This window comes from Amia ocellicauda, chromosome 9, assembly GCF_036373705.1.
Source record: "Amia ocellicauda isolate fAmiCal2 chromosome 9, fAmiCal2.hap1, whole genome shotgun sequence".
In the NCBI taxonomy this organism is placed as follows: Eukaryota; Metazoa; Chordata; class Actinopteri; order Amiiformes; family Amiidae; genus Amia; species Amia ocellicauda.
Window position 1 is genome coordinate 2,624,610 of NC_089858.1, and position 70,520 is coordinate 2,695,129.

The 70,520-nt window shown below is 47.0% G+C and overlaps 3 protein-coding genes across 4 annotated transcripts; 2 read left to right on the plus strand and 1 right to left on the minus strand.

Annotated features, from left to right (window-relative positions):
• Positions 1–4,026: 4,026 nt before the first annotated feature.
• tmem250 (transmembrane protein 250) lies at positions 4,027–7,486 on the plus strand. Its single transcript, XM_066712621.1, has 2 exons — positions 4,027–4,318; positions 5,977–7,486. Exon 2 carries the CDS (start codon positions 6,146–6,148, stop codon positions 6,563–6,565), a length of 420 nt encoding a protein of 139 aa, XP_066568718.1. The 5' UTR covers positions 4,027–4,318; positions 5,977–6,145; the 3' UTR covers positions 6,566–7,486.
• Positions 7,487–13,992: 6,506 nt separating this feature from the next.
• Positions 13,993–44,943, plus strand: LOC136758360 (nucleus accumbens-associated protein 2). 2 transcript variants are annotated; one of them, XM_066712622.1, is made up of 7 exons: positions 13,993–14,258; positions 33,264–34,158; positions 35,544–35,654; positions 38,717–38,893; positions 39,317–39,422; positions 39,931–40,028; positions 42,806–44,943. In XM_066712622.1, the coding sequence occupies exons 2-7, from the start codon at positions 33,315–33,317 to the stop codon at positions 43,327–43,329; spliced, it is 1,860 nt and encodes a 619-aa protein (XP_066568719.1). In that variant the 5' UTR covers positions 13,993–14,258; positions 33,264–33,314; the 3' UTR covers positions 43,330–44,943. The 2 variants fall into 2 exon arrangements, with proteins under 2 accessions (XP_066568719.1, XP_066568720.1); XM_066712623.1 differs by lacking the exon at positions 35,544–35,654.
• An 8,025-nt stretch (positions 44,944–52,968) lies between these two features.
• Positions 52,969–68,078, minus strand: LOC136758185 (xenotropic and polytropic retrovirus receptor 1 homolog). The gene is made up of 15 exons (XM_066712455.1): positions 68,048–68,078; positions 66,294–66,448; positions 64,923–64,974; positions 60,001–60,096; positions 59,421–59,629; positions 59,178–59,327; positions 58,815–58,895; positions 58,565–58,646; positions 57,905–58,092; positions 57,411–57,590; positions 57,051–57,219; positions 56,743–56,937; positions 55,313–55,473; positions 54,835–54,971; positions 52,969–53,442 (listed from the first exon to the last, which is right to left on the minus strand). Exons 1-15 carry the CDS (start codon positions 68,076–68,078, stop codon positions 53,235–53,237), a joined length of 2,094 nt encoding a protein of 697 aa, XP_066568552.1. The 3' UTR covers positions 52,969–53,234.
• Positions 68,079–70,520: the final 2,442 nt, after the last annotated feature.

The window sequence follows — 70,520 nt, forward strand, 5'->3', positions numbered from 1 at the left end:
CAACCAGACTTATTCCAGGTCTGAAGGGAATGTCCTACTGAGAGACTGAGGACCTGAACCTTTTCACCCTGGAACAGACGAGACTACGTAGGGACTTGATACAAGTCTTCAAAATCATGAAAGGCATCGACCACATCAAACCAGAGGAGCTTTTCCAGATCAGCAGGGACACACGCACCCGGGACACAAATGGAAATTGGGCTTCAAGGCATTCAAGATAGAAAACAGGAGACACTTCTTCACACAGAGAGGCGTCACAATCTGAACAAACTCCCCAGCGATGTGGCTGAAGAGGCAATTTGGGAACATTCAAAAACAGACTGGATAGGATCCTTGATCACTTAGTTATCAATGGACACCAAACGAGCACAATGGGCCGAATGGGCTCCTCTCGACTGGACACTGTCTTATGTTCTGATGACAGACATGTAAAATCGAATGGCGCTGTGTTTTGTCAACAGCACATTGACCGACAAACCCCAAACTGATGCTCTGCCTCTTTTAGAGGGACCTCAGTGATAATCGTTAGCAGTGTCTCAAATCGCGACCGCTGAGATGAACACCTTCAGAGCTGACCGTGACTCGGGCAGAGTCCTAGTGAGAGGGAGTCTGTCTCTTTAAAAGCCTGGCCCTGGCGTGGTGGCGTTCGCGAAAAGAGCAACATTCCTGTCTTAATCATCCGCATTCCCTCGACGTTGTCCCCCCGCCATCCATCACCGCCGGCCTCCAAATTATTACGCTGTTGATTAAATTAGTAAAAGCAATCACAATCTGAAGCAAGTTAATTGGGAGAATTTATTTAGGCCGGCGACAGCTTTACGCGTGTTTGATTAAGTATTATAAGGTTTGTTTTTCAGATTTTGCATAATTTACCTTTAAATCCTCCGCAAAGGGAGCCGGCACCCATTAACGACTGCAATAAACTCTTTTTAAGAAAGCCGGTGGTTATGATTTATCGGCCCGGGCTGGTATCTCTCTCCTCTGCCTGGCTGGTTGACAAATAGGCTGGATGTACTCGTCCGTCCAGCTCGTAAATCTGCTCAGAAGGTTGACGGTTTCACAGAGAGTTTGGGAGGTGAACACAAGTTTACGGGCTCCGTCCCACGGCATTCAGAAGCGTCGTGTTGGTCTAAAGTGGGGTGATGACGGTAACATCTTTACTTCAGATCCATTGGGTGCAGACTTTTAATTATAAGGTATTCAACCTCTGGAAAAGAGTATTAACCACCAAGCACTGGCGTCATTTATTTGCTGGTAAAGAAGTCGTTACAGTAGAGGAAGTGTCAGGACTTAATTAAGGGGGTTATGGCCAGTTAAAGTTTCAAATTGTTTTGGTCGATGTTTGAATACAAATGCAACACAAATCCAAACAATAAAACCTAAAGGTCCAAAGCAGGAACTGATAAATTAATAAAGCATGAACTTAATCTGTAAATAATGACCCTACTCTACTCTACACACAATACAGGCCACATTTTTTCTGAGATTTTAAGTTTTTCTGTTACTTAATAGCAGAGTAAGTTACGAGCTGGTTTCCCAGATTAGTCATGGACGGCCCAAGTTATTTTATGCAGAGTCATCCTGGATCCTATTTGAGGTCTGTGAACCCAGCCGTGAAAGTTTCTACTTGAGGAATCTGTGGCTCTTTTGTTGTGGGTTTCTTTTGATGTTGAAATGCCACTATTTGACCACTATTAAGTGCCACCCTCTTGTTTTCCCAATGCTAATCCACTCGTTGGTTGCTGCTTGTGGAAGTCCCTATATCTTCCTTCTGTGAAATGAAAGGGAAAGTAATCCTGAGAATTTACAGAAGCTCACCATGCTTTACCACCCTCAACCAGTCGTTACTGAGCGGGTCACTCGCACTATTCAGCACATGAGTGCCTCTGATATTGGCAGACTTATTCCAAGACTTATTCCAGGTCTGAAGGGAATGTCCTACTGAGAGACTGAGGAACTGAACCTGAGGAGACTACATGGGGACTTGATCCAAGTCTTCAAAATCACGAAAGGCATCGACCACATCAAACCAGAGGAGCTTTTCCAGATCAGCAGGGACACACGCACCCGGGGACACAAATGGAAATTGGGCTTCAAGGCATTCAAGACAGAAAACAGGAGACACTTCTTCACACAGAGAGGCGTCACAATCTGAACAAACTCCCCAGCGATGTGGCTGAAGAGACAATTTGGGAACATTCAAAAACAGACTGGATAGGATCCTTGATCACTTAGATATGAATGGACACCAAACGAGCACAATGGGGCAAATGGGCTCCTCTCGACTGGACACTTTCTTATGTTCTTCTGTTCTAGTCAGCACAATACATGTGTTTGTACGTCCACCCAGGTAGTATGAGATTGCATGTTGAAAGATCTTGCTGATACGCATCTTTCCCGTTTCCATCTCTATGGATGCGGACATCAGGGGGACGGGGTTCTTTGATGGAAACCTTGTTGTAGGCTACTATAGAAGGACTGTTTATCTTCTCCATCCATTTTAATTGCACAGGAAATCCACAGAGAAAGATCGGAGGCTATTTCAAACATGGCAGAAACTCCCACTCTGTGTTTTATTACGTTTATTGGCGAGATTAATACTCTCCGATAAGGAAGATGCACTCAGACAGAAAGCTGACATATTTATTTTGGTGCGGCGTGTTCGTTTCGGTAGGTGATACATGTGTGGCAGCGAGGACAACTGATTCATCTCAGTCTGGGACACAGCTCATATCAGGAGATGTTACTCATGTTGTGGTGATGACCCACTTGAATTAGTTGAGTTAGTTATGGATTAAAAAGGTTTGATACTGAAGTTATTTATTTAATATGTAAACTCAGCAAAAAAAGAAACGTCCTCACACTTTCAAGTGCTTTTATTTTCAGCAGACTTAATGTGTAAATATTTGTATGAACACAAAAAGATTCAACAACTAAGACATGAACTGAACAAGTTTCACAGACACGTGACTAACAGAAATGGAATAATGTGTCCCTGAACAAAGGGGGGTCAAAATCAAGTCACAGTCAGTATCTGTGTGGCCCCCAGCTGCGTTAAGTCCTGCAGTGCATCTCCTCCTCATGGACTGACCCAGATCTGCCAGTTCTTGTGTGAGATGTTACCCCACTCTTCCACCGGCACTTGCAAGTTCCCGCACATTTCTGGGGGAATGGCCCTAGCCCTCCCCCTCCGATCCAACAGGCCCCAGACGTGCTCAATGGGGTTGAGATCCGGCTCTTCGCTGGCCATGGCAGACACCGACATTCCTGTCCTGCAGGAAATCACGTCCAGCGCAGGTGGGTTTGTGCCCATAGGCCACGTTGTTGCCGGTGATGTCTGTAAGGACCTGCCGTACAACAGGCCTACAAGCCCTCAGTCCAGCCTCTCTCAGCCGATTGCGCACAGTCTGAGCACTGATGGAGGGATCGTGCGTTCCTGGTGTGACTCGGGCAGTTGTTGTTGCCGTCATGTACCTGTCCCGCAGGTGTGATATTGGGATGTACCGATCCTGGGCAGGTGTTGTTACACGTGGTCTGCCACTGCGAGGACGATCAGCTGTCCTTCCTGTCTCCCTGCAGCGCTGTCTTAGCCGTCTCACAGTGCGGACATTGCAGTTTATTGCCCTGGCCACAGCATGCCTAAGGCACGTTCACGCAGATGAGCAGGACCCTGGGCATCTTTCTTCTGGTGTTCTTCAGAGTCAGTAGAAAGGTCTCTTTAGTGTCCTAAGTTTTTATAACTGTGACCTTAATTGCCTACGTCTGTAAGCTGTTCCACAGGTGCATGTTCATTCATTGTTTATGGTTCATTGAACAAGCATGGAAAACATTGTTTAAGCCCTTTACAATAAAGATCTGTGAAGTTATTTGCATTTTGACGCAATAGTGTTTGAAATGCAGTGTCCTGCGCAGGCTGGCTTCTCGGCTGTGTGCTCGTGCTGCTGGTCATCAGGTCAGCGGGGCGGCGATGCTGCACGGTCACGTGACTTTCTTGTCTTTTCTCATTTGTGTGGCAGTCGTTGTCATAGTAACCGCTAGAGCGCACGACATGCCGCAAAGCGAGGCGGCGCCGTGCATCTGCAGCCCCGGCCGGACAGGAGAGCCGCAGCGCCCCGCTCCTGACATGAGCCTCGGCCCGTCCCCGCCGGGTGTGCCCCGTGTGTCGAGGGGCTGAGCGTCGCTCCCCGAGTGGCAGCAAGACGGGACCTGTGAGGCGCCGCTGTTAACCCTTTGCGCCGCTTAGTGTGCGACTCGGCCCGGAGTGAGTGCAGCATCTGCCCGAGGCCAGCGTCCTGCCCGGTCCTGCTCAGTGCCGACGGTACGGTGCCTTTTATTACCATTACATATGACATACATGGACATGCATGTGGAGACGGGCTTCTGTGTGCGGCTACATTGCACATCAGGCTGTGCGATAAAGCCTCTCCTGCCATTTATTTAGCCGAAACCTGCGGTTTCACCAGATGCAATGCAGTGCAATACAGTATAACGCAACGCAACGCAACGCAACGCGGGATAATCGTGCATTGCGAGGGACGCTTGCGACTTTGCTTGCATTGTCAGTGTCGTCTCTCTGCCACAGACCTGCACAGCGGACAGCGGCTTTCGGGCGCGACTGTTTTTAATAAAGGGTCGAGATTAAACTCCTCAAACCAATCGATTAGCATGAGAGAACGAAACCCTACAGGTTCTTTATTTCACATTTTGTGTTATATATACTCTGCAAATCTGCCTTCAGTCCCGTTACAGTGGACTTTTGACCTTATTTGTGTCATGCCTGGTCTAAATGGTTTTATTCTGAGGATTTACAAAACTTAAAAAAGCACCATTCTTATTGTTTTCAATGTACTGTATTAGAGTTGTGCGGTTTCTGTTTAAATCCTTTGCTGTGGAAGCGGGCATAAGGTCAGGTGAAATGTAAATGTTGGAAAGTTAAATATACATCAAGGAGTTGACTATGCAAAATGAAATGTGCAGGTCTGACACTTAATCACTTAATTAAGGGCGTTGCATAATGTGTGTTTTTTAATTGTGCAATTATTCTTCCAAAATGTTGTCCGGGGGATTTCAAGGGGAAGTCGCAACTCCAGGAAAGGCCAAATCAAAACTTTGACCAACCCGCCCATCACAAGATAAAAATCTGTCCTGGTAGAAAACAATTTCTACTGTTTATGAATCAAAACGATTTCATAATTTGCCATTTGTGGTCGGTCAAAGCTTTTGTTTGGTCATAACCCAAACCCTGTCAGAGCTCCTACAGTAAAGCTTTTTATATTTGATTATTTCTCATTCGTAAAGAATAAGGTCAAAGCTATGCATGCATGAAGAAGCAATCTACTTAAAATTAAAAAAGATGTTTGTTTAGCTTTTTGAGCATGGCAACCACTCCATCTTTATTACAAAACATCCAAAAAGTCAAATTTTACTGTGTTTATGTAAAAAAAAAAAAAAAAAAACAGCATCAAGAAAGCATGTATCTGTATTTGAACCAAAGTGACCCATGTATCTGGTGGATTTATTTATATATATATATATATATATTAATGGAAACTTAATTTACAATTAAAACCCATGCCAAGTCTCCCATTATTGTGTTGCTGGAGCAGGCAGTACCAATTCAACTTGTTATCAATGTCTAGGGAGTGTGAAACACATTTTGCATAATTGTATTATTGCATAAATACAAAGACATGTAGCAGGAGATTATACCCAGAGTGCCTTGCAGAACCCAGTGTGTGGACTCAGACATTGATTCTGTATCAGGACTGAAAGATGGAGAGAGAGATTCACTAATTTTTTAGAGAGAGACAGGGCGAGATCTGGAGCTGGCAGCCCGTCCCTGGGAATTCACAGCCCTGCTTTAGGCTCCCCAGGGACCACAGCAGAGCCTTTGTTTTCCTTGGTGTACGTGTTTCATGTGAGATGTATTTATACCTCCTAACCCCCAAGAAAACACCTGTCTCTGTCCCCCTACAGCGTCCCCCCTCAGGCTGCAGAGGAATGCGGAGCGGGCCGCCAGGCCGCAGAGGTAGTAGCCCCACCACGCACCGCCGCTTCCTTGCGCTGGTGGCCACCGGATGACGCGGCGCTGCGCCCCTGGGCCGCACCGGCTCTCCTCTCTGCCTGGGGCCCCCCGTACTCGCCCATGCCTGTAATCCCCATCCCCCGGCGGGTGCGCTCCTTCCACGGGCCCCACACCACCTGCACGCACTCGGCCTGCGGGCCCGTCCGGACAGCCCAGCTGGTGCGCACCAAGTACAACAACTTCGACCTGTACCTGAAGTCACGCTGGATGTACGGCTTCATCCGCTTCCTGCTCTACTTCAGCTGCAGCCTGTTCACCTCCATGCTGTGGGTGGCGCTGTCCGCCCTCTTCTGCCTGCAGTACTGCTGCATCCGCGTCTTCCTGCGCTTCCAGTACAAGCTGTCCATTGTCCTGCTGCTGCTGGGCCACCGGCGCGTGGACTTCAACCTGCTCAACGAGCTGTTCATCTACAGCATCCACGTCACCATGTTCCTGGTGGGTGGCCTGGGCTGGTGCTTCATGGTCTTCGTGGACATGTGAGACCACCGAGCCGGAGCGGGACGGCACACGCACTGGAGATGACCAGATGTCCTCCTTCAGTTCCGGCGGGAAGGACGGGGCGGGGTGGGGCGGAGGGAATCGGACTGCTCTGCGCTGACCGGAGTCTCGAGGGGAGGACAGAGAGCCGCTCGGGTCCATAATGGTTGGTTGTCGGCAGCCGCCACTTCTGAAAACGACTGTTGTGTGTGTTGTGTATATCAAACAATCTCTTCCTCCTTAAAGCGGTTTGCGGCTCCACTGTGAGCTCGTGGCAGTTAGTCTCGGCTGGATTGACACGGGCTGATCGGACCCGTGACTACTGAAGCCATGCGCTCGGTCACACGGGACTCCCCTCCCTGCGTGTGTTGGGCTGGACGTGTGAAAGTCAGCCGCATGAGCCGGTCCTGCCGCCCGCCACTGGCTGTGGGATACAGGAGAGAGACTAGAACCCGTTTTCTTATTTTTCTGGCATCGAGGTCATGGAAGGACTTGTCTGGATGGACTGTGTGGTATGTGTAAAAGATGAAAAGGTTCGAGGGCCACAGCAGTTGGAAATGTCTTGGCAGGAATGTATCGGTGCTGGTTTACATGGTCTTGCAGAGACACACAGGTTACCAAGTCAACCGTGACATCATACTGAAAATCAGTCCCCACCTTGACACGGGAGCTCTGTCGGTAGGATCCTAAAAATTGCAAAATGGGCCAGCAGGTCACGTATGTATAAATAAAGAAGCCACAAGATAGTTGTCAGCTCGCCCATTTTGTCCCGTTCCTTCAAGATAGAGTAAACTGCCGTCCACGATGGTTTTTAAAGCCACCGCTGGTAGCTAGTGAGGGTTTTGAAGGACATGTCTTCTCTCAAGGCGTCTCTGAATATGAAATGTCTGTCAGAGTACCTGAATAAAGTCACTGTTGCAGGTCTCACTGTGTCTGATGTTCATTGGCAGTCGAGTGCTGGTTATTCTGTCCTTATCAGCACTTTTGGTTCCCCATCGTAATTCACCACGTGGTTCTTTTAAGAACATAAGAACAGTGTCCAATCGAGAGGAGGCCATTCGCCCCATCGTGCTCGTTTGGTGTCCATTAATAACTCAGTGATCAAGGATCCTATCCAGTCTGTTTTTGAATGTTCCCAAATTGTCTCTTCAGCCACATCGCTGGGGAGTTTGTTCAGATTGTGACGCCTCTCTGTGTGAAGAAGTGTCTCCTGTTTTCTGTCTTGAATGCCTTGAAGCCCAATTTCCATTTGTGTCCCCGGGTGCGTGTGTCCCTGCTGATCTGGAAAAGCTCCTCTGGTTTGATGTGGTCGATGGCTTTCATGATTTTGAAGACTTGGATTAAGTCCCCACATTGTTTGGATGGAGAAAGTGAGGAGTCCACGTAGACTCATAATTGAAAAATCTTTTAGCTGAAAAATAATGTGGCTGCGATCCCCTTCTTTGAGAAGTCAAACCTCTGTCTGCATTCACACAGGGGAGATTGCGAAGCTGTGCAGGAGTGAAGTTGATGTTTGGTGTGCGTGTGCATGTGCGTGTGCTTGTGTCTGCAGGTCTCGTGTCCGAGTCTGACGTCGATTTGTTTTTGCTGATGTTTGAATTAAATGGGTTTGGTGAAGTCAAGTAAATAAATAAATAAATAAACTGCGATCCCGTCTTTAATCAGATGGTCGAAATCAATCGCTTGCTCTGCTCGATCTTTGATTGTGATTAAGAGGTGCGTGTCCCCCAGTGCGTGTCAGGGGGCGACGCTACTTGCTCTCCCGTCGTCCATCAGTCCTTCACTTTGACATCACTGTCAAGATGGCTGGCAGCGACTCCGGTCCCAGATACAGTGTAGTGTGAGTCGGGGGGGGGGGTGGTCTCACACTTCTACACACCTACTCCAGCACAGGTATGCAATTTACTATAGCATCCCTCAAAGCGACCGACGCGTACTGTTTCTATTCCCACGTCTGTTTTTCACGCTCTGCTTTGAGTCTCTGTTTTCTGAAGGGTGCAGAAACCAAAATCCAAATGACCCAGCACTTCGAGGGGCTCTGGAGGAGGCTGTTGTGTCGATGCTATGCGCTGCTCAGCTGCACAGAGGGGACATGTACGTTGTAACGGTCATATTATTTGAGACCAGGGTTGACATTGCGGCTGCTTCACAGAGCCCTGGTGTCAGCTGGAGAGAAAATGGATTGACGAACAGGACATCAGTTCACCGTGTTCTTGCTTTTGTACGAAAGCTGTTTAAATCACGACAGTAGTGATCTATAGGAGCAATTCATACCATTAGATACAATTTGAACCCAGTCGCTACCAACACACACACCTATGGCGCCGAATGACTGAAACAAAATCCTGTTGCCGCGGTGTACCGGTGTGAGTGCGGGGTACAGCATGCGGGGGGGGCAGGTTGGCACACAAGACCAAACCCTGTCATTGAGTGGTGAGTTGAAGAAGACTCCCCTGTCTTTAGGACGTTCATGAGCCGGTTTGCATGCATTATGTTCGGGTCGTGTTTCCACAGGACGCCCCTCTGGTCAGAAAGCCCTCAGGTGAGCGGTGGTCTCTGTCCTGGCGGGGGGTGGGGGGGCACAGGTTCACCTTATTGAGAGGATACAGCTGTGAGACGCCTGCAGTGCGATCACATAAATATCTCCCTTAAATTAGTAAACGGTTGCAAGAAACGACTCAAAGGTAATTTTAATTAAAAAAGGCCTTTCTATAACAGACACATTTCTGCACACGGACACTGAAGGTGAGGCCGTGCTTCACACAAGATTTTTCACAGAGAGAATCCTTTGGAGACACGGGGTGATGATGAAAAAACACCGGTTTGGAGCTGGAATCAGATTTAGAAGCACAAACTAGATTTAACTAATTTATTACATATCCAACCTTTTAAAATATCGCATTTGAAACCTTGTGCAGGATTTGCCTTTAATTGTTAATGTGTGGATATGGCAGATCAACACGCGTGTGCGTGTCTATAGGACGGATGACAATTACTCGTTACTGCAGAGAGACATGTGGTTAAATAACCGCGTGATTTTTGTATTTCCAATACATATTAAGTAGTTTGGTATAAATATGACCACATTTTATGCTTCGTTATGTTTTTTTTTTTTTTTTTTTTTTTTTTTTAATATATATAACTATTTTAAGCCCATTTACAATTCATGTTAATATATTTAACTTTTCTACTGCTAACACTTTTAAAACATCATTATTCTCCTCTGCGCATCGGCTTAATTACAGCCCCGTTACGCCACCCAGTGTGTGTTTAGTGACTGCAGTCAGCCGAGGGTTAAATCTCCGTCAACATTGTTCAGGTCACTGTTTTCCTCAATTAAAACTATTCTTTCTTCTTCAGACCAGTCAGGGTTTCGTCTCGTAACACGTGATGTAAAACAATGATCTGATGCGTGGTAACCGACCACAGTGCTCAGTAAGCTGACTGTCGGTTGAGGAAAAAGTCGAGGCGCTGAAAGGGGTTTCTTAAACTGACTAAGGGGATACTTAAGGTAGTTTGTGCAACATCTTAATTCAACCCCATAGGTGAGGGAGGCATGTCCTAAGGTGAAAGTCCTCATGCAAGCGGCCACAGGCCTCTTTTTTCACGGCAGTTATTACACTGGAGCTCGTTTGTCTCGTGTGAAGCAGATGCCACAGCCAGGTAAGATCACCGCTCCCATCGCTCTGTGCGGTTTTATAAGACAAACGAGGGTTACAGCTCCTTCAGGTGTGCTGTGTGAATCAGGAGGAAACAAAAATGCATTGAACTTCAACAACATTGGATTGACACTGTGGTTAATATTATAAATTCCATAGGAGGAACCAGCCAATCACAGAGCAGCATTTCACACAATCCCTGACCCTCTTATCTAGTGTGTAACTGTCATCCTGTGCAGAGAATTATCACCGTAACGTCTTCAGTTACCAACGACTTTTGGTGCCAGTTTCACAGGATGCACGCTTCTTTTTAATAGTTATTATGTTTAACCAGCAGGAAAATACAACTCAACTTCTTTGTGTTGGTGTAGGTTTTGAAAGAATGACATTGCAGTCCCGAGCTGTACACTGTAGATTTGCACGCTCCCTGAGAGGCTATCGGTCGTCTCCACAGTCCGATATGTATTCGAGCTCCTCCAATCACAGCCGTCTCACAGCCGTCTCACAACCAGCCAGGAGAGCAGCGGGAAATGAGTCTAGGGACTTTCCTTTTGAGAGGCTTGGCACGAGAGGTTGACACTAAAGGTTGCATTGTGGCGTGAACTGCACACTTGTGTTCCTCGGAGCTGAAGGAGAGAAAAGGCTTTTCCAAAACAGGAAAGTAGATATTCGTCAAATCAGGTCGTGGAAGAAGTTGTTTTTATGAAGCTTATACACAAAACAGGAGTCCTCATTTCCAGGAAGACTTGCAGAGAGCTGTTCGTGACAAAATAAACTGCTTTCCTTCAAGTGGTTGTAAAAGTTTAAAGGTGCAGTTCTATGAAGAGGCAACATGAAGCACGGTGAAGAGGATTCAAATGTAAGTGGCTTCTTTTGAAAATGTCTCTGGGAGAGAAACTCGGTTCAGTCCATTCACACAGGGGCTTCCCAGTCTTGGTCCTGAGGAGGAACTACACTTTCCTCTTGTGTTCATTCCTCTTGAGCATTTAGCCCCCTGGGTCAGCTCATTATTGTCCAACAAGAACCGTTTGACCAGCTCTGAGAGTCGTAGTGATGTAAACAGAGCGGGAAAACTCGCTGGACTGCTGTCCTCTGAGACCAGGACTGGGGACCCTCGTTTAGATCAATTTAGTTCATTGGTGTAGTAAATTCATTAAGCCCTTGGGTGTGATGACACCAGGAAAGCAGTGTTGTTCTCCGTGCACAAAGCAGCTGCCGCTCACGTTGGCGCCAGCAGCGGGGTGAATCCCCACACAGCGATGGGGTCAAGCTCGGTTTACTTGCAGATGCGGACACACACAGGGTTAATGTCCCTTTCCCCGTTGTGGAGTATTTCCCTGTGTTGATCTGGGACAGATCTCAGGCCACTCCAGTGCGCAGCTCAGCGGTCACTCGTGGGCGTGCTGTGAATCACACGGTTGTGATTAAAGAGAACTGCTTACAGTGCAGTATTCCTGTATAAGGAACTGGGAAAAACACTGTATCCATGTGTCATGCGTTTGATACTTGCTGCACTCTTCACCCGTGAACACGGCCAGGAGTGATCGCAGAGCAGTCTCTGGCCTGTCGCTGCCTGCTTGGGGCTCAGGAAGCTGCCGTGAGGCGTTCATTCATCCACATCTGGAAAGAAAGATCTGAATTCACATGAAGGTCTTCATTTCCCATCTCGCAGGCTGTGTGATACAAATCTGACTTTGAAATGTTCTTTCTAGATAGGTGAATGATATCTCAGTTCCTGAAACACAATAGTGTGTGTGTGTACTAAACACACAACTCTAACTATAAGGACAACAGGCAGAATACAAAGGACAATGTACTTCATCCAATATAGGCGGACCTTTGGTTCTAATGACTGCTGTATGTAAGGGAGCTCAGTGGAGGACTGGGCTTCATACTCTTATGTCAGTGTATGGGCTCTCACCATAAAACCCCATGAATGCTGGCCCTTTTAACTAGAATATCACAATATATATACATTCCCCGTCACAAATCGTAGTACCTATCTAATGGCTTTATAGAGTGTGTAGAGTTGTATATTATATATTATAAAATGTTCTACCATGAAATAGACTAAGTTCATTTAAACTAACCACAATTATCACAAAGCTCGCTCAGTTTAAGTTACACGTTTATTAAAATCATGAAAGAAAGTCCACTTTGAAAAAGAAAACTTGAGAATAATCTTAATGTTGATTGAGGAAGTGAACCTAATTCATGGAGCCTAATGTTCTTTGACTGTGTCTCCATATTTAGCTAATGTCTCCTGTCGTTGACTCTGTGTCTTCTGTCGACCCTCCAGCGCCGGGAATCTCTTTTTGTCCCGAGTGAAGTGTTGTTCAAAACAAGCCGCCAAACTGGGAACTCCTGCTGTACCAAAAATCATCACGTTCGATCGGTCTTCGATGTGTAAACGCTGATAAAACGTGTAAAGCAGCTGGGCAGAGACGTATGAGTTGAACATTCGTGAGGACTGAAGGAATGGTTGTTTCAGCTCTCGAAACCTTTAATATACTGACACACACGGGACACGGGCGGTTTGTAGTCCCAGCGTGACAGTGTTGTGGTTACCTCTGTGTTGTGATGCCCTGACCTCTCCAACCCTCCTCGGCCTTCTGCGTTTCCTGCGGCCCAACCCTCAGCTGCTTCATTGATCCAGGTATTGACTAAATTAGTGTAAAATAATGAGATCTGCAGCCGCTGACTGAAGACGTCTATGAGAGGTGACGGGTGAGGGCTGTCCAGGACTGGGGCTGGGGATGTGGCACTTAGCACCGTCTGTCTAATACAGTTAGCACTCAATCACATTAAAATGGGAACTACGAGGATTTCTTCCCTTCATGGGAGTGAGTTTTATTTATTTATAAAGTAAACGGTGACATCCTTACTCTTAAAATGTGAACGCTTAAGACTTGGCTGGGATTATGATTATGATTATTATGAAAACAGTTCTTCAGTTAAGTGGCTTTTTGTTTTTGTGTGATGATTCCTTCTCTGGGTGTCCCTCTGACTGGAGGGTGCAGGCTCCAAGGGCGGGCCGATGAAAGTTCAGTCCAGTCAACCCCGAAGGTCCCCGATCCCCACTTCCAGGGTTAGGTGCTCCAGAGACGATAGGCACAGAGCTCCCTTGCTCAGTCTCGACACACGTGATGCGTTTGCCCTTGGCCTTTCCTATTTATATTCGAGAGCAACGTGTGAATAATATGTGAAGAGCAGATTGGGGATGTGGAAATAATATGCTTATTGTCTGCCCTACTTCAGTGGCACACACGCCAGGGCTGATGGAGATGATAAGGAGTCGTGTCCCGGTTAAGGAAGACTCTTTGCGGGGGGGTTGATGTGCTTTCTTGTGACTGTTTGCTCTGGGTGGTGGAGAACAAGGTGGATATGTCTGGGCACTCACTCTTTGTATGCAGACTATGTACTGTGCCTACTGTTTGTGTAGTCAAACAGGCAGACAGGAGGGCGTTTAACGTTTATTTTACAGCTGTTTGGGTTTGTTTGCGTTACAATGTGGTCTCGGCTCTCCTGTCTTGTCCCTCTACTGGCTTTCTGTGGTTACAGAGCTGAATTTCTGCTGTGGCTTAAAAAAAGAAAGCAAAGAAACTCTTGAGACAGTGCCAAAGTCTATTAGGCTAATTCACACGCCTGGAGGCTAAAACTGCAGACCTGTGTGCTCCTGTGACAGTGAGGGGCCCTGGTGTGTGCAGGGGGCTGTCTGTCCCCAGTGTCTGTCCTCCTCTGCTGCTCTGCTAAACGCATCGTCTGTGTCTTTAAAAACCCGGACGGGATGATGTCAGGCGGAGTGCAGCTCAGTGGCAGTGCATGTGAGCTACAATCACTTCCTGGACAGGGAAAGAGACAGACAGAGAGAGAGAGAGAGCCAGTGAACGGGAGGAGGGAGAGAGAGAGAGAGAGAGAGAGAGAGAGAGAGACAGGGGCCTGGGCACACACAGACCCTGCAAACTTTACATCCCGGAGACACATCGCACCGCCTGGCAGCCGGAGTGCACTGCGTTTATGGAGGAGAGGCGCAGCGGGTAAAATGGATATCTTTTCCTTCTCCGTGTTTCTAGGCATGGCGCACTAGACAAGCGTGCTTTTGTACTCCTGTTGTGCACTTTTAACACAATACCAATGCAATCAAATGTAGAAACGTCCGAGACTTTTATTGGCAAGTGTGGCAGGGATCCTTGGCCGGCGGTGTCGTTGTTGAGGGTATTTTATTACTGTACTTGTTTTGCTCCCGATGTTTTTTGTTACTGGATTATTATATATTTATACATATATATGCATATATATTTAAATATATCTGTGACATTGATTCGATCAGGCAACTTCACTGGGTGGATTTGGAAATGCGTGTGTGAGTTGAGGGGGTGTTGTCTTGTACAGGTATGTGTGCAGGTCGGGTTAATAGGAAAAAATAAAAGAGCAGCAGAAGCCAGACGTGTCTGCGTGGAAATGTACTGAACCAGCGTGCGCCCGCAGTGGGGCATGTGCTGTGCAATTGAACATGTTACTTGATGTTGTGCGTTTTAAGTATCTACGTCAGAGAATCACAGCACAGCATTTTCACTGTAGCGGGGGGGGGGGGCTGCAATGCAAATTACATGTCCCCGAAAATCCCACCCCCCCGCCCTCCCGTTTACCAAGTTATTGGGAGCTTTACAGAGGCAAACAGTGCAGGACTATTGGGGCGATATGTGCAGAATCCAGATCTGTCAGTGTTGCACAGATATCTGTTACGTTACTTCTGGACGTTACAAGGAAACAAGTCCTCTTTTGTGTCTAATCCACCCTGGGGGGCTTGAGGCGCAGAGTTGAGTCGGCTTGTTTTCCAGGCTGGACGGGCCTCGGAGGTGCTCGTGGCGGGGGGGGGTCCAGTCTGTGCCCATGCAGGGGTGGCATGCATGTTGGCTGCTGGAAAGACCCCCAATGCGGCGCCAGGCTGATGTTGCCAGTTGGCACCGCACCGGTTTGCCCCCCGGCCCCCCGGCCTGCGCTGCGCAGCATCTGTCTGAGGAGGAGGAGGAGAGACCCTTAATGAGATATTTAGTGTCCCATAACAAATACCCAACTGTGGGATTGAAGACTCAAAAGGATTCTGTTGACATGTTGTGACAGTATTTCTATTGCATGGCCCGTTGTCGGGTTTGCTTGTGTATTTGTGCGTTTCGTGGACTCTTACTTCACGTTTTCTTACGCACCATTATTACGCACTGTTTCTGTATTCATGCATATTTTGTAAACATTTAATGTTTAACATCACAAGTTTTATTTGTCTTTTAAAGTCGATAAAAGCGGTTTTGGCTTTTCATATCTGACAGCCGCTCCTGGAGAAAACCGCACAATTGTTACCCTTGTTCTGTATTTATTACTTGTTTGCTAATTGGAGTGCATTGCGTAAATATAGGATAATGGTATTTATTGATATTTACTAAACGTCCATAAAGTCCTATTAGCAGCATCATATTAAACTTGTAACAGAGACCAGCACTGTCGGTTGAATAAAGTCCAGAACTGTTTCAAAAGTTGCTGAGTGCCTTATGTATCTTATTAGGCTACATTGTTTTGGATGTGTGTGAGTTTCACATACACTTTGTATTGTGTTTACAGGAAGAGTCCTTGGATATAAATGTTAAGGAATGGCTCATTTAAACTAAAATGAAATGCATATTTAAAATTGCATTATTTGCATTGCTTAAAACTTTAGTTAAATGCTCTTATAATTTAGGTGTGTTCATGTTAAATCCAAAACAAAACTTTATAATTGATCATTTAATTTAAAAAGCAACAAAAGACAGGCGATACTCTTCTGAATTCTGAAGTCTTGCTTAAGCTTTTAGTGGATTTCAATTATAAAACAGCAGTGTTGGAGATGGTGTGTGAAATCAGGTGAATGTTAGTTGAAGAAATAAACATTTTCCCAACAAACAGTAAATGAATTAGATGCATTTTCTTTTGTTGTTAATTTGATGTAATTATCACTCTTTTTGTTGCAGAGTGGCAGTTGAAATTGTGTGTCTGTCTGTCTGTCTGTCTGTAGGAGCGAATGTGACCCAGGACGGGTCTGTCTGATCGCCTATGATTCTGCAGGGCCGGAGAGTCGGTGCAAAACTCCAGTCTCTTAATCCTGTGAGATCGATTCTCCCTTTACTAACGACAGTGTGTTTTCACAGTAACCACAGAGCCGTGTTAGTCAAATAAGGCCTACATTAGGGAAGGCTTTGAAACTGGGTCATTAATGAGATGCAGCATTAAAAGTGGGTTCTCAGAGAGTCCGGTTCCAGGTGTAAGGGACTGGTCGAAGTTCTCGGTTTCCATGTGTGAGGGACACTGATGATCTCGGTTCCAGGTGTGAGGGATGTTCTCATGCCACCCAATCCGCCGGGTTCCAGTGAACCATGCAGTGTACCACTCTGATAGGCTGGCACTCTGGACGGAGAGACGGCCACCCTAGCCTGCAGAGCTTTCCTTGCAGAAGTGACTATTGCGCGCAACCGTGCAACATGAGTTTCATGTGATATAAAGGAGGATCATTTGTTGGATGTTGTGCTTTGATTAATATTTATTAAAAGCTACAGCCGCCCAGGGTGGGGATATTGATGTTTTATGCTATGTGAACCCGATTAAGCTGACCGCATCGAGTGTTATCAGGAGTTGCGCTTGCTTATGATTTTACAGGTGTTTTTAAGACGGTGTGATATAAGTACAGGTTGCCAGACTGAAGAGAGCCTACACAAACACGTTGTTGTACCAAACCACCAGTGCAAGGAAGGCATAAATACGAAAGACCCGCGCAGTTTTACAGTACAGTCACTCATGGTTTCCTACGGTTCTTTCTGAATAGTTTGTGTGCCTCCATTAAGTGCCGTCTGGTTTCAGATACTGGAGGGGGAAAAAAGAAAAAGTACTCTACCCTCTTCAGTCATTTTCTCAACCACAAACCAAAGCTGTCCCATCCTGCCTCCTAACCACCCGACCACACCGCTCTCCCGTCCCCCTCTCTAACCGCCGGGCCGCGGTGTGTCAGTTCCCCAGGCCTCTTGATGTGCTTGACGGGGCCTCGCTAACTCGCTAACACACGCCTTCCCAGAAATTGTTTAATGGCTCTTTTCCCTCCACGTTCAGTCCTGTTTAATCGCGCCCAACGCTTGTTTCATCTCTGATTTGCTCAGGGAATAAAACGGGCTCGATGCAAAATCACAGCAAAGCAGTTCACTGTTGGAAACATAAATATACATACATTTTTATTGTCTGCAATGACCCAGGACGTTAAGAGGCAATTTCCTGAACATTCCCATGATGTACAACTAAATAAAGTAAAATAACTCATTACTCGGTTACTGTTGGAGCTTGCGGCCCTCAACACCCAGCCCCCTGCACAAGCTTGCCAGAAGCCGTGTTAATCTTGGGTTAAAATACTGTAATGAAAGGAGGGTTTGCCAAGACTTATCTTCTGCTGCTCGGTGGGGTAACATTTCCTGTGTAACGGTGTAAGTGGAAAAGGGCAGAAATACCACCTACTGTGTTTCGGGAATAAATAACTTTAAATGTGTAACCATCGATTAAACCTGCCTATGCCCTCAATCTCTCCATCTCTGTCTCTCTCTCTCTTTCTCTCCCTCTGTCTGTCTCCCTCACTCTCTTTTTGTCCTGCGTGGCCTAAGACACACACACACACACACCACTGTTTTATTCTTTTTTTTTGTAATCAACAACAACAAAAAAGGAAAGAAAAGAAAACCACAGACACCCACAGGGAGGTCTGGAGTTGATTGTCAATTTTCCTAGCGCTAGACGGGCATGCTTTGCATAACAAATTGATCTGCAACTCAAGACCATATTCCTCCTGTAGCTGTGATCGGGTCAGACTGATAGCATTGCTGAGAGCTGCCTGTAACAGACCCTAACGAGCCGTGTGTGGAGGGTGGGGACCATGGATATTACTGGACAGTTATTTGCACTTAATGCTGAGTGGTTTTTTTTTTTTGTTTGTTTTTTGTTAATGAAGGTTTAAAGTGTTTTATCTGAGTGGAAACTTTACTCTTTCACCCTGATTTGCTTCCACTAGGCCTATTATGTTTTACCGCAGTACACCCAGATAACACCCATGATTTATTGTGGTAAATGTTTTATGAAGGCCATTGCTCTTAACTGTAGCTGGCTTTAAATCACGTTGTCAGTGTGAGGGACAAGCCCAGAGAAGCCACACTGCAGGTGCATTCGAATAGTGGTACACCGTCGCTCATCGGGGGCACGTGTGTCACAGGAATCCTCTCCTGAGGCCGTTACTCGTGTGTGTGTCTCACAGGGGGTCCATGTGTCAGTCTGCGTGTCCGTGTCTCGCAGAGGGTGAGACTCCCAGCCTGTGTGGCCCGTGTCAGACGTGCCTATAATTAGCCGGGAGAAGGCCGGGGCGCTGAGGGCCTGGCGGGAGTGACACGCTGCACTCTAGCTGTATTCCAGATGACCCGGGCTGACTAATATGTTCCTGTCTGCGCTCCGTGTAGCCTGACATGTGACTAAGCACAATGCCTTCATTCCTGAGTGGTGCCTTGTGGTGATTTCTTCATTTCCTGTGCGAGCGCAAGGTACTTGAGGTTTTGGATGTGCTGCCAGGAAGCCTTTCAGCCGAAACAAGGGCTTTCTTTTAAAGAGAGGACTTGATCAATGGCATTTGCTTTCACGTCAGCATGTGGGGGTGGTGTGTGTGGGGCGGGGGGGTTGACTGTACACTGCTCTTATTAATGTGGCTGATGTCCATAAACCTACAGGGCCTTATTCACTACCAGCTTACCACTGTGAGATTTGCCCCAGCTGTTGTTCTTAACACACACACACACACACAAGAAAAATTAATAAATAATTCAAACGGCTTTTCCAGGGAAGGTAAACTGTAAGTGCCTCGGGTAAGAACTCGCCGGCTCCTGTTCAGAGTTGGCATCTGGTTGCAAAATGAAACGTGCACAAATCTCCTGCTCACAGCCTCTTTGCATGCCAGGCCATTTGGAGATCCCACTCTGCAGTCAGGGGATGTATGTGTATATACACACAGTGCCTATAGAAAGTCTGCACCCCCTTGAACTTTTTTTACATTTTGTTGTGTCAGTGCCTCAGAATTTCATGCATTTTAATAAGGTTTTATTCCGCTTATCTACACACTAATCTCAACAATTAAGGGGGAAAGTTTGCATTGTCAAAAAAAATATTTATATACTAAAAATACAAAATTGAAATATGATTGATAAGTCTCCACCCCCCTGAGCTGATACTTGGCAGAAGCACCTTTGGCAGCGATTACAGCTGTGAAACTCTTGGGATTGGTCTCTACCAGCTTTCACACCTAGATTTGACAATATTTGGCCATTGTTCTCTACAGAACTGTTCAGCTCTGTCCAGTTCCTTGGGGAGCGTTGATGGAGAGTGATCTTCAAGTCGTGCCACACATTTCTGATTGGCTTTAGGTTGGGACCTTGACTGGGCCACTAAATCATAATCTCTGTTTGCAGGGATGGCCTGATCTAGGCAGGGTCTTAGTGGTGCCATGCAACATCCACTTCTTAATAATCCTCTTGAATTGCGCCAAGAGATATTCAAGGCCTTTGATATATGTTCATACACATCCCCTGATCTGTCCCTGTCAACGACTGCCCTGGACTGAAAGCTCCTTGCTGCTCATGGTTGAGTCTTTGCTCTGAAACGCATGACCCAGCAGAGGGAACCACCAGGAACAGCTGGATTTATCCTGAAATCACGTGAATCTCTACAGTTGAACACATTGAACTTGGTCTGTGATTGTGAAGGCCATCGCTCACACATGATGTAGGATGTAGGATTGCTATTAGAAGGGGGGTGGACACTCATCCAACCCAGCTCTGTTTTATTTCCAGGTCATAAGGCAACAAAAGGTGAACATTTTGCAAAGGGGTGTAGACTTTCTGTAGGCACTGTGTGTGTATAGAATATATATACTAACATTCTGATTAATCCATTAACAGGGAGTATAGAGTTGTTGTCAGAAAGTAGGAGGTAGCCATTGATTCAGACACAGGCAAGATTATGGGCTTTGTCAGTTGCTGCAGTTCAGGTGGATTACAGTGTGGCGTGTTTACATCTTAAAGGTACAGATGTGAGCAACATTATTCAGCCCCCATTGCAAATCAGGTTTATTGTCAAAACTGACAACAATGAACAACCATGAACAATGAACAAAACAAACAAAAGCAATTGAAATAGCTCAACACAATGAATGCTTCAAGTGGCTTCCCCAAATTCAACAGAAAAAGCAACTTATAATGACTTCTCCAGTCTCAAAATTATTCAACCCCTTCATGGCAAGCATCTTTAGAACTTAGTAGAGCTCCCTTTTGCTGTCATGACCTGCTGCAAACAAGATGCATAGCCAGACACCAGCTTCTGGCAGCGTTCCTGAGGAATCTTAGCCCATTCCTCATGAGCAATGGCCTCCAGTTCAGTAATATTGTTGGGTTTGCGTGCTGCAACCGCCTTCTTCAAATCCCATTTTATATGTGGTTCAAGTCAGGTGACTGTGTTGGCCACTGTAGAATCTTCCAGGACTTCTTCTGCAACCAAGCCTTGGTGGAATTTGAGGTATGCTTGGGATCATTGTCCTGTTGGAAGGTCCAATGACGCCCAAGCTTCAGCTTCCTCACAGACGGCTTGACATTTTCTCCTAGGATTTCCTGATACTTCAATGAATCCATCTTGCCTTCCCCACGCTTTACACCTTACTATGCTCACTGAAACCTCAGTGCCTGTTGCAACCAAGTCTTGCTGCAGGTCTTTTGCAGTCACTCGAGGGTTTTTCAAAACCTGCCTTCTCAGCCATCTGGTTGCAGCCGTTGATAGCTTCCTTTTTCTGCCCCGTCCAGGTAGTGTAGCCACTGTTCCTTTCACTTTGAACTTGCGAACTATGCTTCCAACGTTGTCTCTAGGAACATTCAGTGCCTTCGCTATCTTTTTGTATCCTGTTCTTTGTTTGTGAAGGGCGATGATCTTTCTCTTAACTTTTTGGACCATTCTTTTGACTTGAATAATTGTCAAGGGGGTTGAATAATTTTGCTCACAACTGTAGATCTGAGGGAGATACTGTGACACTTCATTCTCAAGTTTGGGAAAAACATGTGATAACACATAAGACTGTATTTTTTTCCAGTAAAGAAGATAATTATTTATGAGTGGTATAAAAGCAATGGCCAAAGACATGAGATTTCTTTAGTACCGGAACACAGGTCTTAAAAACACAACAGAAATCCTGAAACCCCACATTTCAGCTCTGCAGTGGAGGTTGGCGATTGCAAACATGTGGATCAATTTGTATGATTTGTAACGATTGTTCACACGTGTTTGTGTTGATCCTGAGATGACTGCAATGCTCTGCTCGTTGCTGAGAGCCTGGTCTGTGCCAGGGCATGCACAGCCCAGGACTGGTTTAGTAGCAGTGAGTTGGCAAAGCCCAGTACTGTGTACAGTCGGAGTAACAGTCACAAATGATTGAAGGATGTGTCACTGTGTGTAGGGAGGGCGGAGGATTAACCTATGGGAAGAAAAACTGAATTTGAATTTCAATCTGGTTTATTCACTTTTCATATGTTCTTGGCATTGGATACATGTGATTCTGTGAATGATTCAGGTCAGCCTCAAAGTGTTCAGGTTTGCTTTGGGAGTGGAGTGGAGTGGGAGTTGTTCAGCGCCTGTACAAGACAGGTCCTGTTAGTTACCCTTGGCTGAGTTCTGCCGAGCGTTTTCTTTTCCAGTCCACATATTCAACAAGGGGTAATTGTGTCTCTATACTCAGACGGCTCTTTCATTTCCCCGGGATTTATTTATTTATTCCCAAAATAGTGCCTTCGTTTCACAGTGGCACACTTCATATTGTTTCTGCGTGAGAGAGAGGATTTGATCAACTGCAATATAATTATCCATCATCTGTGCGGGAATCATAAACTGCATTTTGTTATTTTATCAGAGTGTGATTTGTTCATAACGTTTAGCTTTTTTAAAATACTAGTGTGGGAAACCAAAGCCTTGGAGGAAGATGATACCATCTTCTACTCCATTTCTGCTTGACTTCCCAAGATGGTTGGCTTTCCACAAAAGAAACGGAATCGACACAGAGATGGTAACCTGTTAATTGTTACTAATTAGGGACATAAATACTCAGTCCAATGAAGTCATTCAGAGTTCAGCTTGAATAAAAACTGGCCGGGATGCCCTGATTATTGAGGGGGAAGGTTTGTCTTCATTGTGAATAGCTGTAGTCTCGATGCGTATGAGAATATAGGGGTTGTTTCAGATCAAATTCCCTGGCAAGGCCTGTATACACATGTGTGCCAGTGACACATAGTTGGGGTTAAAATGAGTGAGCCGTGATGCACTCTGTTCCATCTGTTCAAAAGATAAACTGGCCTCTGCCAACCTCTGCCAAGGTGTTTTATAAGCGTATGGAGCCAGGAATCATGTGGAGAAAGGTTTAGGCCGAGTCTCAGAGAACTTTCACTTCCGTTTTCAGTGTGTTTCAGAAATAGGGGGAGGTCTTGCAACACTTTTCTTTTTTTCTGTTTGCTTTGGTGAAATTTCTGGTAAATGACATGGTGGGTCTTGGCAGGCTGCCTGCCTCGATCACATTGTCGTCCGACTCATTCAGCTTGACTGGAAATGAGAGAAGGAGCCCTGGGATTAACCCTGCGTTTGCCCTGCCCCTCCACAGACGGTACCAGAGTGGCAGACCCGGGCCGTGTTTACAGCATGCGTGGTGTGTGCCGCCTTGCCGGAGCGATCCTGAAGCTCGGATCCACCATCCAGGGCAGTTTCAGTACCGGCTGTGCAGTGAGAATCATTTCTACCACGGGCAGTATATTACATGAACATATAAAGCAAAGCATTGAGAAAGGGCTTGGGAAGATTGATTTGCCGATGGGTGTCAGTCGGCATGATCTAGACCATTTATAAACTCGTACGACCCATGAAACCGAACTGGCTCTAAGACCCCTGTCTGAAAGGCTGCCGGGGCAAATTATGAAACGCTTATGAAATGTCTGTAATCCCTTTATTTTAAGCTTGGACTTGTATGAATGAGGTATATATAAGTATTTTGTCAGTGATGATTAATAGTGTCCATGCCCTAACAAATGCAGGTCCAGAAGTCCCCAGTTTTGCAATGAAATGACCAATCCCTGTATCCAACCAGTGACTGGCAGCTTTATTGATGTCACATGTTGACCAGCCCGAAAGACAGAATTTCCTCCATTATGAAAGCAGGGTTAATGACCTCCATTAGAACGAAGGGAAAAGTTACGGACTAGAGAAGTCCTGCGGAGACTCTGTGCAACTAATTAGATCCATTAATCTCGTTAGCACTGTGCTGTAGCTCGGACAGCGTGCCCCTGCTCACCCAGAGCCACCGCCAGGCAGGGCTTTCAAACCGTCCACTGCAGTGCGTTGTGAACTATCAGGAAATATGTGTTTTCTTGTTTCTTGTTAGGCATCAAATCTGTGGAAATCTTTAGTCATGATTTACTTTGTAGTATCCATGATCGTAGCAATTGTATTATTGCGGCAGAGCATCGTAAACGCATCCCAGAGATGATCGTTTAAAGACTAGATAATCTGAGGCTAACAAACTATGCTTTTTTTTGCTTTGCCTTCTGGTTCAGTTTCAAGGGTGCAGTAAACAGACAGTTACCCTCCTGGCCTGATGGTCCAGTTGCTCTTTGGTGACAGAAACCTGCCCACAGTGCTGGCGACGGGGGGACCAGCCCCAACCCAGACCAGCACCCCCCACTGGAATCACAATCACGAGTTCACAGTCACTGGTGTGTCCCAGCTTCATTTTATATTTTTTAAACTGATTTAAAATGTCTATTGCATCTCAAGGCTCTGTAGCAGGAATATGTTGTATACAATCGATTTACGCAAGAGTGAAAATGTACTGGAAACGCTTACATGGAAGAAGCGAAGAACAGCTTAAATCCTCAACAAATATCAGTCTGAGACCGGGTCTGATCTATAATCAGTGGAGGAGTCTAAATAACAATAAAAAGGTTTTCTTTTCTGAGCAGGACATAGGAATAAGATTTAACAGTGTAATAGATACCTGGCAAAATATAGTTTAAAATATCTATTTTTCAGTAGAAGGTAGCAACCCACTGATGGGCTTCTTTGCACTGAATTCACAGTGTGCCCTATTTAGGGACAGTAGAGGGGTAGGATGGCATCACAGTGTGCCGTGTCAGCGTTAATCTACACTGTCCTGATAGAGGAAAGTAGTTTTGCCAGGGGACATTTTGTCTTTTTTCCCCAAGACTGTGCTTACTCCATGACTTTGATTACTTCTCTTCCTTTCTCTCTCCCTTCCCTGTCCCTGCTCTCTCTCTCTTTCTCTCTCGCTCCCCTCTCTCTCCCTCTCTCTCTCTCTCTCTCTCTCTCCCCACAGTCCCTGCTCTCTCACTCATCTCTCTCACTCATCTCTCGCTTGGCGCGATTATGCTGACTCACACAGGATCAGCCTGTTCGTCCTTAAAAGGCAGCGAGTCAATGGCAGGGGCTGTTGGGGGAGAACACTGCAGCTTTATAAATTGACTTTTTATGGCATTGACTCAGTCCCGGCGCATCTCCTGTGCTCTCCCCTGCAGAGCTGGGCCTGGGCCTCTAACGGGACCACACTCGCCCTCTCCTGAGACGACCCGGGTCGCCGTGGTGGAGAGAGTGGGGTCTGTTGGCTTGAGTGCCAGTCGAGTCTGCCCCCTCCGGCGGTCTGTCGGACCTCGGGGGCGCACAGCTCTAGTGTCCGCGATCGCTCAGCCGTTGCAGCGGCAGGCAAACCAAGTGTCTGCGCTGCGGACGTCATGATAAAAACACTGTGTTTATGTGGCTCCTTTCATCTATCTCTGTGTTTTATAGGCGGGGGCTGGGCTTCCTTCTCTGCTGATGCTCTAGGCTAATGTGTGGCAGCTATTAAAAGCTCAACTACAAAATTAGATAAGGTGGAGAAATGGAGAATTAATTAATTCAACTGAAAGGGGAAATTTCTGGAGATGGGAGACGGCCCAGTTGGCCCAGGACACACTCCGGCTAATAGCTTGGCACCATTGGACCTTGAACAGCGACCAGTAGGCAGGACCTCAGTGTGGCATCCCGCCCGCTGGACCGCACTTCTCTCGGTGATCTCTCCTGCCACGTGTCCAAGCGCTAGTCTCGGCAGTCCAGAAGGTCGTTAGGGGTCAATTCCGCTCTTTCGGCTCCAGTTCCCTTTTTCCAGACCTCTTCCCAGTCCCATCTCTTTTGGCCCTTGACACAATGGACTCTGCTTGAGTTGGAATTGAATTGCAAAGGGAACTGGACCTGAAAAACTGTCCAGCAGCACCCTGGTCAGTCTCGGACCCGGCCTCGTGTAGCTTCAGATCTCGCTGCACTGTCTGATGGGACATCCTGTGCAAGCTAATTATGTTTGTAAGGCATCAGCAGCAGTTTGAATGTAAATGACTTAAGCTGGATGTTTTGTTGTTGTCTTTTTTGTCTTAAATGGTGATTTATTGATTATGAAAGGTACACCCTGCTTACAGCCACCAGCGCAATAGATGGACTATTTTAAAAGAGAAATGATGACGGCACAACGATGAAGGGATCCATTTGCTAACTACCTCGCTCTGCTGCAGAGCTGTGGTGAACAGAAGTATAGATAAGGGCAGTGATGGAACTGGGAGAAATAGAAAGGCCAAACACACAAACAGACACGCAGACACACACACTCACACACACACACACACACACACACACCTCGCAGCGTGTTTGTCGGTCATGGTTCACAGAGAAGGAGAATTCACACCGTAGTTTGGCAGTTCTCTGGTAGTGTATTGGAGGGAAATGGAGATAGATTTGAGATATTTTTGTGTGGTTGCTTTTTTTCATCAGACAGATCGTTGCCAAATTTAGATGCCTGCATTTAATCCCTTTCTGTCGAGCGTCACGGTGCTGCGCAGCAGTGCGAGCCCGAGAGGAAGTAACGCATCAGAGCCGTCGAGCCATGTTCAGTATCACTTTACATGTTATTTGTCACTCTAAACATTGAGCTGTGAACTAACACCTGAACAGCAAGCAGGGGAGAGTAATTTTAAGTTATGATACCAGTACTTTTTCTTCAGCCGGTCATGAGAACTTGGCGCAGCACGACAGGGACGGACAGAAGCTTCAGAAAAACACTTTCTTTTAAAGGGAAAAGCATTAAAACCTTTTGACATCAGCAGGATTCTCAGAAATGGCATTTTCATCCGACTTCACTGTAGGTGGTGTAAGTGCGAACCAGTTTAATGTGTCTTCTCTGAATCCATGTCCTTTCTCGACGCTGTTTGAGGTTATAGGATATAATTGCACAACGTATCAAAGAGGGCCTTCGAATGACATGGGGAGACGTTACCGTTAACAGTGCCGAGGTGAGATTAGTCCCACAATGTGGCTGCGTTGTGAGATAAACTAAAATCGTAGTTGAACGTTGGTGTTTGAAGGAAGACTGCAGAGACTTGTTGCTGCCGCGCGGGGATTTCATAGCCCCGATAAGGGTGGCGTTGAACCCGAGCTGCCCGGCAGGGAGAGTAGGCCGACAGGAGACGCGGCTGGCTGGAGATCATAATATTTAGGTAGCAACAAAAACACAGACACGTTTACATGAGCCCGGCCTTGTCCGCTCTCTGTTTAATTTCCCTCCTCTACAAACAAATCAATTACTCACTGCAGACCATATAAGGGTTGTCTGTCCCCGGGGTGAGGCGTGTGGGGGGGAGCAGAGGAGGTGTTCCAGGGGTGAGCAGTTTAAGAGTGGTCTTGGGAGGGCTGCCGAGCAAAGACGGCACTCGGAGACGCTGCCTGTCTGGCGGCCCCTCTTTGTTACTCACAGTAAACACTGCTGTTCCTGTCCAAACACCTGACAGGGCATCGTCAGATTCCCCACCGTCAGGGCCCCCTCACCAGTGTTTGCGCTCGGCCCCCCCGGGACTGTTTGACCTGCTGTTTTCACTCCGTAATACGAGTTCCCTGGCTCTGAAAGAAATAGACTGAATTCATTACGTGAGGGAAAGCTGTGGGAGACTCGACAGCGCTCAGTTATGTCCCTTTAGCTCCCAGATGAGCCTGTAACGTGACAACAGACCACAAGCTCTTCTCAACGGGTGCCCCCAGTCATTGTTCAGCCCCGGCTCAGGCCTCGGTCTTCTACTGCAGTGCATCATGGGAAGGTTCACTTAGATCTTTCTCCTTGCCCCTGTTCTCTGCCTTTTTTAAATGTCAAACCTGGCATTTTGTTTCCTTTCTTTTACAGCTCAGGAAACTCTTTTAAGGTCATATAGAGGTCAAATGACCAAGAAGAATGTGATAAAGGTTCAATTAAATAACTGAGAGTTCGTTGGAACAACACCCAGCAGGGTAGGGGTACTCCAAGACCAGGGATGAGAACCACTGGTTTAGGCCTATTCTGATCCTGTGTTTACTGAAACTGTGAGTGGAGAGGGTCGAGTTCGCGTTGATGGACAGCTTGGGCCAGCTTTACTGGAAGCCACGTCCCTGTCAGTCACCCTCGTCTCCTCTTCATCCCCCTAGCCTGTCAGTCTTAAGCTTCTCCTCCGTTAATGTGGCCACATCCCAACCAGACCGCTGCCACACACCGTCCAGCAGGTGTTTCTGTAACCTGTGCGTTCATGGCCCATGCAGCCTTGTTTTCGGTCCGGTCTCATGTTGTCGGGACCCGTCAGAGTGTCGTGATTAAAAGAGACTGAAACACGTTTGGTCTCTCAGGCAGCCAAGTTGTGCCCGTTGCTAATACCCATGGTGTGAGTTTCTTTACTGTGAGCGATTCCTGCAGTCTGACTCGTAGCGCTCGTAGCGGGTGTACCCTGACTCATGTCTAGTTCGCCGTGTGTTGTTGTTGTTGTTACTGCAAAGATCACCCCATGTCTTGGAAGATCCCTGTGTCCTATAGTTTCTACTCCAGCTGAACTCTCAGTTGCCTGACACCCCTTCTAGATCAAACACCCGTTTAGTTCGCTTCAATGCATTGTGGCCCCATAAACAGTATTTCTGTCTCTTGGGAAGAGCACAGCCAGCAGCACCGATAAAGATCTTTCTGATCTCCTTGCTGCTGTAATAACTACACTGCCTGGAGGGGAGGCAACCATTAGGCCTGGGCCCTAAGCCGTGGACCCCCAGAGATTCATTTTCTCCTACATGCCATCCATAGGAGTTTTTTAGTTTTTCTCTCCTCCGTGCCTAAATGGTTTATTTACTTAAATGTTCACTCACTTTATTCTAGATCATGTAAAAATGTTTACAGGTCTATATTTTATTTTATTGTATTTATGTATTTTATTTTGCTGTACATTTGTTGTATGTTTACCACTCTGTAAAGCGCTCTGTGGCTACCCTGCGAAGGGCGCTATACAAATAAAAATTGATTGATTGAATTGATTGATTGTCGTTGAGAAAGCCTTCCAGTGCGTTGTTGATGTACATTTTGTGTTCGTGTTGTGTTCATTATCTGCCTTGCTTTTCATAAGTTCCAATTTGATTTGGCACGATCGCGTCTTTGCTAAACTATGTAAATACTGGGCGATCTGCGTTGCATACTGCAGTGGAGAAGCAGCCATGCCCAACTTCTTTCTGCATCTAAACAAATCCTGCCCCAGCATCGTTCAGCCCCGTTTGAACTGACCTGTTTTCCCATTTCGCACCTTTGACTGACACAGAGTTTGCACGGCATGGATTAGGACGATATAGGCTTTACAATAGGATTGCAGAACAAGAACAAGATGCAAGAATAACCCACAACATGGCCACAACATGCGAACAGTGCCCGGTTCCGCTGTAATCGGGTTCTGTTTGACTTCCTGTATGACTGCGATCCCATGTCCCATGTCTTCAGCCCTGAACGCCCACCTTACAGAGCTCGGCCTCTCAGCTGGTCCAAGTCCTTGGCAGAGTCGCACCTGTGAAATGCGCAGACGGGGGGCGGCCAAATTTGAGAACAAAAGAGGAAAGCTTTCACCTTGAGTCGATGTCAGGATAGGGTTTCAGAGAGGAATGCGGCCCAGTACAAAAACCACCATCTGCTCAATGTATTAAATTAATCATTCACTTCAGGGTATCGGGTATGCGTTTTCATTTTTCTTCTTCTTCTTTTCCCTGTGTGACCTCTATAATCCCGTTCGTTTAATTCAGCCAAATGAAAACATTTCACCCCGGCCACATCAAGAAAAAAAGGACAGCGTGGATTCCGTCAGTCAGCTTCGGACTTCAGTCGCTACTGCAGCTCTGATCACACACCCACACCTCCTACTGAAAGGCATCATATAGGATAATAGCTTTTGCTTTAGAATGACCTGAAATACAGTTTTCACAGCAGCGTAGAAAGAGTCTGTCTGTGCAGCCTTGACCTGTAGCGCCAACAGAACCATTCTGATTATGCAAAAGTGGTTCGGGCCAGAGTTCAGGACAAGCTGCTTTAGTTGACGTTGATTACCCTGGCTAGTATTTATCACCTAGTTCTGCTTCTGTAATGAGGTGGGAGTCGGTCAAAGGATAGGTTTTGATTTGGCTCAGTATCGGAAATCCCCAAACATGAACACTGTTCATCTGTTGACAGAGTTTAGAAGAAGCACTTTCACAGGTTGACAAAGGAAAAGTACTGTTCCCAGGTGAGCAGGCTGTAGGTCTCTGTCCTCCTACACAACTCAAGACAGATCTTACATAATGTATCGTTACACTGCCCGACAGCGTGTAAAGGAGGCTTGTTTACATTATTCCATCGAGGAACATGGACTCGTCCGCCACAGGACTGTGAAACTGCAGTATCTGTATCTCAGGACCCTGTTCTGCATTGCCTGTCTGCCTCACTCAAAGCATCCTGCTCTCTATTGGAGCGAACATGCATGTGTGCAGACGCTGCATTCATTATGTCCCACGGTGCCAGCGACTGCATTGCAGGTCTATGTATTAGTTGGCAGGAAGGAGGCAGAGGATCTAGAAATTAGTTTGGCTGGGGGGGGGAGTTGGGGTTGTGCCAAAGTGAGAAATCACAATACGCAGTAAAGAAAGAAAGTACGCCCGTCTGGGCTGATAAGGAGCAAAGGGTTGAGGTGTGAGTAGCTGCTGGTTGCTCCGGCACAGCTGTGCAGATTAAAACAGATCCTGCTGAAGTCCGTTCATCTACAGACATTCAGTTGGGCTGAATGCAGCTTGTGTTGGAGATGTCTTTTCCACACCAGGCCATTGCTGCACTCCTCTGTGTATGTAGATCCAGTGTAGTCAGCAGTCAGGCACTCAGGGATGAAATGCCCTCAGCTGGCCCACTGGCACGGCTGCCGTTTCTCTTTTATCTTGTTCCATTTCTGCAGTGTTGAGATTTGCATTTCATTTGCTAGCCGTGCCTTCTCCAGCCCTCTCAATGCCCTCGCCAGCGCCGGGACCGGGACGTGTAGCAGGGGACAGTCACAGACGCCGGCAGTGGGCAGTGATATTCCTGAGTTTAACCCCAGAACTATTATCACCTCCCCGATTCAAGACAGACATGTGCCGGGGGTCTTGTTTGTCGTGAAGGAAAAGAGCCCATTTCCACAGAAGCTTGCTAATTGTGTACGAGCAAAGGGACTACTTCTCAGGAATAGTATTAGTCACACCCCAGGCATCTACCACCACACATTCGCCTCTGGAATCCTTACTACCCCCCCGGTGTTGGGGGGGACGGGGCTGACTTGACTGAGCTGTTTTGACACCCAGGCAGCAAGGCTAATGCAAGCAAAGAGCCAGCACACATTCATATGCAAAGCGCTGGGAGAAAGAAGCACTCTGCACACCATAAATTAAAATGAGCCCTGTTTAGATCTGGCACAGCCGAGCACTTTCAGCTGCAAACGAGCACAGACACACACACACAATCGAACACACACACATTGTAAAGCAGATTGCTAAGTCATTCTTTCTCCGTCTCCTTCCCTGGCTGTCCTTGCCTGTTTGTGAGCTGCTGTCAGTGGGTCTGAATGGAGCCGTCCCGAGTCGGGGGGGCTGTCGGCGCTCGTCTCTTCTGTGTTGCTCTGGGTTTGGAAAGGCAGGCGATGTCAGAGCGCATGGAAGTCTGTGGCCGATGTCTGCATAGAAACTGCAGATTTATTTTCTTTTTTTAATGCTCAGTCCCCATTATAGACCAGCATAGACCAAGCCCTCTGACTTCAAGGGCTGGGGGGGTGTCTATATCTGTGTCAACTTCAAGAAAAGCTCTGCAATCAACGAGACTGCAATCGCAGACTGAGTCCGTGCTCGATCACACGCTTGATTTGGGCCACGTTCCTGTAAACGGCGGCGTCTGTGGAATTTGTGATTGCCCCCAGAGCTCAGAAAGTTTGGCTTTAATATTCAGCAGATTCACTCCCTCTCTAAACGAGATAAAGTCATTAATCAGAGAGGACATTTTAGGAGACAGCCGGCCCTCTGTATCTCTTTCACCCCCCCTCCCCCGTGTGATATGCATCTCTCTCTCTCTCTCTCTCTCTCTCTCTCTCTCTCTCTACCTATATGACTGCTTTCCTCTGTTGCAATTCTGTTTCCTCCTCATATTCGCACTGTCCTCAAATGACTCTTTTCTCACTTTACTCCCTCCCCCTCTCCTCTCCTCTCTCTCTCTCCCTCCTCCCCTCTCTGTAACTGTTTTTTTCCCTCTCTCGGCCTCTCAAAGCGACTTATAGATGCTGCATTGATTGAATGCACACCAACCCCCCCCCCCACTGTCCTTTCATCTGCGGGCACTGGTCTGTACAGCTGCAGCACTTGTTGAAAATAGCCCAGAGAGGAGGGTATTTTTCTGTGTGCTCTCTCTCTCAGATGCGGATGTGTGAATGGTCTGGTTACCCACAAGCCTTTCAATTTCTAAAAAGGATGTGCAGGCCGGGATAAACGATGAGTGTGTGGCAAACTGGGGGGGGGAACGGTGAGTACGACATCATATTTATTCCAGGAAACCTTGTGCTGCGTTGCTTCATAACGAAATTGTCTGATTGAGGAAACGAAACACCAAAACATTTGGCAAGGCCCGTCCGGAGACAACCAGGCCCGGTATGAATGGTCTGTGCTTTCAGGTGTACTTGCTCTGTTTTATTAGCAGGTATCGGTATTATCTGGCAGATAAACACAAATCGCCCACCTATCGTGAAAACCAATAGGTCTTCAGGAGCCGACAGAAGTGAAGTGTCGAGGGGTCGTAACACAACAGCCTTTATGTCCTGTCTTTATTGACTCGTCTGCACAACGGTACAAGATGTTGTATCATGAGCAGCGCAACTGCCTGGTCTTTATTTGGCAGTTTAAACAATGTTCATAGTCTGGAACACATGGCACCAGGTCGGTACACAAAGAGGTTTCTCATACAAACTAAAGTCAACACACTAGAAACCATACACAGACCAAACACAGGACTGACTGGTGTCTCCTATACATCCCGCTCCCCACTAAAGCACAAACCCTTCCTTATATAGGAACCCCACCCAATCAGAAGCAGGTGTGTGGCTTCATCCCGCTGATTGGCATTTTAACTAGCATGAACAGACTGAACGACATGGTTTAAAGACACCGTGCCCCTGTCTTGGGTTTGGCTCGGAAGCAGTTGAGCCCTGATGGACTGCCCTATCAATACCATAATAATAGACATTCAGGCGTGCCCCGAGGGCTGTGAGACTTAGACTGGTGTCCAGTCACCGAGGACAATCAATCAATAATCCTTCATTATTTCTGACAGGAGAGTGAGGAACCCTGTGTTTGTCTATTCCTAAATTCTGTACACTTAATTGCAAATGTTTTGGTAGATTTGTGACGCACAGCAGAGTACCCCCCACACACACACACATGATGCATCACAGACACGGGCCTTTAGCGGTTACACACACACGGAGACGGCACGTTTTGTCAGGTTCTTTAAAGGTGGCCTCCAGCCTTTCTCCCTCACTGAGTCTTTTCTCTCTCACTCTCTCTCTCTCTATCCTGGACAGATGTCTTCCCAGCAGGCCCTGCTCCCAGTGAAGCCATAAAAGCCAGCCGCCATGTCCCAGCTGCTGCACGTGGAGATCCCCAACTTTGGCAGCACGGTGCTGGGCTGCCTGAACGAGCAGAGGCTGCTGGGCCAGTACTGTGACGTGTCCATTGTGGTGAAGGGCCAGGCCTTCAAGGCACACCGGGCCGTGCTGGCCGCCAGCAGCCTGTACTTCCGCGACCTGTTCAGCGGCAGCTCCAAGACGCTGTTCGAGCTGCCCTCCACCGTGGCGCCCGCCTGCTTCCAGCAGATCCTGTCCTTCTGCTACACCGGGAAGCTTACCATGGCGGCCAGCGAGCAGCTCGTGGTCATGTACACGGCTGGCTACCTGCAGATCCAGCACATCGTGGAGCGGGGCATGGACCTCATGTTCAAGGCCAACTCCCCGCACTGTGACTCCCAGACCGCCGCCATGGAGGACCCCGGCTCGGAGCCCCAGAGCCCCAGCAACAACCCGCAGACTGCCCAGGCCCTGCCACCCGCCCCCGGCTGGTCGCCCACCCTGCCCGTGCCGCTGCGTAGCCGGATCAAGCAGGAGGGCTCCGACACGCCCCTGGTGCTGCAGGCCCTGGCGCACAAGCGGATGCCGGCCGACCTCCTGGGCAGCCGGCTCCCGAGGGGTGGCTCCGTGTACTACGCCAGCGCCGGGGCATCCGCCATCTTTGCCGGGGGCCAGCCGCCGTACCCCGTGCCCACTGGGGAGCGCTCCAGCCCAGGTGCCTCCAGCCTCCCCACCACCGACAGCCCCACGTCCTACCAAAACGACGATGAGGAGTTTGAGGAGGAGCCGTACGAGGGGGTGGCGGAGGAGACATACGGACAGATGTACAGCCGAACACCCGCTGCGTACGGCAGTAAATATCCCTGCTTTGTCTGTTTTTTTGTCAGAGTGTTATCTTTCGTTTGTGAACTTGCAGCCATGCAGATTAATGAGGGCATCCGATAATTATTGATTTACAGAGGTGATTCATGTTAAAACACCAAAAATATATTGATACCAATGTTAGCTGTCATCTTACTGAAACGAAATGTCAGGAGGTATTGTGTGGTTGTTGATTAGGATAGCGTGGGGAGAAACTCATCAGAAGAAGTGAAAAACAAGAGGGGGAGAGAGAGAGGATGGGAGAGAGAGAGAATTCATTGACTGACAAGAATAGGGAGATACAGTCAATATTTTGGTTAAAACAATAGATATACATACAGTTAAGTCCATAAATATTAGGACAGTGACACAATTGTCATCATTTTGGCTCTGTACACTACCACAATGGATTTGAAAGGAAACAATCAATATGTGTTTTAAGTGTAGACTTTCATCTTTAATTTGAGGGTAGTTACATCCAAATTGGGTGAACGGTGTAGGAATTACATCCATTTTTATATGTGCTCCCCCCAATTTCAGGGGCTCAAAAGTATTTGGACAAACTAACATAATCATGAATTCAATTGTGAGTTTCAATACTTAGTTGCAAATCCTTTGCAGTCAATGACTGCCTGAAGGCTGAACCCATAGACATCACCAGATGCTGGGTTTCTTCCCTGGTGATGCTCAGCCAGGCCTGCACTGCAGTGTCTTTAGTTCCTGCTTGTTCTTGGGGTGTTTTGCCTTCAGTTTTGCCTTAGAAATTAAAACAAACCAATCAGAGAGACAGCAAAAACATTCGGTGTGGCCAATTCAACTATCTGGTACATTCTTAAAAAGAAAGAACGGAAGGATTTGCAACTAAGTATTGAAACTCACAATTGAATTCATGATTATGTTAGTTTGTCCAAATACTTTTGAGCCCCTGAAATTGGGGGGAGCACATATAAAAATGGGTGTAATTCCTACACTGTTCATCCAATTTGGATGTAACTACCCTCAAACTAAAGATGAAAGTCTACACTTAAAGAGCATCTTGAATGTTCCCTTTCAAATCCATTGTGGTAGCGTACAGAGCCAAAATGATGACAATTGTGTCACTGTCCAAATATTTATTAACCTAATTTTACAAAACAAAGTCCTTTAACCATTTGTGTAAATGTTGTCAGACTTTAAAGAGGTAGTTTATTACTGTAGTAATGTTGTGTACAGTGATAGGAGTGTGGGGGAGTTCGATATGCTGGAATTGTTGGCTGTCGTGCACTTCTGAAAACACTTCTCAAAGCGGACTGCCAGGAAGTGCACAGGGGAAGCAGCTGAACCAGGTTGAGAAGTGTAACAGTCATATTCTTCCCCCTCACATTTCCTCTCTTGCAGCTTTGGAAAGTCTTTTCAGAAGGCTCAAAGGTTTTGACAAATTCAACCCGGGGGACAACAAGACCGACCGTGACTCGAGGACACGCGGTTACGAGTGGAGATTGAGAGGAGGTGAATTTAGTCCTGACAATATGCAGAGTGCGGGGTGTCTGTCTAGCCTAAAAAGCCATTTAGCTGAGGCTGATCCTCTGGGGTCTGTTAAGAAGTGCTTGTGTTTTGGGATAGATGTGCTATTTGAGCTTCTCGGGATCCTGTGCTTTGTAGCCTCTGTCCTAGTTTTGTTCCTCTGCAGAAGACTGCATACACACTGAAGCACGAAGACGCAACCAGGGGGTGGATTAGGTTGTGTTTAAAAGGATTGGACTGCATGTCATATTTTAAACACAATACCAAAAGAGTTGAGGCATATAACTCGACCAGAGTGATTATTAACGCACAGGAATCTGCACCGTGCTGGGAAAAAGATTGTGTATTATTAGTCAGCTTTATTTCAGTGCGTGTGCGCGTGTGTGTGTGTAAATCGGCGTGCCTTGCTTTCAAGGGGAAGCACGTTTTTTTTAACACGGTTTTAAGTCGGTGACGTCACAGTCATTTCTGACCAGGTTTTTGGCAGCGAATGTGATTCTAGTTAGAAAGGTTAATGTAGGCAGCAGGGACTAGAAAGGAGATTAGAACTAGACTGACCTATCAGAGGAGCTGCCGTAATGCAGAGCTGAATAAAATGCCACGAATGCAGCACAAACCCGAACGATATCACCGCCTTTTTATTCATTTTGACTCAGAAATATAGACAGGAAGGGGCTCTTTGCAGCAGTGCGGTGGTGCAGGTTTAAATTATGGATTAAATGAGAACTGAAATGGCTTTTTCACAGACCTTGATTAGCACTAGCCTAGGACTACTCCAAGACTAGCGCCAGTCTGGGTCTGTGAAACCATGCTGTGAAACCCAGTATCTGCACTCTGTGTGCCAGGGGCTTCTTGCTAATAGAGAATAATGTTTGAAATGTCTGATCGAAAGGCAGCTCAAAGTGTTGGTTTCGTCCAGTTCAGGGTTATCGGTTTATTCTGTAGCCCTTTGTGTTTCTCTGTTCAACGTGTTTATTTGACTCCAAAGGGTTCCTCCAAATCTCAATCCCCCAGTTGACAGTGAAAAGCAGGAAACAATTCTCAGAAATACCTTATTTGAAGCTATTTTATAATGAAAACTAGTGTAACCCACAGCATTTCTGTTGTAACTTGTTAGAACCCATGCAAGAATAAAAAACAGGCCATATTTGAAATATAAAATGTGTGCCAGTGAATATTCCAGTCGGATATTCTTGGATTCGTAAGATAAGAAAAGTGTGAAACTGGTCCGTTCCAGGCTGTGGCCCTTGAGAGCTGACAGAACTGGGTTGTGTTGTTGTTGTTTCTACCAACCAGGCTATAAATTGCACAAGTGAGCCAAGAGCCAAGATAAATGTGATCTTTAGCCACGGATTGATCAATAAAACCTCACCGATAAGAGGCCTTTCTCCAGTGCGTTTTTGTGTTGGGAGAGAACCGATTTAAAAAAAAAGTCTAGATCTGCCGTGAGTGTGTGCCAGCACCGAGCGAGCCGTCGTGGCCGACACCTCCTCCGTGCGCCCGCGTTCAAAGCTGCAGTCCGAGAACTCTGTGTAGGATGCTAAATAATTGATTTGGGATTAGGCCTCAAAAAGCAAGACACGGATTTTCTCAGACATGGCTGAAAGACGACACGTTGGAAATAAATTAAATTGCATTTCACCGTGCTTATCCCTTAAACGGTTCTGCCAGAACTAATGCTGCAGTAATCAGCTGGCATAATCCAATCGCACAAGAGGGAGATGAGGTGCAAAGGGGAACAAATGAAGTGTGAAAAGAGTTAGTATTTCTCTGCGTTTAAAGGAGGGCTGCGGAAGGGACTGGTTACATTGAACCGGGCTGCACTAAAGCCTTGAATGAACCCTAACGGTCGCCAATCAAATGCTAGTTTTAGAATGTTCTCCACTCACTCGGGTGCAGCGTTTGCTGTTTCAATTATTATACCTTCCCTTTGGCCCCAAGTCTTTATATTACCCACAGTAAAGGGGCCAGACTCCCTCCAACAGTAACGTATGGTGCTAGTAGTTCTTTCCAGGCTGCCACTACACACTGTGATCTTTGGGACATCCTGGCACCGCTGGGGTGGAGGGGATTGTTTCCTCAGGGCCTGGTACATCCACCGATCTCGTGACACCATTTTCCCAAAGCTGGGAGGCCAATGTATTGCGTGGTGGAGAATGTGGCGTAGAGGCCTGACTTCAGTCCCGTAGAACGCCTCTGGGATGAACTGATTTGGCATATCTAGAGGAGGCCCGGTCAGCGCAGGAGAGTCGGCTCAATATGCCATGGGTCGTGTCTGAAAAGCACCGCAGGGAGAGCTGGGATACATGATCCTATGTACTAAACTGTGGTTGGCTGCTATAGTGGCTAAAGAATCCGTTTGTCTTTTTATTTTCACAGAAATGTATCGCTTATTGTACCTTATCGTCATCAAACACGTAGCTAGAAGGTGTGAACCATGACATCCTATTGGGCGAGGCCGCTTTATCTTCAATTGAACTTTAACTTAAATTCTTCTGTAGTCTTTACCTGTCTGGGGCCACACTGACCATGCGGTCTTTACTCACCTGGCCGGGGACAAGATTCATCCTCTCTGTGGGCTCAGACCATGGCTTCTGTCCAGGCTCAGCCAAGTGCACATGTCCCTCGGGCTGTGTCATGTTTTAGGCAATACAAGACGACGTGGCAGGGTGTCTGAAAACAGGGTGTTGAGTTTTAAGGTGGAGGAGTTTGTGGTCTATGAATACAGTGCTGTGGCAGTCAGGCTTTCTTCAGAAGAGCATTGGCACTGTTGAGGTCCATATAGTGACAGATATAAAGATAAAAAAAGGGGTGCTGGTATGGAGGGTGCTGCTGTTTTAAAAAAGATCAAACAGATGAGCCAACAAACCCCTCCCCTCTGCTCTCCCTGTAAAGAGTTCCTCCAGTTTAGAGATGTTGCACCAAAAGCCTCTTAAAGCATCAATACGTCAACGCAGGGAAGGGCTGCTCAATATTTCATGCTCTAGGTATTTTATCCGACTGGCTCCTGGCCCTCACCTCCTGCATCTGTATCTCCCGCCGCACAGTGACGGACAAGCCTGACATGGGGCCCGTGCCACTCTCCCTGGAGAACCGCTCCTGCGTCCTGATCCGCAGGGACCTGGTGGCCCTCCCTGCCAGCCTCATCAGCCAGATCGGGTACCGCTGCCACCCCAAGCTCTACTCGGAGGGTGACCCGGGAGAGAAGCTGGAGCTCGTGGCAGGTACAGACCGCAGTACCGCCGTGGTAACAGTGGTAGTTTTATCAGGGTAAACCTGCATCATGGCCTCCGAGCCCCTTTACTCACCGACCTTGTGACACATTGGGTCCGAGTGCTGCCAGCGACACACAGATACAGCTGGTTAACTGGTTGACTGGTAAACAGGTTGACTGGTTAAAGCTGGTAAACTGGTTGACTGGTTAGAGTGAGACTGTGGTTCTCCAGGACCAGGGGTGCCCAGGATTAAGCCTGATGTGTTGTTTTTCCCATAATGCATTGCTGTAACATGTGTCAGTCATTTCTATTTGATCTGTGTGGATTTAACTGGATGAGTAAATACAACAGTAAGGTCTGTGCAAAGAGAGGCCCTGTGGTCCATCTAGGAGGCTGTGTTTCACCCCTCTGTGTCCCTCTCTCCTGCCCCAGGCACCGCGGTGTACATCACCCGAGGGCAGCTCATGAACTGCCACCTGTGCGCCGGGATCAAACACAAAGTGCTGCTGCGCCGCCTGCTGGCCACCTTCTTCGACAGGTCAGGACTAGACCGCCGGACCTCGCCGGGCCGCCCACACCGGGTCCTAACATCCACACCTAGAAAAGATTAGATATACCAGGCAAACGATCTCAAAGGGAAATTACATAATGCAGGAGTTTATGATTGTAATTGTTAAATATAATGACCCAGTATAATTGTGCGTGTGCATGTATGTGTATACACATTCCACAGAATTGTGTCCGCCAAGTGACGTGATCGTTTTGTTTACGTCTATCGAGATATAAATACTGTTACAGTATAAACAGTCTGCAGAAAACCTTTTGAAAGCTGTTCATAGTAGCTGTTGTGAAGATGTTCTGTGTATAATTAATGGAAACCCTCCAGATAAGTGTTAGGCCCTAGCCTATGACCGCCGGTTGTGCTGGGAAATGCATCAGGCCTCTCTCTCCGGCCGGGACGTATCCAGTAGACCAGCTGTTGGCCCCGACTCGGTGGAGCGGGGGTCCGTTGCCCCATGGTGGCTGATCTGCCCATCTTCCCGCAGGAACACACTGGCTAACAGCTGCGGCACCGGCATCCGATCCTCCACCAGCGACCCGAGCCGCAAGCCCCTGGACAGCCGCGTCCTCAACGCAGTCAAACGTGAGTGAGACATGCCCAGCTGATGCCTTGTGCGACAATAAACCCGTCCAAACCCATCCAACACAGGGGCAGGGTTTAGTGTGTTAGATTATTGCCCCGTCCCTCTTCAGTGTGATAAATCAGCATTGTAATATGATGACGCCACTCCACGGTTGTGGGATTATTGCTGCTGTTGCTCAAGCCACTTCAGAGTCTCAAAAAGAACATGAAAGTGTCCCGATCTCAGTAATATGGGATGTATATTGTTAGAGGATGAGTCAGCCTTGTGTTGGATTGAAGAGGTGTTTCAGGCCCTGTTCAGGGAGAGTCCGCATTTCCATGTTTTCTAGATTGAAAATGATGTTCTTTCCCTGCTGATCATAGTGCAGGACATAAAGCTCTGTCTGTTGTGTGTATATACAGTTAGGTCCATAAATATTTGGTGACAATTGTCATCATTTTGGATCTGTACGCCACCACAATGTAGTTGAAAGGAAACAATTAAGATGTGTTTTAAGTGTAGACTTTCATCTTTAATTTGAGGGTAGTTACATCCAAATGGGGTGACCGGTGTAGGAATTACATCCATTTTTATATGTGCTCCCCCCAATTTTAGGGGCTCAAAAGTATTTGGACAAACTAACATAATCATTAATTAAATTGTGAGTTTAAATACTTGGTTGCAAATCCTTTGCAGTCAATGACTGCCTGAAGTCTGAACCCATAGACATCACCAGATGCTGGGTTTCTTCCCTGGTGATGCTCTGCCAGGCCTGCACTGCAGTGTCTTTAGATCCTGCTTGTTCTTGGGCCGTTTTGCCTTCAGTTTTGCCTTTAGCAAGTGAAATGCTGCTCAATTGGATTCAGGTCTGGTGATTGACTTGGCCATTGCAGATCATTCCACTTCTTCGCCTTAAAAAAGTCTTGTGTTGCTTTCACAGTATGCTTTGGGTCATTGTCCATCTGCACTGTGAAGCGCCGTCCAATGAGTTTTGAAGTATTTGGCTGAATCTGAGCGGATAATATAGCCCTGAACACTTCAGAATTCATCCTGCTGCTTTTGTCAGCAGTCACATAATCAATAAACCAGTTTCCTTGGCAGCCATACATGCCCATGCCATAACATGCTTCACAGATGAGCTGGTCTGCTTCAGATCATGAGCAGTTCATTCCCTTCTCCATACTCTTCTCTTCCCATCATTCTGGTACAAGTTGCTATTTGTCTCATCTGTCCAGAGGATGTTGTTCCAGAGCTGTACAGGGTTCTTTAGATGTTTTTGTCAAACTCTAATCTGGTCTTCCTGTTTCCTGATTACATCTTGTGGTAAACCCTCTGTATTTACTCTGGTGAAGTCTTCTTTGACACAGATACGCCTGCCTCCTGGAGGGTGTTCTTGATCTGGCCAACTGTTGTGAAGGGGTTTTTCAGGGAAATAATTATTCTGTCATCCACCACAGTTGTTTTCTGTGCTTTTCTGGGCCTTTTGGTGTTCCTGAGCTCACAGTGCGTTCTTTCTTTTTAAGAATGTACCAGATAGTTGAATTGGCCACACCGAATGTTTTTGCTGTCTCTCTGATTGGTTTGTTTTAATTTCTAAGGCAAAACTGAAGGCAAAACACCCCAAGAACAAGCAGGAACTAAAGACACTGCAGTGCAGGCCTGGCAGAGCATCACCAGGGAAGAAACCCAGCATCTGGTGATGTCTATGGGTTCAGACTTCAGGCAGTCATTGACTGCAAAGGATTTGCAACCAAGTATTGAAACTCACAATTGAATTCATGATTATGCTAGTTTGTCCAAATACTTTTGAGCCCCTAAAATTGGGGGGAGCACATATAAAAATGGATGTAATTCCTACACCGTTCACCCAATTTGGATGTAACTACCCTCAAATTAAAGATGAAAGTCTACACTTAAAACACATATTGATTGTTTCCTTTCAAATCCATTGTGGTGGCGTACAGAGCCAAAAAGATGACAATTGTGTCACTGTCCAAATATTTATGGACCTAAATGTATATGGTAGTAGTCTACTTTCAAATGTAGAACCACAAACGTTGACGTGAAACAGCTCTTGGCATAGGTCTAGGAGGTGTAGATCTAGGATCGAAGTGAACGGTCAAGCATAGATATCAATTCTGTACCCTCTGCGGCAAACTGGTACCACGTGGAGTAACACATTCTGAGACACAACAGCGACGCACAACCATTTAATCTTGTGAGATTTAAACTTTTATGAGTGGGTTTTAATTGCAGTCAAAGTGCTCCAACCGTCTGTTTCATAAAAGCAACTTGACGTCAAACGCCAAATAAATTATTTGTGGAGCTTCAGACAAGATATTGACGTCGTCCAGAACATCACAGAGCCCAACCTTCGCTTCTGGCAAATGGTCTCGGGCGATTTGGGCCAAAAGTTGTGGTTTAACAATTTGACTGCCAGATGTGGTACACTGGCTTAAAATATAGAACGACATGAAAAGCAAACAAAGACTGAACTGTTACTGTCTCTGGTCCTTCTTCTCCATCCTCTCACCCTCCCTCTCTCGCTCCCTCCCTCTCCCACTCACACCCTCTCTCTCACCCTCCCTCTCTCGCTCCCTCCCTCTCCCACTCACACCCTCTCTCTCACCCTCCCTCTCTCGCTCACTCCCTCTCCCTCTCTCTCTTTCACCCTCTCTCCCTCCCTCTCCAAACTCACACCCTCACTCTCACCCTCCCTCTCGCTCCCTCCATCTCCCTCTCTCTCACCCTCATTCCCCTCTCTCTCTCTCTCTCTCACTCCCTCTCCCTCTCTCAGTGTACTGTCAGAACTTTGCGCCCAACTTCAAGGAGAGCGAGATGAACGTGATTGCGGCCGACATGTGCACCAACGCCCGGCGCGTCAGGAAGCGCTGGCTGCCCAAGATCAAGTCCATGCTGCCGGAGGGGATGGAGGTGTACCGGGGCACGGCGGCGGGGGTGCAGGCCGGGGCGGCCGGGGCGGCTCTGCCCTTCGAGACCGACTTCAAGCCACTGACTCCAGCCGGCCTCACCTTTGAGCAGCGCCTGTACAGTGAGCGCAAAGAGACGCTCAGGACTCACCTCCAGCTGGGGGGCAGCCCTGGGGCCAGGGAGGGGCCCGAGTCCGAGATGGCGGGGGCCGGCGGCGGCGGCGGTGGGGAGGAAGAGGGAGAGGAGGAGGAGGAGGAAGACAACATCCTGGAGGGCGTGGAGAGGCCGGCTCTGCCCACACCACTGGGGCCCGGGGAAGGGGGCAGCCCCGGCCCGGAAGGACAGGAAGGGGAGGGGTTTAGGGAAGGGCTGCGGATAAACGGCCAATGAGTCTCCGCCCCCAACTAACCCCTAACCCACCCCCGACTGACCCCTTCACGTAGCTCCCCCGCCCCTCTCCCCTGGAAAGGGAAACTCCCGATATGAATTGCCACACACACAAACACCACACGCGCTACACATTTATACACGCAGCACTGCTTTACCTGGCCGGCACACACACTTAAACACACATGCCTCATGCACACGGTCTCACAAGAGCAGCGCGACACGGTTACACTCACTGACAGCCCCCGAGGCACGGGCCGGTCTGGGGTCTGTGTCTCACGCTGAAAGGCGGTGTGAGAAGAGAGCTGCTTTGTGATTGCGTCTGTTATTATTCAAATTGAAATAGACAGCGGGGTGGACATAATCAACAGTATGTTACTAACTATACACTACCATCCTGTATAACCAAAAGTGCATTCAGAGAAAAGACTAAATGAGGAAAGTCTGGCCCGTTCGAGCATCTACATTTTCCACCTCCTCGTGATGAATACTCTCGTGTCGTTCCCTCCCGCACTGCGGTTCTGGTGCAGCAAGCGCCGCGGGTCTCTGTGGTCTCTCCTCGCCCCACGTGGGAGAAGTACAGCTGGAGTGCAGATAACGAGTCTCTGCATGTGGCACAGAACAGGCCGAGTTCTTACAATTCATCACAGAGCATCGTACCTCTCGATAGCAGTGTGCGTCAGCGTTCGCTGTAGGACCGACGTTTCAATAGGATCACTTTCTACAACAGCAACACCAGTTCTGTTCACAGAGGAGTTCAGTGCGGACTATTAGAAGCTGCCTACGTATACGATTTTGTCACGGAGATAATTATGTTGACCTGCCTGCCTTGTACGACGTTTCTAGCTGACGTTTCTTAATAAGACTCAAGTGAAAGCTTTGGTAGTGAAGTTCGGTTTGCCCCGTCGCAAAAGAGGTTGAAGCAGCTTGTGCGATGGAGGTTAGATATGTTGTAGAAATGTAGAACACGTGTTGCACTGTGACCGATTGATTAATACAACAGAATTATAATTATGTTTTATAGTTCGTTCATACGAATGCGGAAATCAAAACCCCCAATTCCGTACGAGGAGATAGAGCTACAGAGACGCCTGCAGAATCACAAGTGAGCCGCCTGTGTTTCCAGCAGATGACAGTTTACAGGATGAGATTCAAACTAGGCAATATGAGATTTTTTCACTCCGCTCGATAGCACTGATGTGAGCGAGACGTGGGTCCTGGCGAGAGAGAGGCCGTTCCTTTTCAAACACTGTCGAGTCAGTTCTGAGTTGAAACTGCGGGGCTGAGCAGAACTGGTAAACGAAGTCAGAGCGTTTGCGTTACTGGCGGTAGAGTCGGCCGTTGGAGAGAGGGGCCCTCAAGGTGAACGTGTTGGGGGCCCTTCGGGAGCCCAGTGTCCATGCCCGAGTCACTGTGTATAGATGGGCTAGGCTGGAAGAAGCTCCTCGCATCTTTACACACGCCTGGTCCAGTCACACTCAGAGCCCTGCAACACACACAACACACATAACACACACACACACGCAACACACACGCAACACACACACAAACACACACACAGAGCCACAAGCCGCTTGCATGCAAAATTAATAGAGAATAAATCAATGAAGCCACTAACTTGCAAAAAGCTGCTGCAGTTGCCTGACGATGTAACATTTAACACGTGAGACTGTTTTTCTGTTGGGATCCTGGGTGGGGGGCCGGGGTGGGGGTGGGGATGTGAAGCACTTTCTCTGACCGGTGAAGGGGGGGGGGGCTCTAAGGGGTTTTCCTCCATTGCCGTGCTGTGAGGCTCAGACCGGAGTTGGGCAGAATGTCGCTGGAAAACTCCACGCCTCCTTCACCGACTCATTTTATTTTTGTATTGGATTTGGGGAAATACGAATTCCTGCTGGCTTCTTGCATTTGCACTAGAAAGAGAAAAACACGACTAAGAGTAAACCTTTGTTGAACAGGAAGAGTGAAGCCGAAGTGAGAGGCAACAGCCCAAGACACTCTGGTGTTTTTGGTGTGTTTTTTCTTTTTGTTTTCTTTGTTTTGCGGCGCCCAGAACTGCCTTTATGTCTCCTTGACTGTCCAGAGTGCGGCGCGTTTGTCCCAGAAAGAAACAGAAACGCTGCTGTGCGTCACATGCGCCTGTTGGCTTTTGGGGATCTCCTGTTTTCTCTTGATTGGTTTCCTCAGTGAGATTCGAAACCAAACCTGACGGCGCTTGTGGAACAGAGAGTGTGGGGCCGCGGCCCGCAGAGACGGGATGTTGGGAAGACCTGAGTGGGTCACAGCAAAAGACAACGAGAGGGTTTTTGGAAAAGGTGCTGAAATAAGGGCCTTCGTTTTGAACCATGTGACCCAGACAAGGTGATTTTATTGTTTGTTTGTTTTTTTGCCATTGTAGAATTGGAAATTAATGCTTTTGTTTTGCACACAACACCACCAGTCTGTCTAATGGAGTACTACTGGGGCCTAGGAGCCTCCTCCGTCTCCTCTCTCCCTCTCCCTCTCTCTCTTTCCAGTCCAGCAGCTTTACAGAATCTCTAGTCAGGACTCAATTATTATTTTAGGTGATCACTTGAGTATTAAAAACACAGGAAAAAACCCACAAACTTCTCAAGAAAAGGAACTGGGTAATCAAACTGAGGTTTCCATGCACAAAATACTTCTGTTCTGTTTTCTTTGGGATTTTTCCTTTCAATGTTTTCAGATCCTCTTGCCAGATATATATATAGATTGATTACTCTAGTCACTGGAGGAATTGATGCCTCTCCAGGTCTCGGGGGAAATCCTGCACAGTTTGTTTTTGTTGCCAGTCTTCCCACACCTGCTCTATCTCAGCAGAGGTTCTGCCCCGTGTTGTATGACACGTGAAAACACTGTGGTGACGACTGGCTGTAAACACAGCGTTCCTTTACACGGGGAACTAGTGAAGGACGACCCTGGGTTCAAATCCTAGTCCGGATTCCCCCGAGGTCTGTCTGCGTCCCTTTAGACTCGATTCCTGGCTTCAAAATCTTCTTTTGGGATCGATTCCCCGAGGGGGAGATTCTGTCAGACTGCAGGTTTCTTCAGAGAGACGGTGATGGGGGGACTGGGGTTTGGAGGGGGTCCGGGGAGGGGGGCTATGGAAGAAGTGTGAGATTGTACAGGAGATTGTACCGGTGCCGTACGGATCGTACGGGGCCTGGCGCTTTATTGCACTAAGGAGTTGTGCGACGTTTACAGGAATGACGAGAGACTAAAACCTGACGCGGTGAATGTGGGAGGGGGGACGGGGGGGTCCACTGCAGGCTCTCGGGGGTCCTGACTGTCGTCCAGGCTTATTGTAACACTGATCGTAACAGTGCGAGCTTGGACTGGAGGGCCATTCATCCTCCTCTCTCTCTCTCTCTCTCTCTCTCTCTCTCTCTCTCTCTCTCCCGGCTAAAGCCCTGGTTAACGCTTGGGCCGCGGCTTTGGGAACGTCCTCCCGATGATTCATTCAATGCAATTTACAAGAGAAATACTATTTTTTAATAGATAAAATGACTCAGTCTTACAGAACTTACAGTTCTGATTAAATAACCTTTTATCGTGTTTAAAAGTTTGTTCTCTATAGAAATGTGTGTGTGTGTTTGTATATATATATATATACACTCACCTAAAGGATTATTAGGAACACCTGTTCAATTTCTCATTAATGCAATTATCTAACCAACCAATCACATGGCAGTTGTTTCAATGCATTTAGGGGTGTAGTCCTGGTCAAGACAATCTCCTGAACTCCAAACTGAATGTCTGAATGGGAAAGAAAGGTGATTTAAGCAATTTTGAGCGTGGCATGGTTGTTGGTGCCAGACGGGCCGGTCTGAGTATTTCACAATCTGCTCAGTTACTGGGATTTTCACACACAACCATTTCTAGGGTTTACAAAGAATGGTGTGAAAAGGAAAAAACATCCAGTATGCGGCAGTCCTGTGGGCGAAAATGCCTTGTTGATGCTAGAGGTCAGAGGAGAATGGGCCGACTGATTCAAGCTGATAGAAGAGCAACTTTGACTGAAATAACCACTCGTTACAACCGAGGTATGCAGCAAAGCATTTGTGAAGCCACAACACGTACAACCTTGAGGCGGATGGGCTACAACAGCAGAAGACCCCACCGGGTACCACTCATCTCCACTACAAATAGGAAAAAGAGGCTACAATTTGCACAAGCTCACCAAAATTGGACAGTTGAAGACTGGAAAAATGTTGCCTGGTCTGATGAGTCTCGATTTCTGTTTAGACATTCAGATGGTAGAGTCAGAATTTGGCGTAAACAGAATGAGAACATGGATCCATCATGCCTTGTTACCAGTGTGCAGGCTGCTGGTGGTGGTGTAATGGTGTGGGGGATGTTTTCTTGGCACACTTTAGGCCCCTTAGTGCCAATTGGGCATCGTTTAAATGCCACGGCCTACCTGAGCATTGTTTCTGACCATGTCCATCCCTTTATGACCACCATGTACCCATCCTCTGATGGCTACTTCCAGCAGGATAATGCACCATGTCACAAAGGTCGAATCATTTCAAATTGGTTTCTTGAACGTGACAATGAGTTCACTGTACTAAACTGGCCCCCACAGTCACCAGATCTCAACCCAATAGAGCATCTTTGGGATGTGGTGGAACGGGAGCTTCGTGCCCTGGATGTGCATCCCACAAATCTCCCTCAACTGCAAGATGCTATCCTATCAATATGGGCCAACATTTCTAAAGAATGCTTTCAGCACCTTGTTGAATCAATGCCACGTAGAATTAAGGCAGTTCTGAAGGCGAAAGGGGGTCAAACACAGTATTAGTATGGTGTTCCTAATAATCCTTTAGGTGAGTGTATATATATATATATATATATATACATTTTGTAAAAGTCTACAAAATAGTAACCAAAAGTGTTACAAACTGGTCCACAGGTTATTACACCTTGCAAAAGGTTCCAGTTTATTTTTATAATCTAATATATCAAATGAGTGTTGAGCGTCTTCTATCAGATTCAATAGTAAAGACGATGATAATGATAAACAGAAGAGTTTTGGCCTCTTAAATTCAGTTCTCAGCCAGTGGCGAAAAGCCATCCTTGGTAATGAAAACTGTGTAAAGAAGCCCCTGAGAGAGTGAGGGGGCCAGAGTGGCCCTTTGAGGCCCCGGTAGCTGTGCGTGCGAGTGTGGTGGGGGGGCGGGTCCCTGATTGTGACGGGGGGGAGAATAACGAGTGCCTTAAACTCCTTGGATGTTGAGTGAGGCTGAGAAGGGGCCCAGGTTTCACGCTTTCTGACTCATCTGTGAGGGGAGGCCTGCGACACTGTGCCCTGGTTCTGGTTCTGGTTCTGGTTCTGAGTACCACGGTGCGTCTATGGTCCTTTCACCGTGGCCCCGCACCAAGAGTTTGATTTTTGTGCCTTGTCCCTTCACATATTCACCCAGATCACTCATATCACTCCTGGATGACACATGATATTTGTCAGAAGCCATAGTTACACAAAAAACACTCAAAGAAACTACAGAACACTTTGACAGCTCGTATCCTCGTGCCTGGCGTCACCGGCGCGTTGTGTGAGGCGAGACCGGCTGCACTACACACGGCAAGACTGGGAAACCAAGCCATCGAAAACCTTTTTTTTAATCAAAATACACTGTGTTCTCACTGATGTTCTGGCTTCAAAAGTACGAGCAGAAGTGAAACCAAAGCAATTTAGCAATTTAGTGACAGTTACCAAGTCTTTTTTTATTTTATTATTTTTTTTAATCTTCCCTGAAACCTGAAATGCATTGAGCAGAACAAATGTGGTTCTTGAAAGCCGGTGTCTGAAAAGCCCGGACAGCTCTGTCTGCTCCACGGGAATAACGCTGCTTAAAGCTGGTTTATGAAGCTGGCGAACGGGTTGAGCTGTAGCCCATCGTTCGAGGGAAGAATAGAGACAGAATGCTTGGCTCCACTCCAGTCCGGTCAGAAAGCGTGAAGCGGGTCTGTGATCGGCGTCTTTCAAGGTTGTGAATGCCAAAAAAAAAAAAAAGCAAATGTAACGATGAAAACTGTAATTGATGTAGTTGCCCGAGGGCAGATGTGTCCCGACTGAGTGCTGTGGAAAGTCCAATGTCAAACGTGTGACGTCCCGGTGAGAGTCGTGGTGAAACGGCGTCCCGGGGGCCTGGTGTATTCCACCGCTTCACCATTCCAGGAGTGCCGGGGGAAGTCGAACTTGAATGTAGTCAAGCTCTTGTTTGGAGCCTAAACTCTGACTGGGTTGGGTTGGGTGGTAGTTTGGGGCATCTTGAAAGATCACTCAGATGAAGGAGTCCTTTAAGATTTCCCCAAATCCAGAGGCACGGAATCTACGTCCAAATACGTGTCGTCCTGACAGACACATGACAACAACACTAAGAAACAGGCAGTGGAATACACCCGCTCACCGCAAAGCCACGTTTGATCTAAGTTGCTCACTTTTCATTTCCACGTCTATGTGGCGAGTTGTTTTTGCTGACTTTGCGTTTGCCTTCCTGCTCGATACCGAACCCTCTTCTGGGTGGTTTATCGGCAGCCTCTCTCAGCCCTGTCGGCTCGTGCCACGATCGAGGTCGCGCAGCACGGCTGACACGGCGCGCTGGAGCGTGATACCGACACTGCTGCTCACAGATAGGGAGAGAGGACCCGCTCTGTCATATCTCACACAGCTGCCTTCGTGTTCAGTTAAAGCCCTGATAGCCGGGTTTTGTTCGTTATTGTCTTTATTTTTACACACACACTGCTTGTACACACAGCCTAGGAGCTCTTAGGTGACTTTAATAACCAACACACAGAAAAACAATAACTCAACTCACGGCTTTTGTTTTAATTTCATAAAGAGAGAGAAACGCTGTCGTGGTGCCGAGCTGCCCTGTGGAAGAGGAGAGGTTGTATTGCTGGTCGGATTAGCTTTTTTTAAATTCAGTTTTATCATTTTATTCTCTTATTTAGGCAAACAAATTCACAAAAACATCTCTGGGTTGTTTATTATTCATCTATATCTATGTTTAATACAACAGCAGTGAAGGTTGAAGCTTCATGATGGGAGACTAGTTTTAACAGCGCTGACAGGAAGTGGGGGGTCTTTGGTTGTGTTGGTGAATGAGAGGCACACGCAACACAAACTCCTCCCTGACCGTTTTGTCTTGTCTTGGTTTAAACACCTTCCTTTTGTCCTCTGTGCTCTGTCCTCTGCCCGCAGTCCCACCCAGAGCACTACCTTCCTCTGTCCTGTCTTTTTTGTCTCTTCTTTTTAGTCAGAAGCCAGAATTTCTGTACACACTGTCCAGTGAGAGGAGAAGGACAGTCGGTCACCCTAGCAGTGCTGGGTCAGTTGGAGTCGGGTGGAACATTGCGTATTATCTGATGATTATGGAAACGCAGGTCCGGGGTGAATTGGACCGAGCTGGCACTGACGGAGGAGGGTCTAGGCCAATGTATGTCCAGATCCATTCTTCAAACAGAGAGCATGTTTTCTCTAAGCTCTGCGTTTCTTAAGTGAATCGCTTGATTGGACATGAGTACGATTTCTACGTTTTCATTTTATTTCTTCGTTTCTCCTGTCGATTTGAAAGACTGTGATTCCTGGTTTGCGAAAATGTCCAGTTTTCCAGTTTTGTCATGATCAGACTAATTAATAAGACCAATTAAGTCCGTGAGAGCTCAGCTGGAACTGACCCAGGGGCCGTCCTGGGGAAATGTCATCGTGTGCTTTATGCCGGCGGAGAGCCTGCGATCCTTTCAATTCATGGTCTGCCAGCACTTTAATACTTCATGGCGAGAAGTCTGCGGAGGTCCGTGATGCCATATGCTCAGAGCGTTGACAATCAACAGGAAGCGCTGGGACGTTGAGTGAAACCCTGTTGGGACTAAACTGGTGGTTTGACTCCATTTGCATCGAGCCTCAGCGGGCAAAGCAAGCCGAGACGGGAGCCTTCCAGTGAGTCGATCCGAAAATAAAAGTGATTGCTTGACAGCTGAAATAAACAAACGACGACAGCAACAATAACAGCCCAGGTATTGTGCTCTGTAACAAAAGCAAAATGCCACTTTCAATGTTATGTCTCGCTGGCTTTGGATTCCCATCTCTTGTTCTTTTTGTTTGTTTGTTTTTCTTTCTCTGGTTTTGTTTTTTGTCTCTGAAATGTCCACCGTCACTTCAGACTCTATTCCAGTTGACATTGCGTGGTTGAGAGAAACAGAATCTTTTTAATGCGATACAGAACATTGTCTGCTTTCTAATAAAAGAAACTCCTTACTTCACCTTTTGTACTTTTACAGATTCTTTCTTTTTCTCTGACAAGCCAAGGTAACTGTTTTCACTGTTCAGCTCATTGAGTCCGACTTTGCTTGACATCTCTAGAGCACTGTGTGTTTTCTGAGTGCGTAAGAATCACCGCCGGTCCTGTGTGAATTACAGGTGACCATTCTGCCTCGGCCGAAACCTGGTCAAGGCTGCCGTTACCAACTCAGTCATACCAAACACACGCCACCTCGCCGGCTTCAGCACCTGTTTAAACTCTCCGTTATGTTTGGATACACAATAAAACTAATAAGTGAACAAATAAATACATTTTCATTCCTAAAGTAAATCAGTAATCAGATTAAGAGCCATAAACACAGGACAGGACGGAAGGTCATCTCAGATCTAGACTTGTCTGCTTCTCTCTTCTTCTCCTTCACAAAACAATGTTTTTTAAGTGAACTTTTGAGATTATCTTTTTCTTTCTAGGATAAACCCATAAACCTGTCTTTTCTCCATTCTCTGGAAGAGCCCCAGTCTTCTCTAGCACATCTGCAAGTCTTGGGGGAGGTGTGGGGGCAGGGGGTGGGATCAGTTTCTCTTGGGGCCCCTTCCAAATATATTGTTTGTCATTTAGCATTATTTGCTAAACACGTGGGGGGGGATGGTCAGCGTGGGATACCCCTGTGTCAGAACAGTCCACGGAGGGCTGGTGTGCTCAGTGCCACTGTCGCGGTTGTGTGTCAGGGGCAGCTCAGAGGACAGGAGGCTGAGAGAGGGGGCGCATCTCTTCAGGTTACTGGTGCATTAGGGACTCCTCCTCAGTCCCCTCCATGGACAGCTTCACTTCCCTGGGTCTGGCTCTGCAAAGCACACAAGGAAAGACCATTTGCACAAGGACACAGAAGGAGGGGAGAGATGGGGATGTGGGAAGAATGCTGGCCTTCGATTTCCCACGGAGACACCGAAGAGCCCAGACTCAGATGGGTCGGAGTATGAAGGGGACCAGGCATTGCACGATGACCCATGAAGCCAGCAGGACTGTAGATAAGGCTGAGATGGCCAGCCCAACTCCTAGAGAGCCACAATCCTGCAGCTTTTCCACGTCTCTCTCAATCGTCCATCGCTAGATACCTTGAGAACGTGGACATTTTGACTGACTCAGCCCAACAGTTGACTCTCTTAGGCAGCTATGATTTGGTAAAAGATTGCTTTTCCCCGTGCTAATGTACAGCAGCCGTGGCAGCAGAAACATCAGGGAGAAGCAAGCTGACTTTGGGCAAAGGTGACAGGCTCCCTGGGGAATGCGTTCAGAAATGTTGCTGCTGAAATTATTGCTGCCACCTGGCTTCAGAATCAAGTCACTTTAGAAGAGGAGAGGGATTGACGGCCAGGGTTAAACCTTCCATTAAATGATTTGCTTCCTGTAATGAATCACAAATGCTGCTTCATCCCCCCCATTGTTTGCATATTTACTCTACTTTATTACTTTGTGTTCTAGTTCCTGTTCATCCCATTAGAATTTGCTCTTCGTCTCCGATGTGTTATTTTATACATAGTCATAGTTCACTCACACATTCCTTGGCTAAATCGTACCTTAATGTACTTCGCCCCCCATCCCCCCACCGATATCCCCCAGTAGCCCCCATCACCTCAGACGAGTGATGGAAAAGAGGGTCCTCCTGGTAGCTTTTCTCCCATGATCCCTGGCCGTGTCCTCGCTGTCCATGATGCACTCCAGGGCGGCGTGGCCCCCGGGGCTGAACGGGGTCACGGAGACGTCCCGGACTGCGCGGAACTCACCGCAGTTGTTGAGGTGCTCGTTCTCCAGCCGGAAGAAATTCCACACGCAGCGTCTGAGGAGAGGAGAGGAGAGACTGTGAGCCGCGCCGCTGTGGCCTGTGAATGAATCTGCAGGCTATTGAGATGTGTTCTCGGGCCCCGTAGTGTGAAACACGCAGTGTATGTAAATACAGTAATAAAAGTGTAATATTTAGACATAGCCAGACTAGCCTAGAATGGTTTCACCCAACAAGGAGCAATTTAGGAAGCAGGTCAGGAACTGATGGATGAAGGTGGTTAATGGTGTTCATTTTCTTGTCCCATCTCTTTGTTGTCCTCCTCTCCTTTCCCTTTCTCTCCTGCTTCTCACCCAAACTATTTCACACTGTTCACCGCATATCCCTCCCTCTTCTTCATCGATCCAGCCCTGTGATGTTTAGGAATCTACAATGGGTTTTTCAGGCACTATTCATGTGTTTTCTGTTGGGCGGTCTCCTCTTCGTTCCCATCAAAACGTTGAATCGAGCACATCTCTGCTTGTTGGGCTGTTTATCTGGTTGAGATCATTTTAGATGTTTCAGGATTCAAGTCATGACCAAGCCAGTCACCACGAGAAAAGGACTACAAGAATAATCCTACAAGGGCATGGTAGATTCATCGTGGGATTTGGATTTTAAACAGCAAAGCATTTGGAGACTCAGTCTCACATCTGATTGTGGGGTGGGTGTGGAGGACAGCTGAGGTTGCCAGGATTGTGTACAGTTGTACAAAATATATAAAAAATGTATATTAAAAAGTTGCCTACTCTGCTCTCTTAATAGAAATTATAGTTATCTTTCAATTCGAAGATCCATAATCCCTTCTTTGTCTGCAATCCCATAAGAACGTAAGAAAGTGTCCAATCGAGAGGAGGCCATTCGCCCCATCGTGCTCGTTTGGTGTCCATTAATAACTAAGTGATCCAAGGATCCTATCCAGTCTGTTTTTGAATGTTCCCAAATTGTCTCTTCAGCCACATCGCTGGGGAGTTTGTTCAGATTGTGACGCCTCTCTGTGTGAAGAAGTGTCTTGAATGCCTTGAAGCCCAATTTCCATTCGTGTCCCCGGGTGCGTGTGTCCCTGCTGATCTGGAAAAGCTCCTCTGGTTTGATGTGGTCGATGCCTTTCATGATTCTGAAGACAATGTTTTACTATTGTGTGATTTAAATACATTGTTCAGTCAACACAGGTTTAGTATGATTGCACACTAGTAATGTAGTTTGCTAAAACCTTTATTGAGGTTTGAACTTTGCATTTCACAGTAGTTTCAGTGACATAAAGGAAGAGCACAAACGCACGATTGATTCATTTTGGTTTTGGTCTGTATACATTCAGAGCTTCATAACAACCACGCGTTGAGCAGAAACACTTCGACTGAGCACTTGGCCGGCGCTGCAGCTGTGATGTAGTATTCATGACATGCTCACCGGATGACTTCCAGGGGGGCAAGGACGCTGGTGACCACGATGGCAGCATCAGAGTCCCTCATCTGGGCGAAGATGATGTTGATGGCCCATGAGACTCTCAACAGCACGTCAGCCAGCATGGCGCAGTAATAGTAGGCCTGCAGAACAAGCAGCCAAGTGAGTAAGATCAGGGTAGCACTGAACTCTGTGTGTTAGAGGACAGCGGGAGGAGACATCCAGATCCATTTACACGACTGACACTTTAATTCCCAGCAACTTCCACGGGTTAAAATGAAGTAGAACAGCAGCTAGGATTTAAACTGATGAGCAGACAATAATCCATAAAGGAGAGATCAAACTAGACAGATCGATATGGGGGAACCATTTTAGATGGTCATAAATTGTGTATTTCATCGAGTAATGTAGTGACTTTTTTTCCGGAACAAAACGCTTTCTTTGAGAAGGAATGAGGCATGTGATGTTTCTTAGAGCCACTCACCCGCTGCGCGTACACGGTCTCCTCCCTCAGCAGACTGGGCCCCCGCAGCAGCCCCCAGTCCATGCGCAGGTCCCAGCTCACCGTGACGAGGACGCTGATGCAGGTGGCTACTGCCCACAGGTACAGGTACGGCTTGACCCCCGGGGCCAGCTGGGGGCGCTCTGTCACAGACATGGTGGGTGGGGGGAGGAGGTCACACAATGGTCAGGAATCAACAACGCCTCCAGAAACAGCTGTGTTCTTACAGTGAAATTTAGATGAAATTGCATACCGCACTCTGCATTTACTCTCTCCCATTTTTCCTCGGGGGGCGGGGCGCGTTTAAAGGTGTAAATCCAGGGGAAAATCACAAAATGTGGGTGTAGAAAAATATATTGTTTTAATAGATTCATTAACTGAAGTCTGAGAAAGTGAAGGCGAGGCTTTGGATTTCTTGCTCAGGAAGAGTGCTTATTTATCATGTAGGCATTGTTCAGCCTACAATAGCCCACCTCGTGCTCCTGGCTGCACTTCAGCACACGGGATGGTTCACAAAGCCAGTGTCATGTTTCACTGGTGTTTATCCCACTCGCCTCTCAGCCCGAGCAATCGAGCACGGCCACTAATGAGGCCCACGGCTCTCTGTGGTGCTTCTGTGGGACGGGCAGCCTACTGCCAACCTCTGTGTATTACTGTGAAACTAAAAAGGACGTCTCTTGCAGATCTTGAGGGACGTCAAGGGACACAGATTTTCTATCCCTCAAAGGCCCATATGAAGAGATCACGTATCATTTAGACCTCGTTGGTAGTTCTCAGTATCCACACGTTCAGACTACCAACTACAAACGAGGCTAAACAATACAGTTTCCTAAAGAGGGAAGTGCTGACATTTCGTAGAAAGCCTATATAGAATCCCTCTCTACTCACCGGCGAGTTTTGTTACCAGCTTTTTTGAGGTCTTAAAAGGCCGTGTTGGCGCTCCTCAGAACAGACACACAGGCAATGGGAATTCGAGCTCATCTCAGCCATTTGGTAAGACTGTGTCTGCTGTGTGTCTGGGCTCAAACATCCCCATCGATGACTTAGTTAAGGAATTCGCTGCAGCTGGAGCAGATAGCAGCTCATTTAAATATTCAAATCGGATGTGGTACTGCAGCTGGCAAATCTTTCAATCTTGAAAGGAAACACATGTAGAAACCACCTGACTTGGCACATAACCACATACACAAATACATCTTGTGAAACAGCCAAAACTGGAACCTGAAAAGAACTGGGAATGTGACTATGTCAAGAACCGGATGTTCATTTGGTCCAGATTCAGTTCAAAGCGGGTCAATACTCCAAACATCTCTAGAGCTGAAGAAAACCAAAAAACTAAACAAGACTAAATAAAACAAAACCTATCATCCCTCCTGTAATAGTTCTCTGGACATATTTGCCATTGCTCCTACCTGTGGCCACGCTGTAGAGGCTGGCAAAGGTGACCATGATGAACACGGTGGAGTATTTGCCCGCGTTCAGCAGGTGCGGCCCAGTGTTCCCGCTGTCCCAGAAGCGCCGCAGACACTGGGCAAACCGCAGCCAGGGAGGGAAGCACTGAATCGCACAGGTCAGGCCTGGGGAGTACTGCCCACAGTCCAGCCTCTCTGCAACACAGCAAGCCCAGGAGACGCGCTGACTGGCTGACACACGGGTTTGAAGCCACTCAGCTGGAGCTCGGGTGTGTTTAGAGCTGAAAGTACGTCGCTCGCTCTCTCACCTGCAGGGGGTGTGTTCAAGGCCTCGAGGTCCGTCCAGTTGACCTCGAAGACGTAGAAGCAGAGGAGGGACCAGAGATCCAGGAACAGGGGACTCAGGCTGTTGAGCTGGTCGGCCAGCCAGAAATCGGCAAAGGCAACTGGGTGGAAAGGAGCCGTGAAGACCCGGCACTGTGGGGAATTATGGCTGGTCAGTTTGACCATCCAATTCAGAGTATTGACTTCAGTGTGTAAGTGTTCAACACCCTTAAACTCAAGAAACACTTAATTTCAGTGGTTTTACCCAACTGGCCACTGATTGTAAATACATTACTATTGCTCCAATCTCTTTGAAGCACGGGTAACAGACTGCCAGGACTCACCAGCAGTGTGAGGAGCCAGCGACGGGCATGGGGGTAGCAGGTGGACGTGGGGTTGAGCAGCAGCAGGAGGGTGAAGGCGTAGAAGATCAGGGGGTTCAGCTGCAGGGGGATCGGAGCCAGGGGACTGTGCAGGCACATCAGCACGCTGGTGCACCAGCACACAGCCAGCGTCCCTGCCAACTGATACACAAACTCACTGGACACACAGACCCTTCTTAAACATCCTCACGCAACAGCCTTCTGAAGCAAGGTCAGCTGCATCTGCTAGTGTGGCTAATAACAATCTAACACAGGGCGGTCAGACTCCAGTGCTGGAGGGCCGGGGGGATCTTCTGGTTTTTGTTCCATCCCACTTTTTGTTTCCCTAATTAAATGGTTAATGATTAAAGTCTTGGATAAGCCTACCTGGCACCAAATGAGCAAGGAATAAGTTGAGTCTTCATTTCTGTCTAGCTATTAAATGAACACTTAGGCGCGGTAAAGATGAGCCTCACCTCCAAGACATGGTAATGAGACAGGTGCTTCCTGGGGTCCAGCTCAAAGATCAGGATGTGGTTGACCCCTGCCCGCTTCCAGCCGTAGATGTTGACTCCCAGCAGGAAAAGAAACTCAATCAACAGGAAGCCGCCCCTGTAGAACCGCAGCAAAGACCCCAGGAGTGACCAGTCGGGTGCCTGCAAGACTAGGAGAAGGAAGTCGGAAAACAGAGCCATGAGGTAGCTCTCCCAACTTGGAGTTAATCCAGAATTTTAAGAAATTAAAATGAGTGAAGTATTTATCAATTAAGGTTTATTTTATTTAAATTTTTCAATAAAGTACAACTTCAACTGACCCTAAATTGCCCGTGTTTGTGTGAGGAACAATCTGATGAACACTACCTCTTATTTATCAAATGTGTTGTTTTTACTTCTTGTGTTTTATCTGCTGGAGGGATTGTGAGTCGATTTGCACTGGGCAGGGAAGCGCTTTGAGTTCCTGGTCAAGTGTAGGACAAACCAAACTTAAACACAACACGAGTCTGGGCTGAGCCTGAGCATCCGGCCACCCGACACTGCTGCCCACTTTAATATTTGATGTTGGGAGAGATGTTAACAAATGGCCGGGGACCGAGGTGTGTAATCAGAGTGCCGACGCGCCAGGTGGCAGGTTCTCACCCCGAAGCCCGATGAGAGACAGGAGGGCCAGCAGGAGTCCGCAGGTCACCCCCACCCGGAACAAGGTCCACGCGGGGGCGGGCTGGGGGGGAGAGGACAGCACAGAGACACAGCCGGAGTTAATATGGGCAACATCGTTGATACTGTAAGCCGTGTGTTTAGTGGATTCTAAGGTTAACAGACAAACTGTGTTTTTATCATTTCATATCCACTATGACTCCTATTTGATGGTGTTTGTGGTTGACCTCACCTGTTCTGCCCCCAGGGGTGGCACACGCAGCCTCTTCATCGCCCTCTCGCGGTCTCCCCCTTCCAGCTCGCACATCTGTGACTTGGACACACACACACACACACACACACAATATTGAGTATTATTAAAACTGACCATTGTGCTTTCACCTGTTGCTCTTAATGAGGAAAGAAACAAATTCAAATACAAGCGTCACATAAAACTTTCAGAGGACTTATTTATGTTAACAAGATCACTTTGGGTTTTTTTTGTGTGTCATTTGGTGTTTGTTCTTCGTATCCAGGTTTGGGTAGCGAGACAGGAGATCACATGGATTGACTTCTTGGAAAAAGCTCTCGGTCCACCATCAAGAATCTGCCTTACCTCCACCTCGGCGACCAGCTGGGGGATTTTCTTGCTGGTGTGGAAAGAGGAGACGTCCAGGATGTCTGTTCGCCAGGCCAGGCCACGCACCGATGCAAAGCGTTTGTCGTGCTTCTTTATGATCTTACAAAAGCCGGTGTAGTTCAGCTCCTATAGGGCAGCAGGATGGACAGTAGAGTTCAGTGAGATCTTAGGACTCCTGAGGGACGCACGCTGATGTGGGGACAATGACTGCTCCTTTACCTGGTAGTTCTGCAGCAGGGTCAAGCTCAGATACAACTCACTGAAGGCCAGTTTGAGGTCCTGCAAGGTCTTGTGTTTGCCAGCTTTATTGTAGGCCCTCAGAAACCGTCTGGTCTTGGTACCAGGAGTTTTCCTTCTCTGTTCCTCCCGGGCTGACTCCATCTCAGCCTTCGCTGCGGCCAGCCTCCTCTGCACCTCAGCCAGCTTTTCTGGGGATACGATAAAAAAAAATAACCGAGCTCAAAACCTGAATAAGATCTCCAACAGTCACACAACAGTCCAACACAACGCAAACTCTTAAGATGGAGCCACACAGTAAAGAGAGACATCATGCTAAAAATGAAAACGGCTTCCTGAATTTCATGCATCTTACCAGAGTAGAAGAGATTGACCTTGGCCAGCTCATGGTCACACATCTGGAAGAAAGCCTCCTGGAGAGACCTGTGTTGCCACTCAAGGACAGATCTCCAACAGTCACACAACAGTCCAACACAACGCAAACTCTTAAGATGGAGCCACACAGTAAAGAGAGACATCATGCTAAAAATGAAAACGGCTTCCTGAATTTCATGCATCTTACCAGAGTAGAAGAGATTGACCTTGGCCAGCTCATGGTCACACATCTGGAAGAAAGCCTCCTGGAGAGACCTGTGTTGCCACTCAAGGACAGTAGGGTCTGTAGGCCAGGAGAAGACAAGAGGGAAAGAGACACATTTCAGGGGTGTGGGGAATCGGCCAATAAGCAGATGTCCTATTTTTGATGGTTCTTCTGTAGGGTATTACAAGACACACTTGAGAGGGGCATCACAGCACCTATAGAACAAACCTCACTAGAGAGACATCAGAGCCACAGGGATTTCAGCTTGTTTCCTTTTGAAAGATGTGCCAAGCTGTGAGCAACTGAAAGCAAAACACCTGGTACCAAAACACTCAGGAATGTTATTTGGGATCTGCTCTGCGGGCTCCTCGCGAGGATTGGCAAGACATGTCGAATGAGTTTAGGTTTTCATGGGGTGTGAACATACAAATGGCTTTTTCTAAATGTATTTTTTACGCAGATGTACATTACAGTGCCTGCTGCCACGTCTGTTAAAGGTACAAAATAAATCTAACCAGATTACGAAGTTACAGTCAGTTTGTAGGGCTCGTCTTCTCCTCCGTCTCCCAATTATTCTATGTGATTGATTATCCAATGGACACACAGACCCGGGGACACAAATGGAAATTGGGCTTCAAGGCATTCATGACAGAAAACAGGAGACACTTCTTCACACAGAGAGGCGTCACAATCTGAACAAACTCCCCAGCGATGTGGCTGAAGAGACAATTTGGGAACATTCAAAAACAGACTGGATAGGAGCCTTGATCACTTGGTTATTAATGGACATCAAACGAGCAGGATGGGGCAAATGGGCTCCTCTCGATTGGACACTTTCTTATGTTCTTATGTTTTTATGTTTGGGTGTTTATAACCACGCAACGCCAGCCTAGGCTTTACCCTGTCGTCTGCCGTCCTGGCTTCACCATCTACCCTCTCAGTGAGACGATGCCTGGTCATTTGGCCGCAGCTCCTCACTTCAAAGTGAGCAGAGAAAGCTGTCCCAGTGCTGTGGGGCTGTAAGAGATCTCTCTCATCTCAATAGCCTCCTCCCGCTTTAATGGGCGCACTGAATGAACCTAGTTTGGCACACACAATCCACAACGGGGCTCGTTAAACATTCATGGGGGTGCAGCGCTGCATCAGTCGGCGGCGCTCCGACACATTGCTGCTCTTTGAGGACCTGGTGGCTGAGATGAGGGGGCAGCGAGAGGCTCTTCCCTCTGTCAGTGCCCTTCACGCCCCATTTCCTCCATTGTGGAGAGAGGCAGGCAGCACCAGCACCTGAAACCAGATCCCTTATGCCAAGGACACGGCTGCTGTGACCCAGCCACCACCTCGAGCTCTGTGTGTTGTTTTGTTTTTCCTGTATGGCTTCGTTAGGATGTAGGATGTACAATCCTGTGTGGCTCATATATAGAGACTCAGATGTGGGGTTCTAGGTCACTGATGCAAATTTGTTTTGCTTTCCATATTGCAGGACTGTAATATTTCGCGGGAGATTTGAACAATTGCTCACGCAGACTGATAAAGCATATACATACATCATCATTGGCACAGTGGCTCAATTTTGGTTCACACCAAAGTCTATACAGGAAGACTTGGGAATGTTATCTGTCTCTCTTTCACTCTCTCTGCCTCTCTCTCTCTACCTCGTTTTATTTTTTGTTATTTAAGCAGAAAAGGATATGAGCAATCCTCAGAATAAATATACTGTTACAGAATCTGCAGACGGCACAAAGAAGCACGGAAAGATGTGTGCTTGGAATAACAAGAAGAAATGGAACAAGAGATGGATGGATCCAAGAATAAATGAATGTGACATCATTGAAATAGTGTAGATGTTAAAATGGCGATGGGTCGGACACACTGCGAGAAGAACAGATCAGATGCTGAGGATGATGATATATACACCGATCAGCCATAACATTATGACCACTGACAGGTGAAGTGAATAACACTGATAATCTCGTTATCATGGCACCTGTCAGTGGTTGGGATATATTAGGCAGCAAGTGAACATTTTGTCCTCAAAGTTGATGTGTTAGAAGCAGGAAAAATGGGCAGCGTAAGGATCTGAGCGACAAATTGTGATGGCTAGACGACTGGGTCAGAGCATCTCCAAAACTGCAGCTCTTGTGGGGTGTTCCCGGTCTGCAGTGGTCAGTGCCTATCAAAAGTGCTCCAAGGAAGGAAAAGCGGTGAACTGGCGACAGGGTCATGGGCGGCCAAGGCTCACTGATGCACGTGGGGAGCGAAGGCTGGCCCTTGTGGTTCGATCCAACAAACGAGCTACTGTAGCTCAAATTGCTGAAAAAGTGAATGCTGGTTCTGATAGAAAGGTTTTAGAACACACAGTGCATCGCAGTTTGTTGCGTATGGGGCTGCGTAGCCGCAGACCAGTCAGGGTGCCCATGTTGACCCCTGTCCACTGTCGAAAGTGCCTACAATGGGCACGTGAGCATCAGAACTGGACCACGGAGCAATGGAAGAAGGTGGCCTGGTCTGACTTGGCCTCCAAATTCCCCAGATCTCAATCCAATCGAGCATCTGTGGGATGTGCTGGACAAACAAGTCCGATCCATGGAGGCCCCACCTCGCAACTTACAGGACCTCGATGCCTCGATGGCTGTTTTGGCAGCAAAAGGGGGACCAACACAATATTAGGCAGGTGGTCATAATGTTATGGCTGATCGGTGTATATAAACACACACGCACCATTTAAAGGACTTCTGATTTATCAAGGTTTAGGCAGCAGTTCATATTATTCAGTAGTTTCCCCAACACAATACATAATATGAATTAAGATTTTGCTGCCAAGTCCAGTAAATCTGCCCCCCCAGCTTCTCAGATCGCAGTCAATGTTTTTCAATTCACTATTACAAACCCAGAAAGTGAAGAAGCCGGGTATGAATAATTTAGCTCTGGAGCTGTTAAAGAGAGCCACAAGTAATGCAGAAAATAAAGAACAGAACAGTAGACTAAAATAAAGTGCGCTGGACTTCTCTGACACAGTGACGCGAGAAAGCGTGCCGTACACTGGGGGGGGATAAATCAGCCGAGAGGAAGAAAATATATGGAATGAGGCCGACTGCAGGAGGAGGTACAAACTCTCTCTCTCTCTTTCACTCTCTCTATCTCTTTTTTACTCTCTCTCTCCCTCTCCCCCCGCACTGGTCATGAATACAGCACATCTTGTCCATCAATTTTCTTTACTCTGCACAGAGAATCAGTTAGGAGGATTTATTGCCCCCCAAAACTGCCAGACAGGCCTATTTGCAAGGCAGAATTATCTGGGTAGCGTTGAGCTGCATTTCTAATGAGAGTCCTGAGCCTGTGCCAATCCATCCGTCTCTCTCTCCGATTCCCACGCAGACAGAGACAGAGCGATCGGCCCTGTGCCCCGCGTCTCCACTCCAGCTGTGGGGGTGGGGGGGGGGTTGAGGGGCAGGAGGGAGCCCTGTTTGATGTAGCTACAGACTGTCTGCCTTCGTGTTCGATCACCTCCCTGTCCCAATCTCAATCGCATCAGGGCTTCTGTCTGCTTCAGACGTCAGCTTCTTAACACCTGGAATGATTTCATTGTAATCAATTAAGCAGGTGATTTGTTAAATTGAGTTATTTCGAGATTTGGTATAAAGGAAATTAACCACCCTTTTCAGCCCTCGATGAGCAAAGTTCCCTTAATTGAACAAGTTAATTGCTTAATTGATCAATAACTGCCATGTGCTCCAAGCTGCACTTTTACTGTCTTTCTCCTTGTGCATTGAACAGTAACTCGCCTTGCTTCCTATGTGTAGCATCCTCTGTGCCTGCTGTGTTTTCCTGCAATAGGCTACAACTATGCCATCATTTGCAATAAGGACTATTAATTAAGGTACAATTGTCCATCAGTCATTTATACTGACATTTCCCCCAGTGTAGCAGAGTACAGCAAAGCCATAGGAGGGCACAGTGAAAAAGCAGGGTGCAAAATGACAAGAACAGACCGGGGTCAAGTGTAGTCAAGGGAAGCTGTCGGGCTCTTCTCCACGGCTGTGCGACACGAGACCATCGGCCCGGTGCCCTTCACTGCCCAGAGGAGAGGGGAAGAGCTCCTGCTCACCGTCCCCTACTTTCACAGCTCACTTCCCCCGCCGCACCGCTCCTTCCACCAGCTGCGTTGGCCTCTTCATAATTAATCGGGCCGCAGTGCCTTTAGTTAAAGCAAGGCATCCTGCCAGCGCTGGTACTATTCCATCATGTCAGCGCCCCTGGCACACACAGGGCTCTATTACAGGGTGAATAATAACTCACGCTGGAGGGAGAATGGATCGCACTCCCGTTGCACTCTTGTGCTCCTCTCACAGCACAGAAACCAGCTCCTGTGGGCGAATGACCCGCCCGCACCGCTCCATGGGGTTATAACAAGGTACAGTAAGGGCAGCACATCTCTCACGTATTCTCTCACGTAGGAAGGGCAGAAGACATCCAGGGTTTATTCCTGAGGTTCTCACACGTTTGGAATTTGCAGGCCAATGATGTGGCACCAACGTTTATAGCTGTAGACATTTCGTTTGGAGTCTTCCTTCACAGATCTACTCTCTCTCGACAGCCACACGCAAGCACATTAAACACACTCTGCATGTTTGGACCAATCGGGGAGGCCAGCTAGGATCTGTTCCTTGATTGAAACATCACTATGCACTGAAATCTATTTGAAACTACTGCATGAATTAGGGAACTCTGCAATATGTAGAGGAGGCAACAGGAGAGAATCAAGGTCTTCTTCATTGGAGCAAAAAACAATAAGTGTAGTCTTTCTTGGCAGTTGTTTGTATTTCGGATCTGCGTGTCTTTTCTCAGATAAGCAGGTGTTGCGTGTACTGTGAGAAAAGGAAACCATCCCAGTTCAGACTCCTCACCTTCCTCTGTCGGCTGCCCATCCTCTCCAGCACACAGCGCGGACTTCAGGGTCTGAAACGACATGGGTTGTGTATATGTTTTAATACGTCGTGTGAACGGTGTCTCGTATTGTGTGAGAGGCGTCATCTTGAGCATGGTTCTGGCTACAGAACCTGCATGGAATGACATCTCTTACACAGTTTTTTTTTACTATAACAATCAAACGCGTCTAAAGACATTTTGGTCCAGAATCCGCTGTAACTGACCTACTGGAGCTGATCTGGACTGATCTGGGTTGTGTTTTCATGCTAGAAACGTGTCAAAACTGTTCATTCATTAAAAACAAATGTGCATCCTGTGAAATTGCCACCATGAGCATTTAAGTGTCCTGAGACGTTGCTGGTAACTGAAGAAGTTTTAAATACTGATAATTCTCTGCACCGGATGACTCACAAGATAAGAGGTTTAGGAATGTTTGGGTGATTGGCTGCTTTCTCATATGTGATCTGTAACAACAGTGTATTTGCTGAAATACATTTTGTTTTTGTTGTCAGCATTTCTACTTAAAGTTAAACAGACTTTTCATTGTCTGTGTCTTGTTGTTTGTCAACATTGTTCTCTGGAAGACAGAGTTCTGACAACATCCCCCTCAAGTCTACACATTTGCGTTGATGTTATATTGTTTCTTTCTGTACAATATTGCAACAGTGATATCTGGTTGGCCGGGATTGAGCCCTGGTGTTGGAGAGGCTTCGTCCTTGAGGTTTTGAAGATGTCAGTGTCTCATAATCATAACCAATTACGCCCTTCGTTCCGGGGGGGAATGTGCTAAAAACATCAATGCCCTCCTTTTAGGGGGTAAAAATATCTAAGAAGTGGACAATGTTTTGTGCAGACGGCTAAGACTCACACACAGAATATGTCCCTCTGCTTTTAACTCAAACTACTGAGCTTCTCAAATTCGCAGTTTACGAGTCTTTGGGATTTCCAGGACACCAACTAACCGACATCACTCAAATCCTCTATTGCAGTCGAGCATTTCACTCACATCTGCAGTCTGCCATCGCGGCAAAGTTCACCTTGCGATCCGACTGCCAGAGCGATATGCTCTCAGTCATATTGTGTCATATATCACACTCCAACCAAATTACATCACCCTGTGAAACACACCTCAACTCCCCCATTGCTTTCACTTATATCACTGCCACACTGAACTTGACATTATCACAAGTTTGCTGCCTGTTTCACTACACAACCAAGAGAAACAGGTGCTCAAATCCTGAGTCATGATCCTCCTTCACTTTTAAATGTGATCTGCCTGTTGTGAACCATATAACTGCCGGTCCACCGAAAAGCCTGTGGCACTGGAAGCATGTGGGTCCAGTACTCACCCCATAGCAGATGTACTGCTTCCTCCACTCTGGGGTGACGTGAGAAGCCAAGTGCTCGGCGAACTTCATCTCCTCTCCTGAGACGGACACTGAAGCACGGGCGTCTGTCCGGGTCTCCTGCTCTGCAACGCTGCCGGGCTGCGGGGATGGGGAGACTGGCAGGGCAGGGACCGGGCAGCGGGATCACAGAGAGTCTCTCGGCTCATCTATAATAAAGTAGATGTCAGGGTAGAAGCGCGCCAGGGTCCTCACTGCTAAACTCTGGATCAGCTGCTCTGAAATAACACGGCTCTCCGGACAACAGTCATCAAGTTTCATTCACCAAACACCTAGTGGCCCTTTTGTGTTTTTAATTAGGCATTTCATTTACTTTTGTGCACTTAAATTAGCACCTGTTTATGTGACTTTGACCACTTCTTTGTGTGTTGTGCTGTTGAGTTTGATAAATATGATTAAAAATAGGTCACATAATTTGATTCTTTGTCATTTAAGTCCATATAGACACTGGGACTGTATTGTATTTAAAATAAAAAGATCATATATATGTAGATTAGCTGTGTATAATACTTATAGGAATATATTAAATAAATGGACTAAACCTCCAATATGAGACAATAGCCTTCTCTAATTTGTAACCTACCTGATGTTATTTTGTATCTCTGCTCCAACCCTACCTCGTCCTGCTTTTAGTATTCATTGATTTGTTTCAAGACGCCACTCTTGTTAAGAAGCTCGTGGATGTTTCGTTGACTGAACCGTTGCCTTGAACTTTTTCTGCTGTGGGGATGGCTTTTGTTGGGCCATTCAAATGAACCTGAGGTAATGGCTTTCATTTCATGCTGTTCTTGTGAGACGATGTTCATTGTTGCTGTACATCACACTACCACGGCTGTTCAGATTCTTCTTGTCAAATACAACACAGCATAAGTCATTTTTGTTACCCATTTAAATGTAAATGCAAACAGGGGTGACCTTTTACAGTATAAATGCAAATCCCTTTGCAATTTGCCAGCTACGCTGATTAGAAGTTTTAAAAGCTTGCCTGTGATGTAATTTGTTTTAGTTTTGCTCCCCAGCTGTGCTTTATTTCTCTTTGTTTGCAGTCCATTTGTTATAGCCGTTATGGCTGAAGTATTTTGCATGAATGTAAAAGTGGATGGTTAGGTACTGCAGTAGTCCATATTAACTGGCTTATAGAGTTGTTATGTGTGGACTCTATGTGGTGATAAAACGCAGAAGCAAGGTGCGGCTGACTTGTCAACTTTAAATATATGCTTTGTATAGTTTCATATTTGAAAGAGGATAGAAGGGTATTATTATGCTTTCATGATTCACACAGGTAGTGGGAAATAAAATGGAAGTACCGGAGTACAAGGGCTAAACCACGTGCATGCAAAGTATGTGGCTGCCACACATACATGCCTGGCGTGTGAAATATGCAAATATCTCCCAGCACTGCTGCAGGCGTGTATACATAAGCAACTGCGCCTCCAGTCCAGTGCTACGAGCCGCTCGGCTGCCAGAGGAGGCCAGTGACTCCAAACGGGGTGTGATTGTTGGTGCGTGTTTGGTTTGGTGAAGCAAGTGAACCGATCACTGTGCACAAACTGTTGTCTTCGCAGAATTCTTCCTGTTCTAATGAATTCTGCTCATTGTGAAACATCTTTCTGTAAAACATCTTGCTGAGCGTGGCCACAGGCGATGTGAATGTTTCATTTGCACCACAGTGGAGACAACAACGCTGTTACGCTGACGTGCTCCGTCCTGTTGGTCGTTTGGCAACATAGCTGGTGAAAAGTAGTTGATACTTGTGTTTACGCTCTGATTGTGCTGAACATCCTGAGTGCCCAGAGACTATTTATTTATGTTATTATAAACTGTGCTATGATTGTTTATAGTATTATGGTGTCATTGGTGAAGGAAATTCAAGCCGATATATAAAGCTACGTCTGACTCACTCATTTCAGTCCATCTTGTTTAGAGTCACTCAGCTCTTTGATGTTTCCTTGGCACTTAATCAGTTATCATAAAACTGTACTATTACATCAGCACTTGTGTAGAGAATAATACTACAAATACAGTATTGTATATGAATCGTATTGCACTCTTGTAAACCTTGTTTAGTGACCCTGGATGCAGCCATTTGCCAAATTAATAAATGTTGACGTCCAGCTCCCTGTAACGCTAGTCCAGACATGTCGACGTTTTCATTAGGATAGTCTAGGCTGGTGAAATAACCCATTCAGATGATTAGATGTCTTTTGTCTGTTCCTTTTCTGCTCAATCTTAATTGGTCGACATAATTAAAATCAGTGATGATAATATGGTCAATTAAGGCTCTGGCTCAAAACAAATGTGCTACACTTTAACAGTCATACCCTGTTGGAGATATATTCACCCACAATGCAGGACTGCTGTCTGTTTTATCCGGCATCTAGACAACTTTCTACGTCATAACCTATTAGTTATGGAATTGTTGCCAAAAAGTCTAGAACTTTTAAAATCATGGATCCTTAATATAATAAGAGAACTTGAAAGTACTGTTCATATACCATATCAATGTCAATCTGCTTGTTTTTATACTGTATTATAAAGCTGACATGAGAGTTACAAAATACAGAATAAAGGAAGCCCAACACACATGACCTTTGACCTGTTTAATCCATGTTTTCACGTCATACAGTACAGGGATGCGCACTGAGGGCCGAGGGCGACACCCAGGGGATACACAGTGTAACTGCGCGTTAGCAGGTTAACATGATGTAGGTTCTGTATATTTTAAAAGATCAACATGGAAATAGTGTTTGAAATACACATAACGCCTCGCAAAATCCCAGTTAGCCGTCGTTGCACAGTTAGAAAGCAATTGTATTAATAGTACCAACCATTTTGTTCGTGCAATATCAAGATATTAGCATCCATTCTTCGTATCATAATTTATTTTTAAGCCACATTCGCAGTGTGTGTAAAGTGTATAAAATATCCCCCCCAAAAAAAAAAATCCTAAAGGATTATTAGGAACACCTGTTCAATTTCTCATTAATGCAATTATCTAACCAACCAATCACATGGCAGTTGCTTCAATGCATTTAGGGGTGTGGTCCTGGTCAAGACAATCTCCTGAACTCCAAACTGAATGTCTGAATGGGAAAGAAAGGTGATTTAAGCAATTTTGAGCGTGGCATGGTTGTTGGTGCCAGACGGGCCGGTCTGAGTATTTCACAATCTGCTCAGTTACTGGGATTTTCACGCACAACCATTTCTAGGGTTTACAAAGAATGGTGTGAAAAGGGAAAAACATCCAGTATGCGGCAGTCCTGTGGGCGAAAATGCCTTGTTGATGCTAGAGGTCAGAGGAGAATGGGCCGACTGATTCAAGCTGATAGAAGAGCAACGTTGACTGAAATAACCACTCGTTACAACCGAGGTATGCAGCAAAGCATTTGTGAAGCCACAACACGTACAACCTTGAGGCGGATGGGCTACAACAGCAGAAGACCCCACCGGGTACCACTCATCTCCACTTCAAATAGGAAAAAGAGGCTACAATTTGCACAAGCTCACCAAAATTGGACAGTTGAAGACTGGAAAAATGTTGCCTGGTCTGATGAGTCTCGATTTCTGTTCTCGACATTCAGATGGTAGAGTCAGAATCTGGCGTAAACAGAATGAGAACATGGATCCAACATGCCTTGTTACCACTGTGCAGGCTGCTGGTGGTGGTGTAATGGTGTGGGGGATGTTTTCTTGGCACACTTTAGGCCCCTTAGTGCCAATTGGGCATCGTTTAAATGCCACGTCCTACCTGAGCATTGTTTCTGACCATGTCCATCCCTTTATGACCACCATGTACCCATCCTCTGATGGCTACTTCCAGCAGGATAATGCACCATGTCACAAAGGTCGAATCATTTCAAATTGGTTTCTTGAACATGACAATGAGTTCACTGTACTAAACTGGCCCCCACAGTCACCAGATCTCAACCCAATAGAGCATCTTTGGGATGTGGTGGAACGGGAGCTTCGTGCCCTGGATGTGCATCCCACAAATCTCCATCAACTGCAAGATGCTATCCTATCAATATGGGCCAACATTTCTAAAGAATGCTTTCAGCACCTTGTTGAATCAATGCCACGTAGAATTAAGGCAGTTCTGAAGGCGAAAGGGGGTCAAACACAGTATTAGTATGGTGTTCCTAATAATCCTTTAGGTGAGTGTATATATAT

Excerpts from the sequence above, each read along its gene's own strand:
- LOC136758360 (XM_066712622.1), top strand. The coding sequence starts at position 33,315 with ATGTCCCAGCTGCTGCACGTGGAGATCCCCAACTTTGGCAGCACGGTG. Across the intron at positions 34,159-35,543 it reads AACACCCGCTGCGTACGGCA|CTTTGGAAAGTCTTTTCAGA; the intron begins GTAAATATCCCT and ends CCTCTCTTGCAG. Across the intron at positions 38,894-39,316 it reads GAAGCTGGAGCTCGTGGCAG|GCACCGCGGTGTACATCACC; the intron begins GTACAGACCGCA and ends CTCCTGCCCCAG.
- tmem250 (XM_066712621.1), top strand. The coding sequence starts at position 6,146 with ATGCCTGTAATCCCCATCCCCCGGCGGGTGCGCTCCTTCCACGGGCCC.
- LOC136758185 (XM_066712455.1), bottom strand. The coding sequence starts at position 68,078 with ATGTTGCCAAACGACCAACAGGACGGAGCAC. Across the intron at positions 57,591-57,904 it reads CTCATTACCATGTCTTGGAG|TTGGCAGGGACGCTGGCTGT; the intron begins GTGAGGCTCATC and ends TTTGTGTATCAG. Across the intron at positions 54,972-55,312 it reads AGACCGTGTACGCGCAGCGG|GCCTACTATTACTGCGCCAT; the intron begins GTGAGTGGCTCT and ends CTTGTTCTGCAG.